The sequence below is a fragment of the Tiliqua scincoides genome, chromosome 2 (assembly GCF_035046505.1).
Source record: "Tiliqua scincoides isolate rTilSci1 chromosome 2, rTilSci1.hap2, whole genome shotgun sequence".
NCBI lineage: Eukaryota > Metazoa > Chordata > Lepidosauria > Squamata > Scincidae > Tiliqua > Tiliqua scincoides.
Genome location: NC_089822.1, coordinates 72,772,062 through 72,843,707, shown reverse-complemented (window position 1 = coordinate 72,843,707; position 71,646 = coordinate 72,772,062). Strand labels below are relative to the sequence as shown.

The following is a 71,646-nucleotide window of genomic DNA, read 5'->3' as shown; positions in this document are numbered from 1 at the left end:
GCAGCTGCTTGACAGATTGAATTACTGTACTTCCAAAAGTAGCTGTTATATAGGAGGGATATTATGCTTTTCTATTTCTTAAATAGAATCTTTTCTATTTAAGATTCCTACAGCCCAGTTGTATGCAACACTGGTGCAATGGGGCCACCTGGACCACACTGTAACCAGTGCTGCAGCTGAGCAGCTGGGAGGTCTCCTCAGGATAAGGGAACATTTGTTTCCTTACCCCATGTAGAACCCCAGCCTGCTCAATGGTGCTGCACAGATCTGCACCTACTAAATCATTGGAGCAGAACTGATTAGCCCCATATAAGGCTTTCAGGCCAGGAATGGGGGGTTAGAATGTGGTGGCTCTGGCATTCCTGGAGGAGGGGGGAAAAATGCTAAATTTCTTCAGTTGCCTGGCCCCAGTGTAGAACAGCCCCTCCCCCTTGCCTTCAGAGCCAGTCACGTCAGCAAAATCGCCAGTGTGCAGCAGAGGCTTCCTCTGCCATCCCTGTCCCCTCCCGGGCCTGAACCGTACCCTCTCTGCCATCCACTACCCTGAAACACCCTGTCCCCGTCTCTGTTCCACCCTCCCTGCACTCCTCCACTGCCCAAAATAGCACTTACCTGTCCTGGTGGCTGTTGGGTAGGATGCAGCATCCACAAAATGGTGCAGGATTTCCTGCTGGCATCACTTACATGCATGGTGTTAAAAAGCACTTTATGACGCTTTTACAACACCCAGTGCTGGTACTACCGCCACAGTGCAGTGCTCTCCTACTATTGGATTGGGCTCCTAACTAGAGCGAGTTTAGACAAGCACAATCATTTCCACATTATGTACCCTGGATAATAACGTGTGACCCAGGTTATTCAGGCTTAGAGCCACAGCTGTGCATTCTACTGATTCCTGTGATTGCAGCAGCTGAAAAATGTGTTTCTTTCATTGGAGAAATCACTACTGGAAGGCTGTGGCTTATCTGTGGATCTCCTTGGTGGCATGTTTTGTTTTCTATACAAATCTTTCTTCAAAATTGGTTTTAAATCCACTAAAATGAACACTGGGGGGAAGCAAGCAAAATTCCATACTGATCTGTAGCCAGAGAGGTGGAGTAAGGGAGGGGGTTGTCTGTGTAAAGTAGACCCTGGGTGGGCCATCTGGCAGTCATACCATTAACTGTTCAAAACCGCACTGCAATACGGGTGCCAGATTAAATAACCAATTTCTAGCAGTTTTATGAAGCACCAGAAAAAGCAATATTGTCCTAACCTCTGTATTTCACCATCTGATGAGATTTTCCTGTTCATCCTCTCACCCCAAGCATATAGTAGCACAGTCGGTAGCACTGATCCAGCAAGCTCCTCCAGTAGGAAGATAATCTTTTAAACCGCGAGTGTTTTGAACTGGTCTGTTGAAATGAATGTCTACCTAAAATTAGGTTAAAATGGATTCTGTGCTACAGGGTTTATCTATCTTGTTTCATTTGTCAGTAAAGCCTTAGAGAACATAAGAGCCCATCTCGTCCAGCATCCTATTTGCTACAGTGGCCCACTGCTTGCCTCTGAGAAGCCCACAAGCTGGACAGAAAGGCTTACTTCTTTCCTGCCATTGTTTCCTTGCAGCTGATATTTAGAGGTATACTGCTGCTGAACCTGGAAGTAGCACATACTGGATTACATCAGGGTTAGGAACCATTGATAGAGCTTCGTCCCTGAATTTGTCTGATCACTTTTTTGAACCATCTAGGCTAAGGTCAATTACATTTCATGACAAGAAATAGAACTACAGGTTGAGCCTCATTAATCTCATTATTTTTAATAATTCCCATTATTTTTCTGCAAAAAAAAGGCACTATAGCAAATCAATTAAAAAAAACTAAGTTTCTTTGCTCCCATGATTTAAAAACAGCCTTGTTGACCTTTTGGATGTTAAGATAGAGTCATTAAGAGGACAATCCAAGGATCAGCCTCTCAAGGTGCTTAGAAATGCTTCGCTCTGACCCCTACCTTCACCAATGCGAAGTATCTTTCTTTCACTTGCTCAGGGGGAAGGGAGGGGTTGCCTGGAGAGAGAAGGATTGATGGATTGTCAGCCAGCTGCCCTATCTCTCTCTCATTAAAAGGACTGTTTAATTTTTTAAACTGATTTTAAAGGGATGCATTTTTCCCCTTCTCCAGGGATCAGCACATTCCTTCTCATGTGCAGTGGCCATTCCTGTTGAGTCAAATTGGTGTATAAAAAATCCGTGTATAACAAGGCTGGACCTGTATGTGAAGAAGTACCTCCTTCTGTGTGTTTCAGCTATTCTGCCAGCTAATTTCAGGGGATGATTTTGAAAGTGTGGGAGAGAGAAAGTGGTGCCTGAACTGCAAAACTGTTGAGATCTAAACTCTGGAGTTTATAGCAAAATTTTAGAATACTGGTTTGAAGATGTAATGTTAGTAGAGGTGTCTGAAAACAGTGTTATTTATTTACTCAGAAGTTCGCCCATTGTGTTCAGTAAAGATGCAATCCTAACCCACTTTCCAGCACCGACATAAGGGCAATGCAGCTCCTCAATAAGGAAACAAACATTCTCTTACTTTGAGGAGGCCTCCATGTATACCTCCCAACTGCAAGATGGAGCACACATCCCATTGGCACAGCTATGCAAATGCTGGAAAGTGGGTTAGGATTTGGGTCTAAGAGTCTTAGGGCCCAATCCAGCACTGTGCATGCTGGCTTACTGTCACAAACGTGCTGTTTGCGAGCTTTACTGCAGGCTCAGCGCTGGAGCTAGCCCCGTGCGAGCCCATGCTGGGCCCACATTCCATTGCTTGCCCAAACCAGTGGGGTGTGGAAAGTGAGTGGGGATGTGGGGAGGCATTCCGGGGTGGGGGAGAGGGTGGGGAGGAGGCATGGTGGGGGAGCAAGTGGGGCGGGAAGATGTGGGACTGGCGCAGCTCAGCTGCACTGGATCCTAAAACCATTTCGGGCCACACAGCCCAACACAGGACTCCTTGATTCTGTGATGGCTCAAGAGCCGCCATCACTAAATGTGATAAATAAATAAGACAGAACTGAGGTGCATTGATTCAAGAATTTAACGGCCTAATCCTAAGCGGCCTTTATGTCACCAGAATGAGCATTTTGGTGGCATAAACCCCTTTGTCAGTATTGTGAATGCCCCAGTGTGCACGGACCGGCCACAAGTGGCCAGGTTTGTGCCATAGCAGTCAGTGGATTCCCACTGCTGCAGGTAAGCTTGCACAGGGTCCAGAAGGAAGGTAGGGGTGGTGGAATGTGGCAGGGATGAAAAAGGAGATAGGGTAGGGGGCAGATTGGACCCAGAAAGGGAGCATGTTCAGCAGCAACAGTGCCTGCTAAATCTTAACCCCTTCTCAGCCCCAATCCCCCTTCACAGGTCAACATGAGCTGTAGAGCTGGCACAGGTTCAAGTTGACCCATGGCAGCTATTGGGACTTAGCCGGGGCAAGGGAATAAATCTTGCTTCTTGCCCCAAGGAGGCCTCAGCTTGCCAAAATACCCCTGTGGGATACAGTGAAAGCCACGTTGCTACTGCTGCATCGATATGTGGGAAGTTACATAGGATTGGGCTGTAATTCTTTATGATTTTTTTGTCCAAAATGCGAAAGAACCTTTGTCGCCTTTTTTTGAATTAACTCTGGCATAGTAATGCTTGTTTCTTAGCAGTGCATTTTGTTTCTGATTACTTTTCTAAGGTGGAAAGTAAGTTAGTACAGAGTTTTGTTTTTAAGCAGGATGAGCTTTCGTTTCAGGGTGTAAGCAGGAGAGCCAGGACTGTGTAATGGTTCTAGTGTTGAACTTAGACCTGGAAGGACCAGGTTCAAATCCATGCTTAGCCTTGAAGCTTCCTGGGTGACCGTGGGTCTGTCACTGTCTCTCAGCCTCATCTACCTCAGGGTTGTTGTGAGGGCAAAAGGAGGGAAAGAGCCATGCACACCACTCTGAGATCCTTGGAGGAAGGTGAAAATAAATAGATGTGAACTATAGCATAATTTGACACAATAAAGTGTGTGTGTGTGTACATTTTTTTAGACTCCATGTGTGTATGTATGCCATCCATCTACATGACACTTTGCACAAAGTGAAAGAGGGGTCCCTCTTCCAAGGAGCTTACAATCTAGCTATTGACCCAAGAGTGGCAACGGAGAGAGGGGAAGGGGGTTGGTGCAAGGAGTAAACAGGAATATGGCATTACAGTCTTGTTTATTTCACTGCCTGGGAATCTTCATCCCTTCATAAAGATGTGTGAGCATTTTTTTTAAAGCTTTGCCAGGAACCTTAACCATAAAGATGTCTTTAGATGCCCTTGATAACAGACTTCTACAAGTTTGCTGAATCCACCTGCTTGATCATCCCCCTCATGTTGTTTATGAATTAAACAAGCTAACATGTTTTGGTCTTTCCACTTCTTCACCTTACAGATTCTAGTACAAAGTAACAATCTTTCTGATAAGATCAACGTTCTGTCAGGAAAAATAGAGGAAATCTCCCTGCCTGAGAATGTGGATGTAATTGTTTCTGAACCAATGGGCTATATGTTGTTCAATGAGAGGATGCTGGAAAGTTACCTCCACTCCAAGAAATGGCTGAAGTCAAATGGTGAGTCTAATTGTGGGGCTGCAGAAAAAAGGTCCACCAAATTGAATCAGAAAAGCAGTACTTCATACAGTCTTTTGGTTACAGCCACCACTATTGTCAAGAGTTTCCACTATCTTCCTTCTGCCATGTTACATATTACTGGTTGTTTCTCACTTCATGCCTTTTATCCACAATAATTAAATTGCAATAACTGCAGATTATGTTGCATTGTGCACCATATGGGCTCCACGTTCCGGCTTCCGGCTTTGTTCAAATGCCAACGTATATTGGATTCTCTGTCAGATAGACATCTAATCAAGGGACAGAAATGTTATGATTGAGTCTTCCAATATCGGGGGGAGGGGGAGGGGTTGACTTAGAAGCAAGTCTGACATTGCCAAGACAATGCACCTCTAAAACAATGCGAGTTTCTGGTTGTGTTTGGTATAGGGGAAGGATGTGATGGAAGAATTTAAACTCATTTAAAATGCGTTTAACAGCATGATGTGTTCTCTGCAGAACACCTATTTAGTGTGTTTGGAGAGAATGCATGGACATTTGATATGTTTTTAAGATGAAATAATATTGTATACACTGAAAGAGAATTAGGTGCGATGGAATAAAGCCCTGGCAAAGCTGTGCAGCTTTCTGCCTTGTGTTTCTCTTTGTCCAGCAAAGATTGTTTTAAATCTGTCAATTTTTAGTCCTTCCAGTTGGGGGTATTCTGTTGCTTAAAACATTAGTGTTTCCTACTTAAAGTGGCAATTATTAATTTATGCACTTCACATTCCAATCCTACTTTACTGGCAAGGCAGGTTATACAGTTTTGAGCCTAATCTGTCCAATGGAGATATTTTTCTTGGGTAATAAGGACTGATTTCTGTTTATAAAGCATTTTAAATCTGTTTGCTAGCCTGAACCAACTTACTCTGAATGTTGAATTCAGTGACTACGCTGTGGTCACTGTAAAGAGAGGATTTCTGTCTGTTGCCGACACATTTTTTACAGGAGCATTGACTTGTGACACTGCTTCTCCCCATCTCAAAATGTCCTTAGCTAGGAGAACTGTTCCTTTTTTTTTTTTTTTTGCAAACATTGGATTATACATTGAGTAGGTGTAGAACATTCATAAGAAACTGTACATATCCTTCATATGCTAGTTCACATTGACATTCCTAAGAGTCCTGGCTATAATCAATTCATTTATTAAAATATGTTCATCTGTACTCCACTGAATGAACACAACACCCCAGTTACTTTCCTAGTTGTTTTGTTAGTAGCCCAACTTTAAATATAAGTGTGGATGACTGGATCCTATGTCTTATTCTGTTGGTAGCCGTGGCCCATAATGTGTTCAACCTTTTGTGTTTTACTTTTGCTTTCCAGTACTCTAATATTTCCTGATAAATGCATGGTGACATTACCAATTCTTTAATATTATCAGCCTTCTGTGCATATTTGAAATAATTGATGAATTGTTAGTGATAATGTGTCAAAACAATTATGTGTTAAGTCTGTAGATGAGAGCTGTGGAGGATGAACTGGAATAGAATCTTACCTTTTTATTTAAGAAAGAAATTATTTAAATGCGTAATCCGAATGTGTTAAAAACACTAAGACTTTATCAGCTCATGGCAGCATTTCTGAATTATCCAGTATTTTATTGTTGCTGATGGATATTTTGAACTAAGAATAGGAATTAAAACATAAATTATTGTCCACTGTGGAATTGTGAAGGGTAAACCGTTTGAGATGGAGAGTAGATAATGCTTACTGGATGTTTCCAACAAATGTTTAAGTAGGCCTACCTAGAAGATTTGAACTTTGCTATTGTATATTATCTTTTGTTCACTAGGAATGATGTTTCCAACATTTAGTGACATTCATTTGGCTCCTTTTTCCGATGAACAGCTCTACATGGAACACTACTCCAGAGCCAATTTTTGGTAATGATTATTTCAATTTTTTGTTTTTTAAAAAAAGAAAATGTCTTTTGCTTGGCAGCTTAACAGAGGTATCCAAATAAACTGCTTTCTGGAATCATAATGCAGTGGTGAATTGCAAAAAAGAGCAGAAAACTTTTTCATTTTCTATGTTGCTTATCTGCATCACCTTAGACTGATTCATATGAATACAGTTATCATGCAATAGCAAAGTATTTTGAAGTGTACATTATGTGGTGGCTCTCCATTTGATGCCTTCTTCATTATAATCAGGTGATACCTACCTATCTAGAAGAGTGGCTGCATAGGATGAGATTATCACCTGCAAGTAGATCAACTAGTAGGTCAACATAATACTGTTGTTAAACATCTTCAAAGCAGAGAACTGGGTGTGATCAAGGCAATAATTTTATAGTGGGTTCAAATGGCAGTAGAAATGGAGATATGGATGTAATATTTGGTACTCAGGCAATAGGCCTCTGTGCTTTTGCTATTAATAACCTATGTATCAGTGATTCAGTAGGACTTCATGTTATTACATCCTATTCTAATTTACATTCTTCTTTTAAGAACATAAGAACAGCCCACTGGATCAGGCCATAGGCCCATCTAGTCCAGCTTCCTGTATCTCACAGCGGCCCACCAAATGTCCCAGGGAGCACACCAGATAACAAGAGACCTGCATCCTCGTGCCCTCCTTTGCATCTGGCATTCTGACATAGCCCGTTTCTAAAATCAGGAGGTTGCACATACACGTCATGGCTTGTAACCCGTAATGGATTTTTCCTCCAGAAACTTGTCCAATCCCTTTTTAAAGGCATCCAAGCCAGACACCATCACCACATCCTGTGGCAAGGAGTTCCACAGACCAACCACACGCTGAGTAAAGAAATATTTTCTTTTGTCTGTTCTAACTCTCCCTACCCTCAATTTTAGTTGAATTGCATGCTTCAGGGATGAGTCCTAAGATAGGTGTGCCCCGGTATCCATGGGGGATGTATTCCTGCTCCCTCCCCCACCTGTGAATACTGGAAACTATGGATACAAGAAACACACACCCCCATGCCCATTTACCTGGTTTAAAGACTTACCAGGTGAAGAAAATCTTTGTTAAACTGAAGGAGGTCAACAGGAAGCACTGTTTTCACTTTCTGTTGCTGTCAAAGTTTTTTTGCAAGTGTGCTGGCTGCCAAGAGGTAGCTTGCAAAGCACTGTAAGCCTCAGCCTTACTGTAAGCACTGTAAGCTCTCAGTTTAAGGAAGATTTTCTTCATCTGGTAAATCTTTAAGGGCGAAATCCTTTCCTGCGCTGGAACAGGCAAACCAAGAGCATTGTGCTGTATCTAGTACAGGATAGGTGCCCAAAGCTGCTCAACCAGAGGTAAGGGGAAACTTTTCCCCTTACCTCTGGGTAAGCAACCCTGGCCCTTATGGGTCTCTTTGGACTTGCGCCACCTCCTGAGGTGTCACAAGTCTGAGGAGAGTGGAGCGACTTGAAGCCGCTCCAAACTCCCCGGGAGCCTTCCACTCCCACCCACCTGTCCCAGAACGCCTCCTCCCCACCTCTTCCCCACCTCCTGTCCACCCACCCCAGAGTCTTGCATCGGCCACCTCGGAGCCTCTGTTGGCCCAAGTGCATCTCAGGATTGCACTGCGCTCTAGGTAAATGGACGCGGTGGTCCTACATCCGTGGGTACCTGAAACCATGGATACAGGATCCGTGGATACGGGGCCCCCCTGTACCGAAAATAGATGCAAGGTCTCTTGTTATCTGGTGTGCTCCTTGGGGCATTTGGTGGGCCGCTGTGAGATACAGGAAGCTGGACTAGATGGGCCTATGGCCTGATCCAGTGGGGCTGTTCTTACGTTCTTATGTAGATACTGGGACCAGGTTCACATATTCTAAGGTTGAATCTTGGCTCATATTAAATGGATATAGTCCATCTTGCCCTAGAATCCAGTGTGTCTTGATCCTATTCACAGGATGACATTATCTTTTGCAAATATCAAACCACCATCCTTTTGATTTGTGTTATGGAATAACCAAGAGTTTAGCCAGTAAACTTAAAGAATTATAAACATAGCATTACCTACACATGGAACTGTACAGTATGTGAAAGAGAGAGCTTTCATGCTCTAGGTCTTGTCCTTCCCTTTATTTTATTTTTGGTAACATCTTGCTAAAAAATGTATGATTTGGTGTCATTGTTACACTGTATTTGCCACACCTCCAGCCAGCCTTATTATGTGAGGTGGGGAGGCAGTGCATAGCTGTAAAGATGTCATACCATGTGTTGTCTTCAGGTAGTCATTACCTATTAATCTTCAGTTAGGAAACGAAGGGATAGGGGAGACAGAGCAGTGGTAGCTCCATGTGACTTGTAATCTCATGTTCTGCATCTTGACTAGCTGAGTTCAACAGACAGCTGTACACATTGATTTGCTGGAGTTTCTAGTTTGCAATTTAACATTTCTTTCACTTTCCTTCGCAATGGAAAAATGCTACAGAATTTTAATATGGGGAAACTAAAAGTTTCTGTAGAATCCACTTGAAAGTTAATAAAACCTCAGTTAAAAAGTGGAACAAGATTTTATTTTAGAGGTTTCCAGTTTTTCTTTAACAGATCTAGACTTTAGAATCTGGTTGATAATCTTCTCATGGGTATGGTTTATTGGATTAATCAAGATCATTATTTATGAAATGCTAATTGTCATTATTTTAAAGTCCAAGGAGGTCAAGCATTTATCATTACTGCTTTGAATATTTCCATGACTTAAATAGAATTGCATCTGGTATATCATATGGTATGTTTATACATTACGACATCTGCTTTTGGGTGCATTCATATGACAGTCTCCTATATTCTCTCTCTGCATTCCTTATGCACTAAGCCAGAAATGTGAGGGAATGAATATAAGCCAGGTGTCTAGAAAACAAGCAATTTTTCTTTTGCAGGCAAACTGCATGATTCCTGTTGTGCGGATTGCACAGGCATTCCATGTTGTGTAGACAAATGGTAGATGCCCCTGATAAAGTCATGGGCAACTATGGCCTGTACTGGACTTGGCTTTTATCTGCAATGTGTAGACTGGCAGAAATAGACACATATAATCTGGAATGACATTATAGCAATATGGTTGTGTTGAATGAGTATCTTCTTCAAAATCAATATATATTTGGACTTTCAGAGACAAAAGATGGTGTTTATACTTGAAACTGTTTTTTCTTGTTGTGGTAGATTTGTAAATCTTGTCTTTTATATGAGTGTATTAATTTTTATCCTTTCTGCTTCTAGCCAGTATAGTAACAAATATATTCTGCAGTGGAGTGGTGCCAGATTTTTTTTTTGGGGGGGGGGGGGGCTATTGTTGGGTGTTACAGTTTTTGTGTTCCATTCTGCAACTGAGGGATTTGTTGTGTAGGAATAGTTTGTGCGAAGTGAGCCTAATTAGCAGTCTGAAGCATCAGCCTAGATGTCTCTGGCACCATCAAAGTGTTGAAGCTTTTTATGACCTTTGGATCTTTTTCTGTTGAAAATTTAAGGCTCTTATTTGACTGTCTTTAACTGAGGACTTTATACAGTGTACTGAAAAGAAAGACCATATCAATTTGTATTAATTGGTTCTTGAGAGTTTTTTTTATCACACTTTTACAGGTGGAAAAAATAAATATACTTACTCCAACTCTTCAGAAAAGTAAATGCATTTCCATATTGACAGTGGACTGTATATTTTGTAAATAGAAGAACAAAATAAAATTTTGAATGCTCTTACTTTGCAAGTTTTCAAAGAGCCCAATAATGATATGCAGTAATACATGTACCTGTTTCTATAATTATTGACTAGGGAGTTCTAACTTCAGTTGATTAAAATAGGCCTTCCATAATTGAATCATGGGCTCAGCTGCTGAGTTGATATGAGATTTGCAAACATCCTGCTTAGAAATGTGAAAAATGTCAGCACAGAAAGCCTGGGGATGTTGGTGGGAAGGTGTGCTGCAAACAGGGACAGATCCAAGGGAGGAGCCATGGGTGCATGCCCCCCCCAAATGTCTGCAAGCTCAGCAGGGAAGGGCAACCACTGGATTGGGGAGCAAAATCAGGGACCAGGAGAACATCCACTAGGTGGGGCCCTGGCAAGATTGGCTGGAATGGGAGCCCAGGTCTACCCAGCTGGTAGACCTGGGCTCCAAATCCAGGTTGGAGCCCGGGTCTACCGGCTGGATAAATCTGAACTCCCATCTGGACTTGGAGCCCAGATCTACTGGTGGGTAGACCTGGGCTCCCATTTCTGCCAATGGCTTAAAGTTCAGGTGGGAGCCCAAGTCTTCCCAGCTGGTAGATCTGGGCTCCAAGTTCATGCGGAGCCCAGTGAACCTTGGCCATGGAGGCAATAAGTTAAAGTGGGAGCCCAGGTCTACCTGCCTGCTTGACCTGGGCTCTGCAGTTAGTAGTGATCATGCGCCCCCCAAACACAAACACTGGATCAACCCCTGGCTGCAAGAACAGAGTGGGCTGCACTATTAAAGTGAGAGTCAGCCAGAAGTGTCACTAGGGTTTATGTCACCTGGTGCAAGAGCTCATTTTGTCACCCCCATGATGGACCTCCTCCTGTACCAGGCCATACAGAATAAATTACAGTGTCATATGCACAGCCTAAATACAGTGGCATCCCTAGGGTTGGGTTAATCCCCATTAACTTTATTTATTTAAATCTATGACAGTACAGAGTAACCAACAAAAAGCCAGTGGCCAACTTGATGACACTCACACAACTAAATAAAAGTTCTAGTATTAGCTCTCATACATGGAAATGAGATACTAACTAACTAACTAACACTAACATTGGTTCCCTGTTTTGTCCCTCACTGGCTCTTGGAACAATCAGTCTCATTGGTCAGTTTTGAGTAAGGTAATCGACTTTTTGTTACATAAAGCAGTTGTTTACTTTTTCTGGTTAATTGGCCATAACTTTTTATATAATGCAGATACTTCAACACGGTTTCTTTAATTACATTCTGCATGAAATTACCTTTCCAATGATGGTGATATTATTAATAAATACAAATTTTCCACAAAGTTTCCACAGTTTGGACCAGTAGTAGTGTCACCCCTCCCCAAGGTTATCTCCCAGTGCAGTCTGCACCCACCTCACCAGTCTAGTGATGCCATTGGAGTCAGCTCTGCATGTGAATATTGTATGTGAGAAGGTGTGGTATAAGATTGGAGTGTGTGAATAAGAGTGTTGTATACGAGTGAAAAGTATATGACTGAAGGAATACAGAAAAACTATCTAGTAATGTTAAGCCAACATCATTTTTTATTTTATTTTTTTACACATATAGGGACTGAAATAGTAAAACATCTGCGAGGTAATTTATTCTAAGCTGGGAATCTGTATAAGACTGCACATCTTTCTGAATTCTCCTTGGAGCGTTTTCACCTACATAGACAAATGTCTGTAATGAATTGTGAGGTCAATCTTTGCATGTGCCACTTGTTTCATCATTGGAGCTACTGATATATTTTAATTAAAAAGAAATGAATAGGGATCTGCAGTAATTTTTGGTGGGTAAAAGGATGGAGAAGAGTCTTTTCATCCCTCCCTTTGCCTGTATCTTCAAATTGTCATCTTCATTCTCCCTTGACCTAATGTGAGTACAGATTTATACTTTGCCCCGCCCCTTTGGAGTTTATCTCCTTTCTTTTAGATTTCTTTAAGAATTTCTTTAAGGCTTAAAAAGGACCACTTTCAGTCCACTTCCTGCTGTAAGCCCCTCTGAAAGGTTAAGGTAAAGTTTGTTTATATTTTTATATTTAAATTTGAAATATGAATATTGAACAGCTTTTTAAAAAATAAAGTGGAATAGCTTAAAGATCTTTGTTTCATTTCATTTGTTTCTTATAGTCACAGGAGTTTCAGTAGCCTTCCCATAAAAATTTTCCCATTCTGTTTCATAGAAGGGGCTGCATTGTGTATGCAAAGCAGCCCTCTCCATAATTGATGAACCCCACATGTTTAGGAGCTCTGCTTCTGCATCAGAATTCACCTAGGGTTCTGGATTTGAATACCTAGGGCTTGTATCTATGTGGCAGTTGTGCTAGAAATGCATGTAATCTAGTTGTTGAAACGTTGTCATCTGAAATTGCTGAACGTACACAACTTCTCAGTTCTGTCTCTAGATCAGTGATTTTCAACCTTTTTCAGCTCATGGCACACAGACAAGGTACTAAAATTGTCAAGATACACCATCAGCTTTTTGACAATTGACAAGGCACACCATGCTGTTGGGGGGGGGCTCACATCCCCATTGGCCCTATTAACAAATGACCCTCCCCCAAACTCTCGTGGCATACCTGCAGACCATTCACGGCACATTAGTATGCCACAGCACAGTGCTTGAAAAAGGCTGCTCTAGATCTTTAGACATTGACTAAGTTCAAGAGAATCTCATGAATTGGACTTTTTTGGAGTGGGGTGGGGAGCTCTGAGAAAGAGCAGTTTGATATCTACAATGCTAGGACATGGTTTCATCAGTTGTGTGTTTTGCTCCTGTGTACTAGACTAGGAAGTATTTTTTACCCTTCTAGTATGATAGACATTAAAAGGGGCACTACTGTCCTGGGTGCTGTCCCCAGGAATTAAATCAGTATTATCTTACAATTGTTTGCAGAATTTGCTGATCCAGTAGATAGTTATCCACAATTAACATGCTATATGCAGAGGTTACACTGAATAGTAGGGCAGTATTTTTGCAAATCAAAAACCTGCTTTGATCAGGCTTCGTGGTCTGTTTGAAGAATTTGCATGGATCAATGGATGTTATGTGTAGCCTTCTTCACACTTTTTTTTAAAACAGCATTATTCCTTTTAGGTACCAGCAGTGTTTTTATGGAGTCAATCTGTCCAGTCTCCGCAGTGCAGCTGTGGATGAGTACTTCAGACAACCTATTGTAGTAAGTATATTTTTTTTTCTCTGTTTGTAGGTTCTCCATGCCTCATCTCAAAAACAGTCTTTAGAGATGGAAGATTCTGGCAGCAAGGTCAGGATGCTGGTACATCTGAACTCTATTGTTCTTTCAAGATGTACATTTTCATTGTTCAAGTGCCTCTCAGATCATCACTATTTGAGGCCTCTTATTTCTACTGGTTCCCCACAATCCTGCAATACCATTTTTGCAGCTATCAAAATAGATTTAATGCACAATTTTTTGCTTCTGTTTCTGTCTCAAACTATATTCTAAGCAGAGTTCCATGATCCACCTTCCACTTTATTATTATTTTTAAACTCAAAGAAGTCTGGGGCAGACTGCATAAAAAAGGGATGTGGATAGGGAATGCTTTACCCTTTTCCTTTGGATGACTTTCTACCTAAAAATGACCCATTCCATACTGCTTTTTCACCCATGAGAGAGAAGATATGGTGAAGATACAGGGTCCCTACATCTTTTTCCATATTCATGAAAAAAGTGGGAGGGAAATTTGTGATTTTGATTGGAAAAATGACAGGAGGTGCAAGATTAAGCAGTTGCTCCTCACACACCCTTCTTCTGCTCCGGGCTGCATTGGATTAAAAAGAGAGGGGGAGAGAGGAATATCAAAATACTGCATAGTGTGCAATTTGAGTGTCAGTTTTTCAAACATGTCATCAGTGGTGCTTTGTATATATTTAACTAGTCTTTCTGGATACATCCACCAAAGATTTAAAAAAATAGCGAGAGTCTGATTAATAAGTACAAAGTTTATTCCTGAAATGAATTCAGAAGTTTCTCCTGCACATGATGAGACAGCTTGTGCATATCCTGACAAAAATATCTGCCTTGCAGGCTTGAAACACTGGATTATCATTCATAGAATCATAAAGTTGGAAAAGATCAATAAAGTCATCTAGTTCAACCCCCCCCCCCCACTTGTAGAAGGAAATCTACAAGTCTACAATCTGCTAGGAGCATCCCTAGTAGGTGTCTGTCGAGCCCCTGCCTGCAGAACTCTAGTTGGGGAACCCTGTCAGATGCTTTACTGAAGTTCAATTAGATCCACAGCATTCCCACTATCCAGTAAACTAGTAACCTGATCAAAATAGGAAATGAGATTTGTCTGGCAAGGTTTATTTTTGACAAATCCATGTTAACTTCAAATTAAACAATGAAATTGTTATCCAGATGTGTGCAGACTGTATGTTTTATCATTTGTTTTAATATCCTCCCCTTGGCCTGGTGGTCTATAGTAGACACCCACAACAATGTTGTTGTTGTCATTGTCCCCACTTTTACCCAGATGCTCTCCACAGGACTATCTTGAAAATTTTGTTGGATTTCTGAGCAGGTGTATACATTTGTGACATATAATGCCACCCCCTCCCCTTTTGCCCCATTCGTTCTTCCTGAACAACTGATAGACTTCCATTTGTGGATTCCAATCATGAGAGTGATCCCACCAGGTTTCAGTTATTCCTGTGAAGTCAAATTTACCTTCACTTGCTAGAAGTTCAAGCTCATCTTGTTTATTTCCCATATGCCATGCATTCATATATATGTAACATGAGCCATGGAGGTTATGATCCAATGTTCCCCCTTCTTTAGTTGGGCTGGGCTTCTCCCATGCTTCCTAGTTACAGTGGTGTCCCAAGGGTTCACATTTGGAGCACTTAATTAAACTTTTGGCTTATTTCTCCAACCCCCTCAGCCTTCAGTTTAAAACCTTCCTGATTAGGTTCATCATTCTTCTACCAAAAAACAATCTTCCCGATCCTCTTGAGGTGCATCCTATCTCTTTGCAGTAGCTCTTCATCCAAGAAGTGCAGTCTGTGGTCCCAGAAACCAAATCCCTCCCAGTGATGACATTGATGCAGCCAGTTGTTCACCTGGCATATTCTTCTCTCTCTCTCTCTCTGACACATTCATGTGTGTGTCTGTTATTTTTCAGGACACATTTGACATTAGAATTTTGATGGCCCGGACAGTGAAGTACACGGTCAACTTTACAGAAGCAGAAGAAGAAGATTTGCACAGGTCTGTATCTGGAAAAAGTCTGTATTTTCTGTTTCTAAATCCCAGTTCTGTTTTAAACCATTGCTTGTTGCTATTTGCTTATTGTTCAGAAGAAAGCTAGGAGATTTGACCATAGTTACACACCATAGAAACAGGACCCATTCAGAATGCTTAGAATCTAATTGTGAGACTCTGGTATTGTCTTATAGCATCCTTAGAGGTGTCTGTGTTTGGGAAGCCTATTCCTATGACCTCTGCTGGCCGTCCTGTGCCACTCCTTCATCTTCTGGCTCTCTCCTTGTGGTGAGGCTAACCACCCTTGATAAGCCACAGCGTGAGCTAGTCAGAATGCACAGGTTTGTGGCTCATCTGGCACTTGGCCTGCTGTGGCGTGACTCCTCTGGCGCCACCAGCAGAGCCAGCTACAGTGGTGGATCCCAGGATCCCAGCCAACATGCCGGCAGGCTGGCTGAGGCGGCAGAGTGTGGGGGATCTCCCCTTTGGCTGGCATGTCCAAAGGTTCTCTGATGGCTCCCACCTGCAGATTCCATTATCGATGGGTTTCGGTATCCATGGGTTTCCATATCTGTGGAAATGTGTCTGGGAACAGATCCCCTATGGATACTGAGGACCAACCTATATAACATTATGCCTTTAATTGTGAGTGTTAAATATTACCTTGGCAACTTTCTGTTTTATTTTTGCAGAGTGGAAATCCCCTTTGTTTTCCAAATGATGCAGTCTGGGCTAATCCATGGCTTGGCATTTTGGTTCGATGTTGCATTTGTTGGCTCACTGTACGTATTCATTCCTTCATTACCTTGAAATATCAACCTAGGAATCTTTTTCCTTAAGCCAAATTTATGTGCTCTGTCAAGTCTTTGTCTGTCAAACACATGGTAGATTAAGCCCAGTTTGCCCACTTGTTTTTGAGGAGGCAAAATCCACACATAGTGACTTCCCCAGCCATTTTATCATGAGGAAGGATTTGTGTGAAACGGGCATAATAAGAAACATTCACATTTTTATCAGTGAAAAATGTAAGCACTAATGTGTTTGAGTTTTTCATGTGGAGTTTTTTTTGACACAAATGTCTCATAATATGAAAACTCTGTAGTAAGTCATTATGTACTCCTCAGAAACATATCAAAATCTAAATGCTGATCTAGATATTACACTTGCCACAAGAGCATCCGTGTGGCAAATTTCCCATACCTGGCTACATTATTTAGTATTATTTATTTATTTTAAAGCTGTATAGCTCCATTCTCTTAGCAAGTATCTCAAAGCAGATTGCACGCACACACAAACCCTGAGCAAATGAAATAACCACACAACAACAGGTGTGCCCCCTTATCCACAGGGGTTCTATTCTGGAACCCCCCAGTGAATACCTGAAACTGCAGATACAGGTGAATGCCCATCCCCGTGGTCTGGGGGCTGCCCCCCTACAGAGGAGGATGCACACGGGAGCACCTGGACCTGATCCATGGATAAATGACTCCGTGGTTACGGGATCTGCAGATATGGGGGCCCCTGTATTCTAATAAAATGCAGAACATATACAATAACAAAACAGGACTAATGCAGGAGTTATTTACTCATTCAGCCAGACCTGAACGCTTCACTGAAAAACTGGTTCTGGAGGTGGACATTTCACAAGATTGGCACCACCAAAAAACAGCCCTGCATAGATAAGCTGGTGAGGGTGGGAGGAATGGGGGAGGCAAGGGCAGTTGCCAACAGCACTCATGTGTGCCAGTATCCTGAGCTCCCTCTTCCACCCCTTTCCTTTCCCTCACTCTTCCTGGTTCTGTGCCATCAAAATAGCTGCTGCAGATCCAAGGAGACCTATTGGTGTGGCGGAGGATTAACCCTAAGGTAAGGGAACAAGGAGACTTCTGGGCATCCCTCCCCCTGGATGTAGCACTGTACTCCATTGGTGTGTCTGCTTTGGCAGCATTTGATGCTGCCATGGGGGAAAATGGCTTGGCCTTTCAAGTACAGCTATAAAACAGATCCCTGGTTTTTATTTTCATGTTCTCCTCTAGATGTCTGCATATTTATTGAATTTCTTGTCTTAAGGGTAACAGTTTGGCTGTCGACTGCTCCAACGGAGCCTCTGACTCATTGGTATCAAATACGCTGCCTTCTTCAAACTCCTCTCTTTGCCAAAGAAGGGGAAACTCTTTCAGGGAAAGTCCTCTTTGTAGCAAATAAGCGGTAAGTAGCAGAATGTTGGCAGCAGTTTTCCTGCTGAAAGTTGCTCACTTTGTTGGGTTATTCAGAGTTTCTGCAACAGTATGTGGGAGAAGAAAATGTTAAGGTTAATTACATGAGGTATCTACCAAGTTGTGGAAAACGACAGAAAAGGCAACATAAAATATGCTTTGCATCTCTGCTTCTAAATCCTCAGGGTGGAAAATCCACCCTATTGTATGTTCATTTATCAAAATGTGAGTTAGAAAAATTGCCAGTGTAACATTTGTGCCAAGTGAATTTGCTTCATAAATCTAAGGTTTGTCTGCTATTAGCTTCTCTTTGTGCACTTAGACCTAAACTTAGCACAGTAATAATGATTTTCATTGCAGGAAATATAATGGGCAAGGGCAGCATTTCCTTCTTTTGAGGCTGCTTCAGTGTAATGATTTCAGAGTGGTAATAAACATTAATTACAGTGGTTAACATATCTGTCCTTTACTCCAAAATTACTTACATCGTTTCATTTCAATTGCTCCCTCTCTCTTTTGTGCATGTGAGATTTCACTAGCTAGTACTAAACCTTTGATGCTTTCTAACTTTTGCAGTTGCTGCTTGCAGCTGAATTAGAGAATGCAAGACAATTCTATCCCCTGATCTAAGACTACTCTGCTGTCATATAACTCATCCTTTTCCAAGATGGGTGGCGTAGGGCTCACCATGGACTAGATCTCTAGGCAGTGTTTGATATCCTCAATCACAACAGTGTACTGGGGACACTGTTGTGCAGTGGATCTGCTCCTTCTTGGAAGATAAATTCAAAAGGTGATGCTGGGGAACTCCTGCTCTTTCCCTCTGGATTGAAGTGTTCTACAGCAGTTGTCTTCTTTCTTTTCCTTGACATAAAAAACATAAAAAATATTTTAAAAACATGAAAATAAAAAAGTATAAGACTGGGGACCCACCGCAGATCCTGCCCCTTCCTGTGACCCACCCCCCTGCCCCTGTTGCCCCATTTCCCCCTACCTCTTGTATCTTCATAACAACCCTGTGTAGCAACCTGTGCAAGGTCAGCCTTCGGAGTTTCAGGACTGCGAGAAGAGGCTTGTGTAGGATTATATCAAGAACTCAGTTTTGATAAGGCAGTACGATTATTAGATTGGATCCACTCTTGCACAGGTGGATAATTGTGTAAAATAAGTGAGACTGAATCCTGAGCCATTTGGTTCCTGTAAAATTGGGCTTTGAAAGATTTCTGCAACCCCTCAAAGAGGCTTCACAACCCCCTTGGGGTTGCTACCCATAGATGGAAGAACACTGTTCTACAGGGTTTCATCCATCTCCTGTGCATAACTTCTGAATGAAATTGCTAGGGAAAGTTGCCAAGGGACTAGTGTCAGCAACATGCAGATGACACCTAGTTGTACATGTTGCTACTGTCCCCTGCTGGAGTAGCTGTGGATGCCTTGAGGCAGTGAAGGAGCTAGATGTGGGCAATCAAGCTCAAATTAAATCTAGGCAAGACTGATGTTCTCCTAGTCAGGAGACCTACTGATTTGACAATGGTGTGCCCACCTCTCTGGATGGACTGTCACTCCTTTGAAAGATCAGGTTTGTGGTTTGGAAATACTCCTGGACCCAGTGTTTCTTTAGGATGCCAAGGTGATGGTTGTGGCCTGGGTGCTTTTGCCTGGCTTTGAGTAGTGTAATGCTTTGGGTGGTGCACTAGCTGTGCCCATGGCTTTAACATTGTGATGGTCAAGCATTACGGAAGAAGGAGTGTGTAGGCAAGATGAGTACAGCACCAAAGGCAATCACTAACTGCTTTCACCTTAGCAATCTGCTTTCCTTTCTTATTAGTCAGAGTAAGTTTAATGAGAAACTGGTAGTATTCTGCTGCCACCTTCCAAGGCTAGTAAACCCAGGCAGAAAGTTGTCAACTTGGAAAAGCCCCTCTCTAAAAATAACCAAGGGCCCCTGAAATCTGAGAAGCACCTTTGAAATCCAACAGTAGTGAAACTGGAGTGGTCTGGTAAGCCCTGTTGCTGCAGCTCAGTGAACCAAGCTCTGACAGGTAATCAATTAAAAAATAAATGGAGTTTATTTTAAAGACTGAAGAACCAAAAGAAAAGAAAGGGGGATTGCAAAGGTTAAAGCAAGACATGTATCAAAACAAATAGGCAGGATAGGCAAAAGGAATTTTTTTTCACAAAATGTGGCAAGAAAATTAAAATGCATAACAAATAAAACAAACCTGATACAGAAAATCAGTCTTTTAAACGTTCAGTGTTCTTTCAATGATGAGCCAAGCAACACACTCAGGCATCCCAGTATAGGTGACCTTATAAAACCAAAGATTGGTGAGGTCCTGGGTTCATCCAGTTGGATGAGTTACAACCACCTGAGCACTTCATCCTGCCCCTTGACCTAGTCAGCTGGGCTAGAGTGCCCATTCAGCTGGTACATGAAGGAGCGCTGGCTAAGATCTATTGTCTAAGCCAGACAGGAAGACATACAACCTAAAACTAACCTCTGTCATGTGGCTCATCATTGCTGAATTGAAAATGTGCTGAATTGAAAAGGGATCCTGCTGCAAGGTGTTTCAAGAACCTGATTTGCATCACAGAGGTTAGAAGGGTCCAAATTAGGGGAAAATGTGGTTTAAGAAATCCCTAATTCTTGCTGTTAAGCATGACTAGAACAATATCCTTACCATTTTGGAGCCTCAACTAAAGAAGGTTTCACATAAAATCCAGAGTAAATGAGGGCGTGGGTCAGATTCTACAGAGGTAAGATATCTAGCCAGAAGAAGCAAGTGAGAATTCAGAACTGGAATCAGGAAGAGGTCAAACTCCAGCAAAACAATCCTAAAGTGAGAAGGCCAAGGAATAGGGAAGAACTACTTACCAGCCTTTTCCTACTTCCTTTTATAGGACCAATGGAGGCCTGTGACTCCAAAAGACAAGATACATCTTGGTCATTTTGCCAGGATCACTTCAACATATTCCATTTCTTGAATGGAAAAGCTGCACATAGTTTGTTTAGAACTTATATCTTGCCTTTCTGCCTATATTGTATACCCTGTACAATGTAAAACATAACTATTACATACATTTTGATATTTTCCTGTGAGTCTAAGTAGAAACAAAGCATGCTTGGTGTCTAAAATGAAACTGTTTTCTCTTTAAATTGGGTTTGGATGCCTGTCACCCAAATCTAGTGACTCCTGACATAATCAGAGATTCTAGTAATACAGTCAAAATGCCTTATTCATATCAACAGCAGATACCCTTTCTAGTGTTAAAGACTTCCTGGTTTAAAAGCTTTTTCATAAAGGAGTTATATTGCTCATATTACAATACCTGCTTTTCAAAGCTGAAAAGTATCGGTTACCTAGTGGATTAAGAGAAGCAGCATTTTCCATCACATGCCACAACCACTATTGTAATCCCACTTGTTTACAAAACTGTCTCTATAGCAATATGGTTCAGTTGCCAAAACTTTCATTAAAGGCAGACATCTTGGCTGCTTTTCTCTACAAATCTCTTCTGAAGAAATAGTCATATAGACCTTGGCCAGAGTTAACTCTTTCAGAACTGGAAATTTTTTGGTTAATATTTGACAAAAACTGTATCAGAAATGAAACTTTGTGGCTCCTGGGGAATTTGTTTTCACGTATATGTATTCAGGATTCTGGCCATGCTTATCATATGCTGATTGGCTTGTTGGCTTACTGCATTATTTCTGTGACTGACAGACATGGAAAAAGTATAATGCAGACATGAGGAGCCATTTAAGCTGCAAACCTATATGCACATATACGTATTTGTGTATATGGGAGTGAGTCTCATTGAACTAAGTGGGACTTACTTTTGGGTAGACATGGGTAGGAGTGTGCTGTTAATTGTTCTCGTACCTGCGACATCAGTGATCTGTAATTTAATGTAGATACCAGGGAAATGAGTCCTTGAGTGAGAAGTTACATTGCCTGCCGAACAGATGATCTAGTGGAGTGGTACTCAAACTGGTGGGTCACGACCCATCAGCTTGTGTAAAACTGCCTCTGGCCCCTTAAGGGGTGGGGGAAGGGGAGAGATAGCTACATGATCTCCAGGAGCAGAACCCCTGATTTAGTGCATTTTTAAAAAACTGGGTAGACCGTGACTTCAAGTTTGTTACTATGCTAGAAATAATTTAAGGAGGATACCGGCCATTAAAACGTCCTGCCTCATGGGAACCTCATGTTGTGGTAACATTTTTGCCAAAGAGCAACAGATTCTACGTATAGCTTAGAGCGTTCCCAGTCTAATTACAGCACAACAGCATGCTGGAATTATTCCCAGTTCTCACCTGGAACTCTGAGCTATTTCACATGTTTGGCAGGGAAACAGTAACATAATGGAACATGAGCATCAGTTATCATAGATTCCATGTATCTGAGCCCTAAAATACTGTACTTACAAGCTCCCAGTTCTGAAATTTAGTGCCATCATCACTGAATAACTTTTCATGAAGGATAGTTCTGATAAACCTGTCATCAATTATCCAGCAGTAAAAACTTAACATTTCAGCCCTAATTGTATGTGATGGTACAGAGTATCAATTTTTTTCTGTAATGTTGCTCTATGGATGCAATTGTTGATTTGTAACCATCTTTCTGGTTTGTGTCACAGACAGAGTTATGACATCCAGATCGTTGCTGTAGTGGATGAGACAGGCTTTAAGTCAGGCAATGTCCTTGATTTAAAGAATCCATTTTTTAGGTAAGGAATGATCTTTGCTAGATTGATAAGAATTACTGAGCTGTAAAATTTGGCTAATGACATCTCTTTTTTCAGTATTGCTTGATAATGTATCTGATCCTGTCTTTTCATAGAAATTATGGAAACTTCACTTTTAGCTTTCAGCATGAGCTTGAGTTAAAGGAAAGGAGCAGGTGTATAGTGGGCTGGGGTGGGTAACCATGGAATTCTTCTCTGGCTCAGATTTTAATTCAAGTCAGAGAAGAATGTGGGGCCTTGTAATGCTCACCCCCTTTTTTTTAAGTGAACATTACAATCTCCCATGATCTCCCAAAACGTGTTTCTGGACCTCAGCCCAGTCAGTTTCAGTGGCATCTCTGGAAAGGTGGAGACTTTGTGCCACATGGCAGAATGCATGTTGTATGTATGTTTGACCAAGTTTGGCTGTTTCCCAAACAAGGCTTTGAAGCCTCCCAAAACAGATTGACTGAACTTTTAAAGACACCATTTATATATGTTACAGAATTTTCTCACAGACGTTTTTTGTGCCCTTTCAAGTGCCCTCTGATTGCCCAGAATTGGAGACACTTTTCAAAATGTCCAGAAATGTTTTTGAAATTTGCTCTTCCTCCCATTCAACTCTACCATAGCTTAACCCTTATACCACATGAAATAGATTTCATCCATGGAACAGGATTTTTTTAAAGTGATGCTCATACTTAATCATAAATGATCGTGCTTTAGCCATGATCAAATATTCCAGAGGTGCTCAAACTTCTCAGGAGTAAAACTCTCGAGGTAATTCTTTGCGGGGGAGGAGGCGAAGGCAGTGATGCAATCCCCAGGATCGCATCACTAATGTGGGTGAAGGGGGTTTTCTTTTACTTACAGGGGAATGCTGCAATGTCCAGGAGTTGCAGGGAGCCCTGTGCAGCCTTCTGCAGGACTCCCTGAGTCTTAGAATGTTGAAAAAAGTGATCGCAAACCACTTCCCGGTTTCAATTGCAAAACCAGAAGTGATTTGCAATAGCTTTTTTCAATATTCTAAGACTCGGGGAGCCCTGCAGATGGCTGCAAGTCTCCCCACAACTCCTAGATCCTGGGGATCACATCACTGCCTCTTCTCTTCCCTTAAGGCCCCTTAAGGGACCAAAGGCAGTGTTACATGAGCTGGTTGGTTGCACCAGTACTCAAACCCACCAGTTTGAGTACCACTAAAATATTCCTTTCATCAACTTATTTTTCCTTCACTTTTTAATGTAATTTTTATCTTCTTTTAATGTGATTTATGCACATTTGTTTTTTCAAAATTATTTGAAATGTTTTTTGAAATCTAGAGATAGATCTCTATTTTGCAATTTCCCAAAGGTATTTTTCTACTTATCCCCAACTAAATCTTTTTTTCTTTTTAAGATTTTGCATATCAACTGCAAATTCAGCAATTTCTCATAAAACAAGCCCATATACCTATTTGGTATAATAGAAGTTGTTATGTCCCCTGTCCCTTCACACACGTTGCAAATGATACTCTCTTATAGGGTAGGGAAAAAACACACTATACACTGGCTCCCAAGTTATGGGAGAGAACATCCCTTATTCTGTTATAGAGAGTTATTCTGGCAAGAACATCCAAGTTATGGATGGCTGCACCAGTGCTTTTGTACAGGCACTGTGTTGTGGTGCTTTTGTAACTGACTGTTTTGATCTACATATGTTCCAACTTCTGGACAGATCTCCAAAACAGAACCAGTTATACTGGGGGACTTGGTGTCTATACCATAAACCAGGGGTGTCAAACATAAGTCCCGGGGGCTGGATGCAGAAGTTTTTTATCCCGCCCTCAGGCTCTCAGCTGCTAAGCAGTACTGAGGTGCTACTGCTGAAAGGGCAGCCCACATGGAAATTGGGCTCTCCCATATCTTGAAATAAGATCAAGATTTGCTTATTTTCTGTCACTTGCAGCTAATGAGTTCCTAAGTGAGAAAATGTGCTTATTTTTGGTTATGACCTGTTTAATGACATCACTATCTGCCTAATGACATCACTTCCAGCCCTCAGCGGGCATCATGAACGCTATTTGGCCCTTGGTATGAAATGTGTTTGACACTCCTGCTATAAACAATATACAAATTGGAGTAAACATATTTCACAGGGAAAAAAAACAACGCATTAGAAGAACTACAATATGAAAGACTGCACTGAAGTGACATGAGTGCAGACATAATCTGAAAAAAAATCATGTTTTCTTTTCCAGATAAAATTATAACGTATTTTCAAAGTTTGTTGCTCTTTCTTTTGCTATTTGCAATGCACAAGATAAACCAAGTGGTTATGTGCAGGTATGAACCTAGAGATAAAAGAATGAGTTGAAACTGAGCAGTAGCAGAGGTGTTGCTGATTGAACTGAGACTGGTATATTGAAGAAGATACTAAGGGCAAAGCACTGAACACAGAGGGTCACAAAGTATTGCTCTAGCATTCTTTGTACTAATATCCTAGCCAGGATATGTGACAAGGCAGACTGAGAGCCCAATCCTGTGCTCGGCGGCACAGCTCCATGCCACCGAGCATAGTCGCAAATAGTTGCAGTGGGAGGTGCTGGATTCGGCGGCAGCTCTCCTCGGTGCCGCCAAGCCTGGGCGCCCCGGGCAGCTCAGGATTGGGCTGTAAGATGATAGCAAGAACATTTATCAACCAAATCATTTTACAATCAAGTAGCTAGAGTTGAAACTGCAAGTGCAACTAGGAGAATTGTAACCATTTGTACTTGCTTAAAAGAGGATGCAACTTCTGCTTCCAGCTGTAACTAGTGACAGTAAGAAAGTATAACGCTATTCTTTTTAAATTATGTTTTAAATTGCCTCAAAAACTGAAACTGAGGCATGCAGAATGGAGACACTTGCTTACTCACTCTGCTTAGATGCCAGCTTAACGTCTACTGATGTATGTAAGGGGGCCAGATGTGCAAAGCTGAGACCTTTAGATTGCCACAATGTCTGTGCTGGATGGTGGAATGCATCTGACCACATTTTGCTGCTAGTGCAGGGGTGTCCAAACATTTTGGCAGGGGGGCCACATCATCTCTCTGACACTGTGTCAGGGGCTGGAAAAAAAAGAATTAATTTACATTTAAAATTTGAATAAATTTACATAAATGAATTTATTAGAGATGGAACTTATATGAATGAATGAAGGTCTTCCAATAGCGCAGACCTCTAAAAGGCCTTGCACAAAGCAAGGCCAGCCTTTTCTTCACTGTCACTGCTGCATCACAGACGTGAAACATCAAGTAGTGGAGGGAGCCCTTGTCCCACAGCTCAGGTGAGAGATTGAACAGTCGTCCTCACACTGAGAGCAGTTGGGCAGCAGGGCTCCAGCAAGTCTCTGGAGGGCCAGAGGCTCACTGGAGACTGGGGCACTCTGCGGGCCGGACTAGGAGCCCCTGAGGGCCGCAAGTGGCCCCCGGGCCGGGGTTTGGGCAGCCCTTTGCTAGTGCATCAGCAGATTGCTAATGGTGTGGATCAGGGGTCTCCAAACTTTTTGGCCAAAAGGCCGCATCAAATATCTGGCATGGTGTGGAAGGCCAGAAAAAAAATTAATTATAAAATTTAAATAAATAAATTAGAGATGGAAGATGAGTGAATAAATGAATGAATGTGCTCATTCATTCCACCTTTCTGGCCCTCAGAACCCCCTCCAGACACAATCAGAGCACAGTGCTGGTCATGTTCAGTTGAGTGGGCCAGAGGCTTTCAGGGGACAAGAGGTTGGCTATGGGCCGGAAAGAGGCTTGCTGTGGGCCGCATCTGGCCCCTGGGCCGGGGTTTGGAGGCCCCTGGTGTAGATTGTCAATTGGAATTCATGGCACTGATAGAACTGTAGGTCTTTTAACTCTATAGTGAGGTGAGAATTTTATCTACATCCATATCAATTTATTGTCACATACATAAATATAAACCATGTGAAGTATTTGTTGGCAAATAACATGGCTTAAATAGGAATTTGCTATGATTTCTTTATGTCTGACAGTTCTACAACTTAAAAGGATACACAATTTTTCCATCACAAGAAATTGCTCCAATAAAAGGTATTACCTTTTCTTAAAACAAACAAAAAAAAACACCCCAGGAGAAGTTGTAGAGAAATGTTCTGCACAATTACAGATATCACATATGTTATAATTTATAATGTTTTAATATTTTTATTTACAGATATGCTTAGGATGACACACCATCACCTGCAGGAAGAAAAACCAGGATTGCAACCAAAACTAGCACCCGATGAGGTTGAATGTGTGAATATTGAATATGCTGCGTCTTCTGTGAAATCTATGTGTACATATCTAAAAGAAAATATTTTATGCAAATTGTATAATAAAGAGATATTTGTGCAGTTCTTCCCATGTTTTTTTCAAACTGGCACCTCAGTCTTAAACATGTCTGCTTGAAAGTATCTGTACTTCTCACTGTGTAAGTACATTTACTTCAGAATCAATGGAATCATGTCAATGTGTACAGGATTGAAGTGTCAATCTCATATTTATAAATTTGAATGACTATGTTCTTTGTTTCAGCTGTTCAAAATATTATTGATACATGATGTGCAGGGGGATTGTTTTAGGTTTGCTTTTCCAAAGTTGACAGTCCTTGGATTGTATTTTATTTTTTCTTCAAGGAATATTCTTAACAAAACCTACCTCATGTTTCTATACACATATAGGATATATTGGCATAATGTGAACAGTACTATAAGCTTACATTTAACTCTGTTTTAATATTTGCAAGATATATTTAAATACATAGAGTTATTCTCAGTTGGCCAGAATTCGTTACCTTCTCCAAGCAAGCTGCACTGGCTCGCCCCTGACAGTGTCTCTGACCTGTGTTGTTTAATGATTGGGAAAAGAGCAGTCCTAAACTGTCCTAGTTCATCAGCATGTCTGCCTTCATAGACTCATTTATGAAGGACAATGGCAGAATAATTTCTCGACATCTGTATTTCTGTATATTTCATACATTCTGTAGATAGTACAATTGCAATTGTGCATTTAATCTTTCCAATAAAATTTAAACTATAATCGGGCTGTGATCTCTGTTTCTTCCTAAGGACTACTGTGGAAATTACAGTGTGAGAGGCTCAGGATGGTCATGATCCCCTCCCCACCCCAAGTGTGATTTCCAGTGACTTTTATTTGTGTCTGCTTTGTCATTTTAATTGCTCACCTCAGTGGTTCCCAAACGTTTTCAACTGGCAGCTCTCTTGACCTGCTGGGCCATTGGCAGTGGGTCCCCATTAGAGCTTCAATCCCATATATTGTATGGGGCAGCGGGTTTTTTGTGAGGATTCCCTGGCTCCTCTGGCTGGTTCCGCGACTCCCTGGGAAGCTGTGGCTCACAGTTCGGAAAACACTGGCTTACGTGAAAAGGGTAACCAAAGATCTCTGCTGGCAAACAAGAATATGGGTTTCAGTATTTAGCCTTGAAGCTCTGGTTGCTGCCGTGAAATAATTCTCTCTAGAATTCTGCCAGTGATTATTTACAGCAGCACTCTGCAGCACAAAAAGAGAAGTACACAAAGGATGAACAATGAATGAACTAAGAGAAATGAGGCTACGCAGCCTTCCTACTCTTTTAAGTGATGCTGCTATTTGATCCAGCCAGCTTCCAGCAGCTGGCCTGAAGTGAAAAAGTATGGTTTGCAACCTGCTGGGAAGTACGATTCATTTGCATTCCTTGAGTTACCAGCCAGCAGCCAGATTACGGATAAATCAAAATCACCAACTGCTCTTTAGTGGCAGATGGGGAGTAACAGGAGCTCACTGCTGCTGGAACCAATGTTAATTAATCATCTGTCAAACCAAAGCCAGGCTTATGTCTTCTTAATCGCTATTAGATGCTCTGTCATTCAAAGAGTAGCCGGTATATAGCTTAACACCAACCCACTTCTGTTTATGTGCCTTAACATTAAAAAGGATGACAACTGATATGGTCCTTCGCTGAGCAATTGTTGAAATAAGTGCAGCAATGTACTGTTTGTGTCTATGTTCTGATCATCTGTCAGTATTAGGTTTAACATTACAGATTATCTGTATCAGAAAGAGGGAAGGCTGGATTCAGTTCTAGTGATTGGTGCCATCATAGTTGACAGCCCCCCCCCCGGGGGGGCTGGGGATAAGAATAGGCCCTCAGTTTGGCTGTACTTGTTGTAAGAGGCGACTAAACAGCCACCGGGTAGATGGGACTCGTTAGCCTGGGAAGGTAGCTCATCTGAGAGAAGGAAAACTGATCCCAAACCTCCACTGCCTTGTGGCTACATCCAGTTATGGAAATAGCTTCAGGAGTCAACCTTGAGGCAAAATCTGGAGCCAGAGTCCTGGAGGCAGTTCATGGCTGAACACAGTCACGTTCTGGCAACTCCTGTGACGCCGTGGAACCAACCGTATTGGCCTCTGCCTTTCCATTGGACCATTTCAGCGACGTGAAGAGGGGGGGATTTGCTGCATGGGTAACAGTCTATCCTCCATATCTACTTTACCCAGGCTTCGTACACTGGAGAGGACACTCTGTTCCAGAACAACTTTTCAGAGTGCGATACCATAGTCTTCTGAGACTGAAGGATGCCAACAAGAGTTGACAGTAGTCTGTAATGCTGACTAGAACTGCATCATAGCCTTGAGGTCTGGGTGTGGGGATTCAGGCAAGCGGATTTGGGCATATATGGCTCATTCAGAGTGCATACCAAGACTGAAGGTTCTCTTCAGTCTGAAGACTGAGACAGGAAAGGTTCCCAATTCCTACCATCCAGCCAAATCCAAGCACTTTGAGGACACCCAGCTTTCTACTTGCTTTTTATCCCATTGATTTCATGGCCCTGTTTAGCTCTGTACAATTTACATCTGCAATGGATTGTAAATGAAGCACAAAAAGAAAAATCTCATTCTATCACCTCACCAAGGGATACAAATGATTTACATTTACAACGACAAGAAATATCCATGATGCATATCCATCAAAAAGGAATTCATGAAACTGGTACAGTTGTCAGTGCTAACTTGTCAAATTTTACAGCAAATGATCTTAAGGGTTTATGCTTCCTGAAGTACTTAAAGCAAGAAAAAGCCCTGCATACACAATATGAGGGTTGGTTGGATGTAGTTGCACCTCCCTTGTCTGATGTAGATGTGAGACATAGCATAGCTGGGGCTGGCTTTATCATTCTCAGAGGTTTTTTTCACCACATGTATTGGGGAATTGCATGTAATCACAGCAAAGTGAGTAATCCATTAATCCTCTTTTCTCATTCTATTGTTGAGAATACTGCAGAAGGAGATGTTTAGAAGTTTAAAAATGGACTCCCATCGCTTATTTAAAAATTATTTACAAAGAAATGAAAGATCTTGGTGGTTGTCTTTGGCCATAATAATGTAAACTGCAGGACAGAAAAGGCACTTTTAGAAAGCAATAAATGAGAGAGAGAAAGAGAGGTTGCCCAGGCAGAAGCTATAGCTCATTTTCTAAGCATGAACAAATGCACAGGCACCCACACCCCTTCCTTTTTAAACCCCTTTACTATACAAGGAACACGTTGGTTTGGAAAAATGTTGTTGGTAATAGAAGTAATGGCAAGATCCAAAGAGCTACTTTGGGCAGTCCCAAGAAAACGGGGATACCCAGCAGGACTTTTGACACCCTCTATGGCTTCCCATGCTATATCGTAAAACTATTTTTGAATTGTCCTCAGAAGTGGTTTGCCATTTGGTATGGGAGTGTGTAAGAAACAAAAACCCAAAGTTCCCCTGAGTGCTTGGAACTGGCTGTGCTGTTCTTTGGATCCTATTCAATTTCTGAACAGGTTCTGTCATCTGCCATTGGCAGAAATGTGATCTCACATGCACAAACATGTTGGCTGGTATCTAGAGCTGCACTGAAAATTCTCAAAGGTGAACTTTTGACTGAGGGAGGGATTGGCTGCAAAATGGGGGTGGAGCACCCATGAGTGGAGGAGGGGCTGAAACCCCCTGACCCAGCATGGTGGCAGCTACCATTCCACTCTTTCCCCAAAACCTTTTAGAACAAAGCTACATAATGAGGACAGATTTTTTTTTTTAATGGTGACATTTCCCCTGGTTCAGCAACTTGGGAGGGGTTTTAACTCTCAAACACCTTGAATGCTTCTTCAAAAAACTGCCAAATGTCTGCCCATTTTCATGGTGATTTCAATGTGGCTTCAATGTGGAGTAGATGACCTTGCAGTTTCCTTACAACTCTATAATTCTATGGTCTGTATGGGGCCCTGAAATGGTGGAGGGGTATTTTGGACAAGCCCTACTATCTTCCAAAGTATGTATGTCCTTTCTTTCCAAGTCCCCCCAGCTATAGTTGTCCTTTTCTTCCATTCACCTAATTTTCCACCATTCCAAAGCCATTTTTTCTGGCAGCCCAATCCTAATTGCAGCACTGCTGAAAGGGCTACTGTTGCATCCAGCAGCCCCACAGAGGCTACTGGAGATCTCCTCAGGGGAAGGGATGTTCGCCCCCTTCCCCCCCCCCCCCGAGTAAGGGCACAGACCTGGCAATGGGGCTTTTTAAGTCTGTGCTGGTTATTTTGCCAGTGCAAACCTGAAAACCACCATGTCAGGCTTTTCAAACAAACAGGGAAGATAGGATCTAGTGGAAGAGGCCTCTGCTGGTCCCACCCCCTCCCGCCTTTCCTCTTTTTTCCCTCTTTTTGCCCTTTGTGAGCCTGGAAAACGTGGTAGCTGCTTTACCGATGCGTTTGTTCAGCTCAGTATCGAGAGAAACAGTGTTGGAGATCGTTGAGCCAAGGTACACAAAGTCATGGACAACCTCCAGTTCATGCACAGAGATTATAATGCAGGACGGCAAAGAAAATCCCAAACAAGGTTGGCGCAAGCTCGGAGGACCTGCAGGTTGCGCTCACTGGGACAGGCCTTGTATGCTGCTTGAGCTCCCCTCTTTTCCTCAATGACTGGTGTCAACTCCTCAGAGTGGGTTTCAAACCGAAAGTCACACACACCTTTGCCTCCTTTGCCCTGTGCTGGTCTCTCGCTCTGTTTCCAGGCAGCCCAAAACACTGCAAAAAGGCTCTGCCTCACCGAGGCAGGGAATAGCCCTGGAGCCATGAAAGAGGTTCCCCTTTTGAAGGAACAGTAACACTCCTGGAGCCCCTGAGCCAGCAAAGAGGTTGAAGAGGGAGGCGGAAAACCCTTTGTAACCAGAACACGTGCAGCAAGGTGGAGCACTCGTGTTCTCTCTCTCTCTCTCTCTCACTCACTCACACACACAGGGGCACGTCTGGTTGCAACAGAGGGGATTGCTTTAAAAAACCCAGGGAGTGTTTGCCGAATTCCCCCCCCCCCCATGATGCAGGCAATCACTGACACAAGCAAGCCTTCCCACCAAGCAAAGCATGGGATTTAGCATACAATCCTCTCCACACTTTCCTGGGAGTAAGTCCCATTGACTGGAATGGGGATTACTTCTGAGTAGAAACGCATAGGGTTGAATAGTTGAATAGGTTGAATGCTGATAAATAGGCTCCACCTGTATTGTCACTTCTCGTTATCCTTTTTTCTCTACTTCTCTATGTTTGTTATGTCATGAACTAATTAAGTTTCTTTCCAAGTCCAATAATTTTTCACTGCCTCATTCCCAGTTATTTGTAATCCAAAGTAGATTTCAATGAAACAATGCACAACTATATCCAGCTGCAATGTTTTTATTGTGTTTTATCATTTGCACTGCAACTTTTCACGCATTAACGTTATTGGTACTATAGATACTATAGGCTGCTTTTCAACAAAAAATACTGTAATTCACAATGTACTTTACATAGCAAAATAAATCAAGAAATGGTTCCGTCCTTGGAGTGCTCATAGTCTAAAAAGAGATGCAGAAGAGACACCAGCCACTGGAAAAGATGCCATTATGGGTTGAAGAGGAACAGTTGCTCTCCCCTTGCTAAATATAAGAGGATAGGACACCATTTTAAAAGGTGCCTAAAAGGTCAGCAGGGCAATGCAATTCAATAGAAAATGCACTCCTTCGTTATCTGAGCTGGCTGACACAGGATTTTCCTGTAGCACCTTTACATGGTGCAGAAAGCTAAATAGATTGGCCTTGTTTACTGTTTAACATGGGTTATGTTTGTTGGGGTTCCTGTTTGCAACAGATCAGCCTGATAGTTATCCATTTCATCATGAGAGAAACTTAGCACAACTAAGGGAGGATGGCAAACACAGGTACTGTATGTACTGGGTTGCTTTATCCTTGGAAAGTAATGTGATGGAACCTTGCCCATATTAAAGGAAGGGAAATTACAGCTTTGATGTTGGCAACCATACTATAGTATTTGAGATGCTACTGCCATCCGGTGGCAGGTGGATCCCTCACTGAAAATAAAACCAACTAAAAAGTTGATGCCTGGGCAATGAAACTTTGGAGAAAGACCATATACATCTTTTCCATTATCCACTTCTTTTAGCCCTACTTCCTTTCATGGGCAGCCCAGCTTATTCAAACCAACCTCATTAAAGGCCGACCAGCGGGTATTTTTGTATATGGAGAAGCCAAGGTGGTAAACTGATTCAGGCTGCAACCCAATGGAAAGTAAGTTCCATTGAATTAAATGAGGCTTCTGAGTAAACGCATGGAGGCATTTACAACAGTGGAAAGAGTTCTGTTGTAAAATGGCTGCCAGTCCAGTGCAGTTATTTGAGCCATTTTTTTAGCGCTGCAGTATTCCCAGGGGCCCTGCAATTGTGATTGTTCTGCCTATTTTGAAAGTAAGTGATCCTATCCCTTTTCCTGAAAGCTCTTTATTGCCTGCATTAGATTCCGAACATAGAATGCAGGGGTAATTTGCGGTCCCATTTTATTCCTCTCACCTACTGTATTGTTGTTCATGAGTCTTGCCTTGTTAGGTGACTGAAGCCCCATCATTCAAAGCTGTTGTTTGGTTGAGAAGTGTGTTAATACAATTTCAATTCTGCAAGGGTGTTGTTTCCAAAATACTGTTCTCATATATCAGCAATATAGGTTGTTGTATTTTGTGGGAGTTAGAAAACATCCGTTCCAGCTTGTTTCGTCCTTTCTTGGGTGAGTTTTGACTGAGTAGGGGTTGCTAAAAGCATGCTGTTAGAACAGTTCCAAGTTGAAAGTATTGGTCTCCACAGTCTCTAATGCATCCTGCTCTTTTTGGCACCCGTTTTATGTATTAATGGGGTGTCAAACATAAGGCCCATGGGCTGGATGTGGCCCGTGGAAGCAGTTTACCTGGCCCATTATAATAGGATTAATTGGAGATAATTAATTGGATTAATTGTGTGATAACTGGGCTCTCTCATACCTTGAAAATATGAAAAAGATTCACACATTTTCTCTTCTGTCAGTTGCAGCTAATGCATTTCTATCTGACAACAAAGTGCTTATTTCAGGTCATCATCGGCTTAATGATGTCACTTCCTGCTTAATGATGTCACATAACTCAGATTGCCAGATGCAGGGGAAGTCATCAGGATGCAGGTGTGTCTTGTTGCCTTGTGTGCTCTCTGAAGCACCTGGTGGGCCACTGTGAGATGTAGAAGGCTGGCCTAGATGGGCCTTAATTGGCCTGATCCAGCAGGGTTCTTATGTCCTTATGTTCACTTCCAGCCCTCAGCAGGTACTGTAAATGCTATTCAGGCCACTACGTGAAACAAGTTTGACGTCCCTGGTATAGACACTGTAACTGCAATCAGACACTAGATGGGGTGAATAATGAAATCTAATGAAATAAAATTATAATTTAATGGGGTGAAGGCAGGAAATTGGATTTTGGTGCTTTTTTACTTGCTACAAGGCATTTAAAGGTGGACCTTCGTATCAGTGGTGAGTCATATCAGTGGATGCCAAGGTCCCACCTGCACTGTGGCTGAATATACTGACACTGTGAGCCCAATGCTGTGCATGTCTGAACAGAAGGAAGTCCCACTGGAGTCAATGAGGCTTACTCCCAGGAAAGTGTGGAGAGGATTGCAGCCTCTATCACCTACCTAGTACATTTTGGAAGCAATTATAATTTCTAATTATAATTAATTAAAATGCACCCTTGGAATAAAAACACAGAACACCACAATTGCTCTTCCAATCAAGAAGTGCTGGGGGCAAAAGAGGACAGGCTGCTGCAAAGGGAGCCCATTGAGCAAGCAGGAACACGTGCCAAAACCCCTCCACGGATCCCTGCATAGCCAAGTGTTGCAATCCCTGCAGCAAAGAGGAGCCTGCAGGTCTCTCAGCTCGCGCTTCAACCAATAAAGAAGCCTGGGTGTGGCTTTCCACTTGGTCCCTCCGCCAATGAGAGGCGCTGTAGGCTCCCCACGCGGACAAAGCCCCGCCTACAGGAGGGCAGGAGACGGCGGAAGCGCCTGAGCCCCTAGAGATAAGAGTCAACGGCGCATGTACAGCCTCACACTTCCGGTTTCCACTGGAACACTACTACGTGGTAGCGAAAGGACCCCCCCAAACGCCCTAGAGATAAGAGTAAACAGAACATATACTATAAACTTCCGGTTTCCATCGGAACACTACCACGTGGTGGCGGAAGGGGCCCAATGTTTTGACGGGGGAGTAGGAGCCGCTCTACCCCCATGTCTTTGGTACCCTTGTTCTGTTCCCGCCCCCAAGATGGGAACCGGAAGTGTCCTTCTCCATTCATTCGATGCCTCCTGTTGCCCACTTACCACCTCTTCTTGTGCTTTACGCTTTGTTTCACGGCACAGCTTCCGGTCGGGCAACGGGAACGACGAGCCCGCCGGAAGCAGCCGTAAAGCGGCGGCGAGTGGACGGAAATCCCCGACAGGCGTTGGATTTGGGGGAGGGGCCGCGCACGTGTCTGTTGAACGGTGAGTTTTCCTCGCGGGGGGGGGAGGGAGTCTGCCTGTGGGCGTCGACGGAGTCTCGAAGGCTTCGGCTCGTCCCGGGCCAGTCATGGGGGGGCTGGCCAGGCGCGACCCCCTGATGGGATGCGTCTCCCTGCCCGTCCTCTTCCCGGGCCTCGTTGCCCCCGCCTGTGCCCGTCCCCGGGCTGAGGGTGCCTGAGGCGGGGGTCGCCGGGAGGAAGGTCTCTCCTGGTCTCCCCGAGGCGGCTGGGGGGCCACTGGGAGGCGCAGGAGGCTGGGCTGGGGGGGGCCCTGGGCTGATCCAGCGAGGCTCTGTTCCTCTGCCTCTTTGCCCAGCGTCTCATTGGTCTGGGGGGCCCCTTGCCCCAGGGCGCTGCTGGTCTGGGGGGCCCCTTGCCCCAGGGGGAGACCTGACCAACACACAGGGTGACCACATGTCATAACTGCAAAAGAGGACAAGGCACCCCAAAGTGTAGCACGTCCAAGAAAAAATATAGGACATGACAAAATAAAAGCTACGTTGCCAGATTGATAACACTCCTGTATTGATTTCATGTGGTTAGTTTAAAGCAGGGTTGTCAAACATAAGGCCGACACAGCTTCTTATTTCTAATATCCAGGGATATCTTTCTTTTAAACCCATTTCTGTCCAGTACACATTTGATCCCTGTTGCTTATACGCAACACTGGGCAGAAATGGCATAACGTAAGAGCAGTTTGTTTGTACCTGGGACAGATGCATATGAGGATTCCTGGTGTTTTCTTGGTCTCCGTATTCCAACTGCTGTTAATATTAATGCTGTTAATCTTTTAAAGCAGTGGTTCTCAAACATTTTAGCACCAGGACGCACTTTTTAGAATGACAATCGGTTGGGACCCACCAGAAGTTATGTCTTTAACTTGGAAGTGATGCCATGGCCGGTAGTGACATCATCAAGCAGGAAAATTAGCACCTCTTTATACAGTAAGGGTGCAATCCTAACCAGCAGTTATGGCAGCTGTAAAGCACGTTTGTGCCTCCATGACCGGGAGCTGCATCTGCGCATTCAGAAGCACAGACATGCGGAGGGAGGCAGAAGTCTCCGCCGTGGCTCCCGCATCGCTGCTTGTGTTGGCGCAAGTGCGCCAACATAAGCAGCAAAGGTGGGCGTGTGGGGAGGGGGCGGGTGGTGTTATTGGGTGGGGGGAGGGCAGGCCTGGGGGCAGGTGTACAGGGAGCCGGGGGCAGGGCTGGTACCCAGCAGTTATCCCAACCCCTGCGACTTCAAGCCGCTCCATTCTCCTCGGACTTGTGCCACCTCCAGAAGTAGCGCAGGTCCGAGGAGACCCATAGGAGTGTGCAGCCCTTACCCAGGGGTAAGGGGAAGAGCTCCCCCTCGCCCCTGACTGAGCCAATGCTTGCTGCAAACCCATGTTGGATGCAGCGCAAGCTCCTGGCTTGCCCGCTCTAGCACAAGTTTGGATCGCACCCAAAATCAATTACTTAACTGAGGGCCCAGTCCGATCCAACTTTCCACCACTGGTGTAGCTGTGATGCAGCTTCGATGTAAGGGAAAAAATGTTTCCTCAAGGTAAGGGGCCTCTGTGACTGTCTCCTCACCAAAGGATGCAGCACATGCCCCATCAGCACAGCTGCACTAGCACTGGAAAATTGGATAGGATTGGGCCCTAAGTAACTTAAATGTTTACAATATGTATATTTTTAAAAAAGTTATTTAAAACTGTTGCAAGCCTCGCAATACAGTCCCTGCCACCATCTTCTTAAATTGTTCAAGGGATCTTCAGTTCTTTTATTTTCTTGAGAGTAAGCTGTGCCTAAGCATGAGGGTTCTCTCAGCCAACTGTTAGAAAAACACACCTGAGCTTCCCTGTGATTGAACTTAAAAAGCCTAGGCTTCATGATGTCATCATTACCTGGCTGGAGGAGTGAAGCTCACCTTTTACCAGGACAGATAGGTTTGCTGCCCAATGGGCAAGGAAGGCTTATTGTGAGGTACAATAGCTACCCCAGATAGGAAGAAGGGCCTCTATCCACATGGCTTATTAAAAATGGAGTTTCCACACAAAGAGTACTACAGTTGGATTATCCAGCAGCTCTGAGACTGCTGAACCTGCACACAAGCATCTGGGGAGTTTGTCCCAAAAATATGCAAAAAAAGGGCATTCATCACAATTTTGTGTTAAATTTGTTGGATATGCAAATATTCCAAAGCAATGAGTGCATCAAATAATAGTTTGAAAATGTTCTCAGTGTGCTGTTGTTGTTGTTTCCTTTTATGCTTTTAAGTTCGTATTCATGATGCTTTTCTGTTGTTCCTTTTTAAAAATAGAGATGCATTTGTATTGTGTTATCATGAAATTCTTTTCTGTATAACTTTCTGTGTTGATTGCATTAGACCTGTATTTGTGGTTTAGTTTTCAAGTTGTTTTTTGATGCTGGTTTGATGTTTCCTGATTCCTTGATGATCTTGTTTTTAAGTGAAGTTAACAAGTTGTGGTGCATCTCTTTTCTTTTGGTAGTTAAGAGAACAAATCCTTACAAGAAAAGAATGGGGTTGCAAGTACTTAAAAAAAATTTAAACAGACCACTACAAAATGAAATATTACATTGCAGGGAGAGGATCTCAAGCAATAACGGTCCCTTCTGTGATTTGCAGAACTAACCTTATGGAAACCAAAGGAAAAAGGAAGTTCACAGGCAAAGGTGGGAAAGCCAGCCCCAGTAAAAAGAAGTATGGAAGGAATAAAGGTACGATTATTGTAATGTATACTTCTTAAAATAGATATTAAATATATATATTGTAGATAAACAGTGACTGAGTAATGTATAGAACATGAATTGTAGGGGAGCCAGAATGTGGCCCCCTTATGTTTCATATTATTACTGTACCTATTGTATCTGGAAGACTGTTGGGGAGGCAGGGGTGTGTGTGAATTTCATTGAGGCCATCTGTTTTTCCTCCTCAATTTGAGCACTGTCTGGAACCCTGTAATAACTTTAGATAAGAGTATATTGATTCTGTATAGTAACTTTTAAATTTTTTAAAACATTGATATAGATGCTGGTCCTCCAAAGAAATTCAGTAGAAAAGATGGTGAAGCAGGCAAGCCTAAGTTTAAATCCAAGAAATTTGAGAAAGGAAACAAAAAGCTTGGTAAAACTGTTGTAAAACAATTCAAGAGCAAACAATTATCAGAAAAATTGTCCAGGAAGCGTAAACTACAAGATGATAAAGAAGGAGGTAAGAATTTTTTTCCTCTTTCAAATGTGTTGGTCAAAGAAAATAATTATCTATAGAATAGTGAATACTAGTGCATTTTTATACATCTTTTATTATCAGATTACTTTATACTCCCTGACACAGTGTCAGAGAGATTGTGGCCCTCCTACCAAAAAGTGTGGACACCCCTGATCTTGCGCATTGGTTCCCAAACTGGTGTGTCCCGTCCCACCAACCAGGGAAATACTCAGCCCTCGCCCTGTGAGGGGCAAGATGGGGGGATGGAAGTGACGCAATCACCAGGATTGCACCAGTGTTGGGGAAAGAAGGGGAGGTTTGTACTCACCAAAGCGAGTACTGGCCTCCAGGGGTGCGAGAAGCCCTGTGGAAGCCTTCACAGGGCTCCTCAAGCCTCCGATTAACTAAAAAGTCTTCTACAGGGCTCTCCCCCGAGGCCATCGCTCACTTTGGTAAGTACAAACCCCCTCTTCTTTCCCCAGCAGTGGTGCAATCCTGGGGATCACATCACTGCCATCTCCCTGCACTGATCTAGCTTCATGTGTTCCAATTACTACTTCAAACTAAGCCATTACAGGCCAAAGCTTGTCTTTTGCTCATGATTCTGACATTGTTAGAACTTTAAGCCAAGGCAAAATTTACAGCAAGTCATTAATGGATAAGACTCCTTCAGCTGAGCAGTCTCCACCAAGAAATTGGCAGTGCATGTTAATTCAGATGCTGTATAATGTCAAGTGTGATACAAAACTATAGCTTTTTATCATTAGGGTTGCAACCTAAGAAGCCTAAGTGGGAGGACATCAAGAAGAAAAAGAAGGAACTGAAACAGACCCGACAGCTGAATGACAAAACCAATTACAATGCAGTGCTTAAAGCAAAGCAGATTTGGGAAATGCTGAGACGGTAATTCAGTATAATAAATATTGTACTTAGATTTTCCCTCATAAAGAGGAAACTTTCATTTGTATTACACTTCCCTCAGTATTGTGTGCTCAGTATTTGTGTTGTACCATAATTGAGAATGTAGATCAATATTTGGATTTTTAGGAGTATTGATAAACAAAGCAGTATTTCAGTGTTCTTAAGAATATGTATTGCAGGGAAACATTTAGTCAGTGAGATAACCTGCAAATGGAACCTCTTACTGTATTAGTCATCTATCAGAGCTTTGAAATGTTTGACTTGGGAATTTGTTGATCCAGCTTCAAATCCTTGCCTGGCCTTGAAGTTCAGGAGGTGATCTTGAACATGTCACTATCCCCTAGCTTAACCTGCTTCACAGCATAAAATAAAATAACACACATTCACCACCCGAGCTCATTAGTAGAAAAGTAGGGTACAAATATGACACTGATTTAAGCCTGGTTTTGCACTTAATCACTCTGTGGGTTTAGCTGAAATCACACAAGTGCCCTTCCCTTGACATTAGAGTTGAAAGTAAGGAGCCACAGTATTGTATCTTGAATTCATTTGGCCACTAGGCTTCTCACATGCTAGTTGTGTGTGCAGTGATGCCCAGTGATTTTTGATTGCAAAATGTTTAATTTTTAGAACAGATGATATAGTATAATGAAATTGTGCAGGGTTGTGTATTTGGGTTTTTTTTAAAGGAATGATTAATTATAACACTACTTCGAAAAGTAATCAACTTTAGTCTGCAAGATTAAAAATTAACAAAATTAACAAGAAAAAATTAAATACCTGCTTACATAAGAATCCACTTGTTTTGGTAGGAAAAAATGTGACCCAGAAAAGCGCAAGAAGCTATTGAGTGAACTTCAGGAGTTGCTCCATGGAAAAATAAAAAATGTAAGAAATATAGCAAACTTTTTTTTAAAAAAAGCAAAACAGTTCGCAAGTTGTTGACATGAGTTTTCATTCCTGCTGAAATATTGTATGTTGAGTTGTCCTGTCCTTGTCCATAAAATTATTGCTGAGATCCAGAGAGTCCTGTGCGTGATCAGAAAGCACCTTTATGCAAGACCTTCCTCCTGATTTTTGTCAATTCCTCCTTCTGACTGAAGGCCTCTACGCTATGTCTCATGGTATACTGGAAAGTTCTGTAATCCCTGGGCACACTTTTCAGGGGGCACAAGGGGCTGTGGCTAGAGATGTAAAATTCCTGGAAATTTTGATGCCATGACCATTTGTTTTGGGGGGAAAATGGAAATTTTGAGAAAAATTCAAATATATGCGTAGTTATTTTCATATCAAGCCTAAGCTTATTTTGCTGCTTTAGAGCATAAAATTTATTATGTATAACTCAGCACATTCAAATGTATGATTTGGCACACATATGAAACTTCAACATGTAAAAGCCTTAGTTTTGTGCTTGCATAATTGCAAATTTACTCACAGGAGGGCTGTTAACTGTTGCACCCTATGTTACACATGACTAGTTATAGTTCAAATATTCAAATCCACCCAAATATTCAAATCATTCATCTGGTACCCTCAACAGATTCTTCTGTCCCACTTCCTTCTGATCATGTTCTCCTCCAGTGAGGCAAGACAATAAGGTATTTGTTTCCCAATTTGTAGTAGAGTGTCTGTCACAGTCGTTTGAAAAGAGAAGTGAAAAGATTGACTTGGGTCTGATCAAGATGGCAGCAGACACAGGAGCACTGAACAGTTCACCAAAGTAGAAGAGAGGTCACTGGAAGAAGGCAGGCAACAATTAAAAGCCCTGTATATGCTATCATGAAGATGGCAGCACCTCTAGGTGCAGAAATATGCCTTGGATTTGAATGTTGTATTTTGTCCATGTATGTGCAGTAAAGATCATTCTCTTGTTTTATAGACCCTTTTGCATACAGGTCTTTATACCTCACAGTTTCTGGCAGTTTGGGTGAATAAAGCCTTAAAATCATTTCACTCAATTCCAAAAGAGAAAAATATTTCATTAGAATTGTTTCTTGTGTTCCCTCAATTCCAAAAAATGTCATTGGGTAAAAAACTGGGAAAACTTTTTCCTGGATTCTTCCAGGCCTTCACATCTCTAGCTGCAGTCAAGGTGAGAAAGCTGCATTCTCTGGATCCAATGTGGTATGATAAGTTAAAGCCCTGATTTTTGATGTAAGTAGATCCCACAGCATTGTTTGGGAGAGAACTGAATATTTGTTGCTTCATATGCAATCAGATTATACAGAATGTTTCTGTTACCAATACTGATTGTAGATAACAGCTGAAATACCAAGTACTGAAGATTGGTGGGAAAATATTGAAGCAGTTCTCTTTCAATTAGTTTTAATTTTTGCCTAAGGCTGTATCATTCCAAATGCAGTTGTATTGTTTGTTTCATTGTCAGTGAATTTTGCCGTTATAGTCTCGGCTGTAGCCTACATGGTGCAGCTTCATTATCACTAACTATAAATATAAATACAAAATACATAGGATAAAATGGTAGCTAAATGAGTTGTAGTAATTGATTCATTTATCTCCACAGATGGCATTTGCTCATGATTCAACTCGCGTCATCCAGTGTTACATTCAGTTTGGCAATGAAAAGCAAAGACAAGAAGTATTTGAAGAACTAAAAGGTATGATTTTTCACTTACGCAGCCTTTGCATTCCAAGTGTTTCATTGTAATAGCTTCTCAGTGTGATTTTTTTTTTCCCCATCCCTCAGAGAGTTTCATTGAACTAAGCAAATCAAAGTACTCCAGAAATATAGTGAAGAAGCTCCTCATGTATGGGTAGGTATTTTGCATATCCATATGCTGTGTTCAAGTGTGTTTGAAACAGTACAGTCCTATACATGTTATTTCAGAATTGTTGCACTGTATTGAATGGAATTTACTTCAGGTAAGTGTGTAAAGGGTTCTCCAAACCCCGGCCTGGGGGCCAAGTGAGGCCCACCACAAGCCTCTATCTGGCCCATGGCAAGCCTCTGGTCCCCTGTAAGCCTCTGGTCTGCTCAACGGAATATGACCAGAGCTGTGCTCCAGGGTGTTCTGAAGGCCAGGGCGACCATGCGCCTCCCCTCAATTCCTTCTAAAGACCTAGAAATATTTTTCCTGAAAAACCAGAAGTGATGTTCTGGGCCATCTGAAGGCCTTAGGCTTTCTAATGTATTTATTTAAATTTTATATTTAAAATTTATTTATTTTTCTGGCCCTCAACACCATGCCAGATATTTGATGTGGCCCTCTGGTCTAAATGTTTAGAGACCCCTGCTCTATCTCATAGCAGTGACAATCTATGGATTAATTTATTACAAACACAGGGCTGGCTTGTGCCTCCCTGCTACCTGAATCCCACCCACCCATCCCCAGTTCTGCTGCCCTATATGCGCACCTTCTTGTCCACCAGAGAATAAGGTAGGGGGAAAGAGGTACCCTGCCCCACTTCCCCTCACTTACTTGGAGCTTGGTATGCAGACTCCATCCTGTTTTGAATGAACAGGAGAAGCTGGGTGAATGGGGAGAGGTGAATCGGAGGCACAACAGCTTTTTTGTTTTTTTTCTTTTTTCCTCCAGCGGTGCTGCTGCCACTTCCGTCTTTCTCCCATCTTTTTCAGGGAGGGTGGCAGACAAGCTGGGGGCTTATCAATTCACACCCCTTCCAGCTTTGCTGCTTTCTGCAACAGTTGCATGTTGCTGAATGAAACTTGGACATACCAGCCTTGTGCAAATTAAATTCAATATATTTGACTAGCTTGTTTGCATAGATTGTATTGTACTTTCTCTCTCTTGGATGTGCTGGTTCTTACATTCTCTAAAGTCCAACGTAGTGTGGAGGACTGGCTCCACCTATTTTTGAAGGTTATGGAATGGGCCAGAGGACTCAGGAGGCAGTAACCGAAAGCCATGACTGACTACTCAAGCCCTATGCTGATGTTTACCAGAAAGAATGTTGGTTGGGAAGTAGTGAGAGTGTGCTAGAAAGCCTCACATCAATGCACTTTTAAACTATTCTTCACCCGCCCCCCACCTCATCACCTTTAGTGGCAAATGTTGCACTTGGGGGAAAGAGCGTCCCTGTGTTAAAGAATGCTGCCCAGCATTCATGAATACAGCATCAGGGAACGCTCAGGGAAACTCAGGAAAACTCTGCTTATGGTGAATGTAGGGAACATGGTTAAGGAGTGTCGATACAGGAATAGAGCCTGCTTGTGAATTCCTACTGCCCCCTAGACCCAAGAAATAGTTCTGACAGCATCTGCTTAGGGTTTAAGCAGAGGCAAAATTTGTGGACAAGCTGTTGTTCTGTGACAAGCTTATAACTCAGATGCTGATTTGGGTGCAGGAGTCTTTCATGAATTGAGGTATGGACTTTGGCTTGTTTGAAAGTCTGATCTGTTTTCTCATGTCATTTGTTACTGTCCTGGCTTATTCCTGGACTAGGACAAAGCCACAAATTGCAGAAATCATCAAAAGCTTTAAAGGTGAGGTGAGAAAGATGCTGCGCCATGCTGAGGCATCTGCAGTAGTGGAGTTTGCATACAATGAGAAAGCCATTTTGGAGCAGAGAAACATGTTGACTGAGGAACTTTATGGGAACGCATTTCAAGTCTACAAGGTAACGCATTGGGGTATCTTCATTCTTCAGAAATATTTGTGTAACTTTTAACACACTATTAAATATTTTAATAATACTATTTATTACAAAGGTCTGGAAAGGAAATGTACAAATGTGTGAAAGGAAAATGCAACAAGTTAAAGTTTCTGAATAAGCAGCCTTTGTGCTTCACAATGTGTTTGTTTTGTGATGAACACTACAGGTTCTTTGCTCATGCACTCTAGGTTCCTTCAAGATATTAACTGGAACAGAGTATCCTTGAGGCCTGAGGGCATCTGCCCAGGGTGACTTAAGCTTACAGCTGTGAGGGATAGTAATTTTCTGTTTTTCAGCAAGTCTTCAAGTAGCATGAGTCTAATTAATATCTTGGTGCTTCATTAAAACTATTTTCCAGTGCAACAGATATCTACATTTATAAACTGAGCACTTCAGGTACTTACTGGAATTTGCTCCAGTCTGGAAGCTGACTTGTATTATAGTCAGTAAATGTGTACTGAAGCTAATGGACCTTGGTTATTCTAGTGGTCTCCAAACCACGGACCACTGCTAAAAGAAAAATCTGTTTGTGGAGCTCACCATTAATGGAGCTCACCATTCTGCAGGGGAGCCTGATATCTTTGTTGCTGACCTCCTCCAAGGTTTGCACTACCTAGCTGCTTCCGCATTCTGTTGTCCCAGTACTCTGCACCCAGTTTTCTGGGCAGACATGGCTGGGTGGCATGAACTTTGGGGGAGATCGGCAACAAAGTTATTGGACTCCCCCATGGAACAGTAAACTCTTTTCACGCGGGCGAGTGATTTTCATGGGTGCAAGATCAGGCCCACAGGCTGGGGTTTGGTGCCCGCTGTTCTAGCAGAACTGGTCTTATGTTAAGTCATTGGCTTTGGCAACATTTCAGAGTCTGTGGGAAGTATTTTTTTTTTAAAAAAAATCTGGTTCATTAATTACTACAAAGAAACAATTAGCTAGTATTATTCAGGTCTAGTTGATTTTGAAAAATGAAATGAATAGGGTGTCATAATTCAGAAATTCAAATTGCAGTGCAGTATACTTTATGGTTGTTTTGAAGCGGTTGTCAAACATTTCGCATTTGCTCATAGTGTGAAAGAGTCCCCTTTATTGCTTTTAGACTCAAGAAAACAAAATCAATGTATTTTTTTTTAAATCTGATCAGTTGACATTCTTGGGAAATCTATTTGTTAGAAAACTTGGAACAGAGCTCTATTCATATCTCCAAATACTAATGCTTAAAAAAAACTTAATGAAGTTCTTTCAAAAGGCTTGAAATGATGAATATTAATGTGCTTAGATTCTGCTTTCATTATGTGTTGTAGCATATATCATGCTTTGTGGCTTTCCTTAATGAGAGACCAATTCAAAAGGGTTTCTCTTTGCATCCTAATTAGAAACTGTGCCTTCCTCTTAAATTGTAGTTATCAAAATAAATGTAGGATGTATGCATAATTGTTCTAACCTTTTAAAAATTGTGTAAGAATAGAGAATTCTGTAAGAAGCTCCCCGGTTCCCCTTGTAAGTTATGCCATGGTAATAAAAATACTTGCATAAAATCCAGGTTTGAAATCATTAAGACTTATTTCTGTACTACCTAAACCATGATTTTCGTTGCTCTTGTGCAAGTCTTTCCCTGCATTTTCCAGGATAGCTTCATTTGTTTGTTTGTTTGAGAGAGAGAGTGTCTGTGTGTGTCTGTGCATGTGCATGGGGAGATTTCCAGCATTACTGTGACTTGGGAAGACCTGGTTCATGTGTGCGCATCTGAGCTTCAGTACATGTTTTGAGATACTAAATTTGGCCTAATGAGTTCATGGAACCAGGTGTGTGAGCATCTGCCTATGATTGACTATTTTATAAAGTGGTTAACAGCCCAATCTTATCCAACACCCACCTGTGCCAATTCCACAGGGGCAGAATGGGCCATGCAGACTTCTTGAGGTTGGCAAACTTCTTGTGGTAAGGGGACATTCATTCCCTTTTCCTGGGAAAAGTCCCAGCAGCCACAACGGGGCACTTGAATGGCAGCTAGCACTGGTGTGACACTCTGCTTAGGATTGTGCCATAAGTTTCTTCTCTGTCCTTTGGCTCCTATAACGTTCATGTAATTAAAACTCATTGTGGTGGCTTTTCTTTCTTTTAGTCATCGGATCACCTGACTCTGGACCAGGTGTTGGAGGCTCAGCCTGAAAAACGTGAGGTCATTATGGATGAAATGAAACAGATTCTTACTCCAATGGCTCAAAAGTAAGCATAGCAGCTCGTGCCGTGATTATCTTTGCAAATTTATGGCTTGTTTGGCTTAGGGCGCAATCCTAACCAGCTTTCCAACAGCAAGATAAAGGCAATGCAGCTCCGAGGTAAGGGAACAAACATTCTTTTAGCTTGAGGAGGCTTCCATAATTGTCCCCCAACCACAGGATGTGGTACCTGCGCCATTGGCACAGCTATGCCGGAAAGCTGGTTAGGATTTGGGCCTTAAAGTGTGTTCTCCCTCCTTTTCACAGCTATTAGTATGGGAATAAAGTTGAAATGGTGATATTTAAGTTGGTGAAAGCAGAAAGATCCATAGCAATGGGACATTAAAGCAAATAGGCATCATTTTTCTCATTTGATAAGATTATGTGGACCTTCAAAAAGACTTACAAACAGCTCAAAATGCTTCCCCTATGTGTTGCTCTCCTGCTATTGCCAGAATTTTTGTATTTGTTACAAAATATGTACCTTCCGTTCAGTGCAGTCCTGCACAATCAATTGTATTTTTAGGATAGCATTTTCACAAAAGTTGAACTTCAGGCAAAGAAATTTTGTGCACATGTGAGTGTTACTCCTGTGTTTATCCTGTTATAAATCTGAGGTTCTACTGACAACTTAAATTCTCTGAACAAGCGCCATCTTACATAAAGTTGTAAATGACATCTACAGACCTATGGCTGGTAAAATTTCGTATGCTGTTGACAGAGACTTAAATTTCATCCTTTTTAAATTTTTCAGGCTAGTTTTGGGCCAAAAGGGCAAAGCAACTCACAAAGCTACCAAATAATATTTCAGGTGTTTGCCCATTAACGACCTTCCGGTCAGTGACAGATCACATATGTGACGGCCACTGCTAGTCAGGAGGTCACACACCCCCAGCCTCAAAAGCTGAGAGGAGCGCTGCTCCCTTCGCCTCCGGGAGCTTTTCTGATCTTCCCAGAGGCAGTGTGCATCCGTATGTTAGAGACATGATTTCAGGTTTTACGGAGAAAATCAGAAGTCGCATCTCTCATGCAATTCCAGCATTCTGAACCTTGCAGAGGCAGCGCGTGGATGTGCGCTACCTCTGGCAGGCTCAGAAAAGCCTCTGGAGGCGAGGGGAGCAGAGCCAGTCCACATCCCTGTTGTTAAGCGGCGTATGACTGGTGGCATATTCTGAATCGTAAAATGTGAATATAAGCTTCTGTTTACTTTTTTCTCATCCTACAGAGAAACTGTAATAAAGCATTCATTGGTACATAAGGTTTATTTGGACTTTTTTACTCATGCTACCCCTAAACAAAAATCTGTAAGTATTAATGCACATTGATTTCATTTATAATGAGTCTTATTGAACTGTGTTCACCTTAAAGAATTAAACAGTGAATTGTAAACTGGGCATTCAGTGCCATCTTATGGTTAAGAGCACTTCAGTAGGAACATGTCCAGCATATCTTCTCAGCTAGTGACATCTGTGTATAGGTGGGCTTCTGGGAGGGTTCATTTAGTGCAGGAGGCTCCAAACTTTTCAGTATGAGGGCCACATCATACTGGGCAGGAGGTCTGGTCTAGAGGGTAGAGCCACTCAAGCTGGAAGATTTAACATCTGAAGATCACCAGTTCAAGATCATCGGAAGCCTCCACAAGCAACAAGATCTTGAGAGTTGTCAAGTCAAGCCAAGCCCTTTTGGGTGGGAGCCAAAAGAAGCAGGCTCTAACATTTTCCATGAGAGGGAAAGGAGCAGTCTGTTAGCATGGGACCTGCTAACAGCGTGCAGCCAGAACATTTCACCTGATCATGAGAGATCCACCTGAACTGTAGATTGTTCTTGCAAGATAGAATTTGTAATTGTGAAAACCTCTTTGGGGGTTTAGAGTAAGCCTGCCTGTGTAAACCACCTTGAATAAAGCCAAAGGAGTAATCCAGTGGCCAGAAAGGCGGTATATAAATACCAGTTATTATTACTTTCACAAGCCAAAAAAAAAATAAATCAGTTTTATGAATGAAATTTAAATGAATGAATAAGTTTTACTTGGATCTTTTTTGTAATTGGGTGATATGATTCAGATGAAAAATGTGACAATTACAAAAAAAAAAGCCTTGCTTAAACTCAGAAATCATATCTAATGAGTAAAAATGTCAAACATTAGCAAATGCTCTGACAAAAAAAGTTGCTGAAGGCCAGATAAAATCTTGTGGTGGGTTGGATTTGGCCCCTGGGCCATAGTTTGGAAAGCCTTGATTTAGTGGATCAGGAATTGCCACTTTAAATTTGATGTGCACATGAGTATAGATGCAGTCTATCTGCATTGCTTTGTTTTCAGTGGGATGCATGGTCATATACCCTTCCCTTTACTTTTTTTTTTAAACACAATTTGTTATGCATTTTATTTTTCTTTATGTAGGAATTTATTACATTTCAATCCTGCCCTTCCTTCAAAGGTGTGCAGGGTGATGTACACATTTCTTCCCACCCACCCACCATTTTATCCATGCAACAGCTCCGTGAGGTGGCTTATACTGAGATAGAGTGACTGACCCAAAACTACCCAGTGAACTTCAAGGCTAAGCAGGATTTTGAATCTGTGTCTGCCCAGTAGTTGTCCAACACGCTAATAGCGACCCATAATACCTCTTTAGATAATATCTAGAGTTGAGCTCATGTTGCCTGCATTTATTTTTTGCCTCTTTCCCTCAGATACCTGTGCACTGCTACATGTACTGTATAATCATTGTGACGGAACAGAACACATTGGTCTTTTTCTGTTGTTTGACTGCAGTCAGAGCAATAAACTCTTGCCTGGATGTTTCAAAATTGTCATCCTAGGAACTGGAGATATTTTTTTCATTCTTGGGTGTAGAAAATGTTTTACAGACCTGGTCAGAATAATGCTGTTCATAAATATGTGCTCTCTTCAACAAAACCAGTTTCTTACAATTCTGGTTCTTTATGTCTAGGAAATGATTGAAGCCATCAGAGAAGCTGTGATCTACTTGGCGCACACTCATGATGGAGCCAGAGTAGCTATGCATTGCTTATGGCATGGAACCCCCAAGGTGTTGTATTTAAAGCAGCTTTTCTGGGTCAGGGCACAGTACTGTAGTTTAATGGGAATTTGATCATAAAAGACTTTTTAGAGAGACCACGCAATATTGCACTACAGAGCTATTTCCCTAATACAGTTACCAGCAGCTCAAATGTATCAGCCTTTGGGAAATATAGCTGTGCTACACTCGAGTATGGAAGTGGTCATTCCACCACATTATAAATGGAATCTTGTTTTGAAAGATGAAAGTCTTGTTGGCGTTGCAGGCTCATCAATGTTCTTTAATTTCCCTTGTTAGGACAGAAAGGTCATTGTGAAAACCATGAAGACATATGTTGAAAAAGTTGCCACTGTAAGTACAGATCCAGCCTATTTATACACTGATTTTTTAGACATGGATTTGATCCAACACAAATGGCCCCTGCAAAGGAGAGAGAATGTGCTGATCCCTGGAGAAGGGAAAAAATGCATCCCTTTAAAATCAGTTTTAAAAACTGAACAGTCCTTTAACAACAGCCTCCTTAATGGGGGGGGGGCAGCAGGCTAACAATCCATCAATCCTTCTCTCTCCTGCAGACCCCTCCCTTCCCCCAGCACATGAAAGAAAGGTGATCATTTTGCATTAGTGAAGGGAGGGGCTGAGGGAAGTGCTGATGGATTGTCTTCTTCTTCTGGGTCCCGTTAGGGAGAAGGGCGGGATAAAAATAAATTTTTTTATTATTATTATTATTATTATTATTATTATTATTATTAATGACTCTTATCTTAGAGTCAAAAGGTCAGCAAGGCTGTTTTTCAATCACTGAAGCAAAGAAACTTTGTTTTTTAAATTGATTTGCTATAGTGCGTTGTTTTTTTAATCCACATGAATAATTAGTCTCAACCTGTATCATAAGAACATAAGAACAGTCCCACTGGTTCAGGCCATAGGCCCATCTAGTCCAACTTCCTATATCTCACAGCGGCCCACCAAATGCCCCAGGGAGCACACCAGATAACAAGAGACCTGCATCCTGGTGCCCTCCCTTGCATCTGGCATTCTGACATAACCCATTTCTAAAATCAGGAGGTTGCACATACACATCATGGCTTGTACCCCGTAATGGATTTTTCCTCCAGAAACTTGTCCAATCCCCTTTTAAAGGCATCCAGGGCAGAGCCGTCACCACATCCTGTGGGAAGGAGTTCCACAGACTGACCACACACTGAGTAAATAAATATTTTCTTTTATCTGTCCTAACCCTCCCAACACTCAATTTTAGTGGATGTCCCCTGGTTCTGCTGTTTGTATGTATCACCACAACTGTAGTATTGGTTCCCATTTGCAAGATGCAGGATTTGTGTGGGGCTAGGATTTTAGAACTGGAGTGAGAAAGTAGCATTTCTTAGGGATACAAGCTTATGTAAGAAATGTTCATCACTATATGCTGGTGTTCTTCATATAGCTGCTACAGATATATGCCTTACAATTGGGAGAAAGGGCTTTGCTCAAAATGTCAGTCAAAAAGACAGTACAAGTTAGAGGGAGGAGGAATTAAAAAGTATAAATAAAAGAAGTGGGGGAATGCCCGAGATGATCTTTTAGAAATCCTCTTGAACATAAGCAAGTATCAAAACCAATATCATTAGAAGATAGTTCAAAAGATGAGGGGCGCTGAAAGAGATGTATGACCTTTTGCCTATGGCGTTTGGCTTGCCTATAATGGCTTTGTGTTTTATGGAACTTGATTCCTAGCTCAGTGAAAGAATAAATTATACCAGTGAAATGGCATTATACTTTATACTGCAGGTATTGATTTGAAAGGAGTTTATTTTGCTAATTTAGGATTGAAAAAGCCAATTTAGGGATTACATTATAGCTACTTTATAAGTTAATGCGAATTCTTCACAACAGAGCACTCCTAAACTGTTTTACTTGGGAGTAAGTCCCATTGTATTTAGTTGGACTAACTTTCAGGTAAATGTGTATATTGTTTGTAGACTTAGAGGAGAATTGTCTGTTTCTTAGGTCTAGAAAGATTGATCTCACCGTGTGTGTGTGTGTGTGTGTGTGTATTAAACAAGAAGATGCAGGTGGGGGCTTGGTATCCTCAGGGACCCAATCTTGCCCCCCCCCCCCCGCAGATACCAAAAACTGTGGATAATGAAATCCACTGTTTTAGTCACTTTAAGCCCTCTGAAGCTGTGCTCCAGTCACCTCCAGAGGGCTCGGATTGGGCCAAATCTGGCTCAACACGGGTCTGGGGGATTCGTGTTGAGCAAGATCCGCAGATATGAGGCCCCAACGGTAATTGAAATATCCTAGCAAGATCATCAAATCACTAACCAGTCCTTGAGGTTGTTGAAATGGACAGTCATTATTGATGAATGTTGGACAAGCCTGCTTGTGTCATTGGATTTATGTGTGTCTTGTACTATTCTTAGTTTCTGATTCATGTTTCAGGGTGAATTCTCACATTTGGTTTTGTTGGCAATATTTGACTGCATTGATGATACGAAGCTTGTGAAGCAGCTAATTATATCTGTAAGTAGTATTACTCACTAACACCTCCCCCCTTAATTCCCAACTTAAAGGAGAGATATGAATTATTGTAAAAACACAGTGTTTTCAGGCTAGGTTTCATACCTTTTAGTTTTTAGCATTTCAGAGTGAAAAGAAATTTATTTTCTAATTGTCCTTGGGGTGTTTTCATATCTTGCACAAGGAGAAGGAACCTGCACAAAAACTTCCTTCCCCTTTCACTTCATAAAAAGTCACTCCTGAGAACCTGGAGATTGCTGGGAATGGGACAGGTTTAGGTTTGAGAGGAAATTGCCAAAAATTGGGTGGAGACATCTTCTGCAAGATCTCTTCTGTTCATAGAAGACATCTTTACGTGATTTTCAGGACATTGTAGAATGGAAAAAGGCAACCACAATGATGAAAGGTTGCAATCTAGTACCTACAAGGAAATGCTGAAGCATTTGCTTTTTTAAAAAGTTTAGCAAGAGACAGAATGGGTGAGGGGCAGATGATAAAAGATAGAATTCTGCATGGTGTGGAAAAAGTGGTTAAGGAAACTGATTGGTGGAGGATTCCGGTCAGACAAACTCCATAAAGTACCTTACACAGTACATAGTTCATGGTATTTGCTGCTGTAAGTCATGGTGATAACTGCTAATTTTAGATGTCTTTAAAAGGAGATTAGACCAGATGCCTGTAAAGATTACGCTTGTGATTTTTTTAAAAATGTAATCAATCAGGTAACTGTTTTACTACAACTGTTCGTACAGTTATCATTCTGCTTTCAGATACAGGGATAAATTTGAGAGCATTGGAACTTGTACATATTTTTAAAACTTCTAGTATTCCATATGTGCTTGGTTTGAGTGGATGCATGCAGTGCTGTTCAACTCTTCTTGCTACAGTTTGCCCCACCCCTACTTAAATTGTGTAATGTACTCTGGTTCAGTTCTGCCAGCCTGCCCTCAGTCCTATACCCTTTAGTGCTTTATTGTGCAGTGTGGGAAATGTGTAAAAGGTATCTCCTGGGGGCACTGTTACTTGATATTATTTTTCTGGCTTTTTAAAGAAGCATTTTTTCCAGTTTAACTAGACTGCAGAGAGAGTCTCAGGAAAAGATTGTACAGTCCTTGATCACCAACCCCTCTGTATTTCAGTGCTGTGTGTGCCTGAATGAAAAGTAAATTATTCACCTGCTATTAAAATAATAGCTAAAAACATTTTCCTCTTAATAAGCTGGATATAAGGTGAATATAGTAAAATGTTCAGGGGCCTTTGACTCTGCTAAATGATGATACATAACAGCAGTGACCTTGAGTGATACTCTGTTCTCTGCAGCATGGTTACAGAGCGCTTTCAGTGGGATTGCATGTGAAAGTGTGTACTTGTCTAAGCAGGCAGGGCAGTCTTCTGGTCCTCCTTCACCCACCTTGTCCTGGGAAAGTTTGAAGTTTTCAACAATCAGGATGACGGGATGCCTTTTGTTTGTGCATTTATTTAATGATTGAAATAAGTGTCTGTACCTATTTCATAAAAAGCATTATCTGTCACCTCAAATGTTACTGTGGGTGGGGATGGGGGAAGGAGTGCATTTTAAAGGTTTTGCTTAATTGCTTTTAGCAGTTGTCAAAGATTTTTCTAATTTGGGAGGTGGTTATTTAGGAAGCATTTAAAAATAAAATGGGCTACATTGTAAATTGACTGCACCAGCTGATGAGAGGTTTTGAGCTAGCATGCTGGTTGCTGACTCTGAAGCACTACTTTGCATTTGGAAGGCAAATCCTGTTACTAAGTAAAACAAATCATTATACAGATGAGGGAGAACACAATGCAAGGACATATGCAGAACTCACACTGTTTGATTTAATAGTTGTCTTGTGGCAGCCCTAGCATATCAATTAATTCTTCTTGTGCCTGTGCAAGCCCACAGATTTGGTGTTGGTGTTTTATTAGCTAGGCTACCCTTGTTGATGCTCCCATCAAATGGATTCACTAAAAACAACTATCCTGCAGAAATGATTCTTGTGACTGTGAATTTAAGGATTGTTGCTATAGGTTTCCTAGATGCACATAATCTGGAGAGAATACGATCCTTTACTGAACGCTTTCCACATGCGCTGCCTCCGACACATCCTCAGTATCACCTGACAGGACAAAGTTCCAAACAACACAGTCCTGGAACGAGCTGGAATCCCCAGCGTGTATGCACTGCTGAAACAAACACCTGCGTTGGCTTGGTCATGTCGTGAGAATGGGCGATGTCTGGATCCCAAAGGATCTCCTCTATGGAGAACTTGTGTAGGGAAAGCGCCCTACGGGTAGACCACAGCTGCGCTACAAGGATATCTGCAAGAAGGATCTGAAAGCCTTAGGAATGAACCTCAACAGATGGGAAACCTTGGCCTCTGAGTGTTCTGCTTGGAAGCAGCCTATGCAGCATGGCTTTTCTCAGTTTGAAGAGACACTTTGCCAACAGACTGAGGCAAAGAGGCAAAGAAGGAAGGCCCGTAGCCAGGGAGACACACCAGGGACAGACTATTCTTGCTCCCAGTGTGGAAGGGATTGTCACTTCCGAATCGGCCTTTTCAACAACACTAGACGCTGTGCCAGAACCGCCATTCAGAGTGCGATACCATAGTCTTTCAAGACTAAGGTTGCCAACAACAACTGAGAGCCTTGCTACACGTTACACAATACATGTAAACTGTTTTGTGCTGCGTGGGCAGAGGCTGCTAGTTGCCTTTCTTCAGAGAAAAGCAGCCAACAACTGCCCCTTGGCTGTGTGAAATTTCTGTCGTTTCCAGCTTTCTCTGCCTGGTGGCAGTGATGAGCCTTTGGCTTTCTCAGCCTGTTGATAGGGATTCTCAACAGGCAGAAGAGCTTTCATGGCATAATGTGTAGCCAGGTTTGGGTATGATATCCTAACCTGTTCTTTCTTGGTAGTTCTCTCTGTCATGATTGATCATGTACTACTTTAGTCTTTTGTCTTACTGGCTGCCTCATGCAATCATTTGTCATTAAAATTTGTTCTGAGTGTGTCTTTGCAAGCCAATTTATTCAGGCAGTTTTGCTGCCAAGTGCATGTTACAGTGTCAGTGTAAAATGTTAACCTAAGTCTTGACCTATCTCCAAGGAATTAAAACTATAATTGTTGAACAGTTTTCCCATTAGTAATTTAAGGTTTTTTCTTTCCCCTCATCCCCCTGTTCATTTTTCAGGAAATGAGTGATTCCTTAACCAGCATTATAAGCAACAAATTTGGAAGGAAGGTCCTATTGTATCTGTTAAGTCCAAGAGACCAGAAGTATTTCTCACCAGCGATAATAAAAATCCTTCAACAGGGTGATGGAAATGCTTACAGGTAATTTGGAAATGCAGTTTCACTTGAGTGTCTCAGCAAAGCCCCTTCTCTGTTGAACTTTATATCAGGGCTTCCTTCCTTGGGGGGAACCTAATCATCACAAGTTTGCTGGCACCACATTTGATATGAATCATACTTAAGTCTGTCTGCTGAAGGAAGCTGCTGTTTTAATATACTAGTTGTTTCGAGAGAGCTTGGAAATTTAAAAAGTTCTGGTGTTGAGTTTGGATTTTTACTTGGTAGCAAATATGGCTGAATTATTTTGTACAACAAACCAATTTCCTGTATTGAGATTTTTTTGTGCATCATTTGTTCTACTAGTAAAAAAGATGTAGACATCCGCCGTCGTGAACTTCTGGAAGCTATATCTCCAACTGTACTGAACTACCTGAACCTGCATGCCGAAGATATGGTGATGGACAAAGCTACATGTGTTGTTGTGCCTGGTATCCTCAGGGCTGCTATTGGTGACATCCAGCCTGCTATGAAAACCATTGCTAGTCTGGCTGCAAAAGAAATGGTTCCGGGGGGCAAAGATGGAGAGGTAATTGCCCCAGACAGTGGAAAACAAGTAGAGTTATGAATTATCTTTTGCTATATTTTTTTCCCAGTATGGTCTGCTGTATTTTGGTTGTCTAATCAGGTTAAACTAGGAGCTCATATAATAAAGGGTTTTTTATGTTTTCTGAGAAGATCTTAATAGGGAATGGGGACGGTAGCTCAGTGATAGGACATCTGCTTTATGTGTAGAAGGTCCCAGTTTCAGCCCCCAGATAGGACTGGGAAAGACAATAGAAAGCTACTGCCCAATAGTGTAGACAGTATTGTACTAGATGACCCAAGGGGCTGACTCCACAGAAGGCAGCCTCCTGTGTTGTGAGATGCAGTTTAATTTGGGTTTGAAATAAAGTACACAAAGCATCTATGGAAGAGATAACAGACAGAGACATGCATGCATGCATTTTAATTTCATAGGGATCTAAGGATCAAGAAGTCATTTTTAAGCAGTTCCCAAAACTTGTAGACATAGGTGCAAAGTAGCAGAAAATGATTGTAAACTTTTTAGCTCACAGGAAGTAGAGGTCTGTTGGAGTTGATAGGTGTGGGAGTAGCTGAATGGGGACATGCTTGTACATAAAGGACATCACAAGCACAATTTCTTCTCATATTTTAGTGTGCAACTGTCTCTTAACTAAATTCTGATGCCACACTAGTATATATCCTATATTTTCACAACTTCTAGAAACTCTTTAAAATGACAGCATGTTTGTGAAATACTCTGGTAGTACATTATTGATTTAGGAGAAGACAAGCAGATATCTTGGTCTGATTATGTATGGCATACACAGCATACTTAAAAATATGTTGACTTATCTGCTTGTAGTGCTGTCAGAATAGCCTTTTCACATTATATGAAGTTACACTTGTTATCTGGTGACAAATTCTTAGTATTACAGCCTTGAAATCATTCAGTACATGTGAAGGGGCAGAAAAACAGCAATAAAATAGCAAGAAGTGGAAGTTTTTGAGATTAAAGAAAAAAGATAAGAAAGGTAATTCTGTGGAGCAACTAAATTACACACACTCTCACTCACTCTCTGTGTGTATTTATTTATGGAACATGTTTACATGTTTTACCTTTGATTTAGTTCTTGAAAAGTGTTGTGTTTTTGTTTTTCAAAGCTTATTGGTTGTGGTGCAACTAGATGTAAAACATTATAGCCTTAATTATTTTTACTCTCTTTTTAAAGCTTCACATTGCAGAGCATCCAGCAGGTCATCTGGTTCTGAAGTGGCTGATTGAACAAGATGAGAAAATGAGAGAGACTGACAGAGAAGGTACCTTGATAAATTTGACAAATATGACAAATATAGTACATGCATTCATCACATTCAGAGGAATGTCTGAATGGGTAAAGGACAAGACAGAGGTTGGGATGGGGAGGTCAGCCCATATGGTAATTTGAGGACTTCACTGCACTTGCTGTTAATTATGCCTTTTCATTTGAGGCACCTACAGCACACATTTTTCCTTCGCTGAAAATCTTTGAGCTTGAGGTGCAGGTTAGGGAGGGTGGAAGAACGAGTAGATGGGCTCAAGTTGCATTTATGACCAGATAAGCTATGGTTTATTTAGTCATCTGAATCCAACCTCTGTGTGCCCAAGCATTTGTGTGCATCTGAAGCAGTACTGCTAGTGAATTTACATACAAGACATGGCAGTTTTGGTCACCCAGATTCTTCTCATTGCTTGAAAATTAGTTATGCGTATACAAATGTGCGAACAGTTGTTGTATAGTTCTTTTTAAATATATACCTATGTCCTAATTTTCTGCCAGACAGTGGGCATCTAAGGCAATTAATATAGGATAAACATTAATATAGGGTAAACATTGAAAAAGACATTGATTGAGTAGATAGATAGATGCTCTTTTCCCTTTCACACAACACCAGAACCAGGGGGCATCCATTAAAATTGAGTGTCAGGAGAGTTGGAACAGACCAAAGGAAGTATTTCTTTACCCAGCGTATAATTAGTTTGTGGAACTCCTTGCTACAGGGTAAGGTGATGGCATCCAGCCTAGATGCCTTTAAAAGGGATTGGACAGATTTTTGGAGGAAAATTCCATCACAGATTACAAGTCATGATGGGTATGTACAGTCTGACATTAGCTGGTTGTTCATTATGAGGGCCGGGTAGGAATTTTTTTTCTGTCGTCCAAATTGGTGGTGGATGGCAGTTTTTTTCACCTACCCCAGACTGGCGAGGGGGGGGGGGAAGGTATATTCAGTAGGTTTCATGCTTTAAAAATTGGTCACCATGTTTAATAAAGTAGCACAAGTTCAACCCAATCACAATTTGGTGTCTTTGCTGGGGGTGTGTGAGTGTAAATAGAATGTTAGATGCAGGGAGGTAGCAGCAAGATGCAAGTATCTTGTATGTGCTCCCTGAGGCATCTGATGCTGGCATCCTTCAGTCTCGGAAGACTATGGTATTGTGCTCTGAATGGTGGTTCTGGAACAGAGTGTCCTTTCCAGTGTGCAAAGCCTGGGTAGAGTAGATATGGAGGATAGACTGTTACCCATGCAGCAAATCCCCCCCTCTCCACGTCGCTGAAATGGTCCAATGGAAAGGCAGAAGCCAATACGGTTGGTTCCAGCAGTGTTGCAGGAGTTGCCAGAACGTGACTGTGTTCAGCCATGAACTGCCTCAGGGACTCTGGCTCCTGATTTTGCCTCGAGGTTGACTCCTGAAGCCTTTTCCATAACTGGATGTAGCCACAAGGCAGTGGAGGTTTGGGATCAGAGTTTTCCTTCTCTCAGATGAGCTGCCTTCCCAGGCTAATGAGTCCCATCTACCCGGTGGCTGTTTAGTCGCCTCTTACGACGAACTGACGTAGTACAATGAAGTACAGCCAAACTGAGGGCCTATTCTTATCCCCCAGCCCCCAGAGGTCATCTGATGCACCACTGTGAGATACAGGAAGCTGAACTAGAAGGGCCCTGGTCCTGATCCAGCAGGGCTCTTCTTATGTACTTATATGTTCTTAAGGCTTTGATGGCTGATAAAATGCTCTGAGGGCATTATGATGGAAAATGACAACTCCCTGAGGCTCAGGTTGAGCATAGCTTTACAAATCATGAGTAGCTAGAAGTTTTTTATAGGCTTTTAATAGATCTGTGTGTTTTCATATTCTTAACAGGGTGTTTTGCAAGATTGTTGGTAGAGCATGTGGGCACTGATCGCTTGAAGAGTTGGGCAAATATGAATCGTGGTGTGATTCTTCTGTGTCGGTATGTAAATCACTACTGTTTTTTTTAATATCCAAGAATTCAACTTAAACAACAAAATATCTTCTTTGCAATATACTTTCATACATGCTTTGAGTTGTAGGTGATGCTAGAAGTGATGCTATAGGTGATGCTAGAAGTGACTTATAAATCCTATCGCTTGTAATCAGGCCGTAGTAGCCATGTTGTTGAGTTGATATTGTGTTGTCTACAAAGCAGAATTTGTCACTTCCTTTCAACGAACCTTACCAAAAATGTACTGGGAAATTTTAGTATGCAGCATCTAGAACCAAGTTGAAACAAAGAGGTTGATATGTAGTTTCATATCCCTTGCTATCCCCCGCAATTTCACACTATCTTTTTCAAAGCATTTCCTGTTAGTACAAAGCCTTATCCTTTTTTTGGCAATATCGGTTATCTACATTTTAAGGACTACCAAATTCCTGACTTATAATGTGGTAACCGGTCTAAGAAGCACCTTTTAAGTGGTGGTTCTCTTATATTTACCAGTGAGGAGAGGGGAAACAGATATTTCACTCCAGCATAGCATCTCTCCCAGTGGTTGACTTCTGGTGCCTTTTCTATGTATTTTGAGCTTGTGAAGCCTTTGAGACAGGGAATCATTTTAAGATTATTTTCCTGGGTAAACTGCTTTTGTCAACAATTTTTGAAAAGCAGTATTTTATAATATAACAATTCCATTTCAGTGAGAATACACTATGGTGACAGCACCCTCAGTTTGTATAACTGATATTAAATGTTCATAGCTTAATGCTTAATTCTTCTTTTAGAGTTCTCCAGTCATACCTGAAGCGCACACCTGCAGCAATCAGTTTGTGGCTAGCAGTTCTACATGTCAAGCCTTCTTATCCACAGATTTTCTGTCCACGGATCTGACTCAATTCAGATATGACTCCCCTCACCAGCATTGAACTAGACATGGCCCAACCAGTACCCTACCGGAGGCCTTAGAAGTCTTTCCTAGCACTGGGGAGGCCACAGATGGCCTACTCGACCCTCAGAATATCCTGCAGACACTCTGATCATGTTCAGAGGGTTTTATGTGCCAAGACTCATGGATTTGATTATCTGTTTCAGTATCCACAAGGGTTTTGAGAACAGAACCCTTGCAGATGCCGAGGCACGAATGTATCTGTAATGGACTGTAACAACAGTTTCATTTTATTAGTCTGACACCTCAGTTAAAATGAAGTACTTGCTGTCATCTCTTTGTATATAAAAGTTTCTAAAACACAAAAGGCACTGTGCATGAATAAACAAGGGTGCAATCCAACCTCCAGGATAGGCTGGCACAAGAGGTAAGGCTGTGCTGTCTGTCAGGTCGGCGTGGGGGCTGGGGAACGGCAGGAAGGAGATATTCTGGGGTGGTGGGAGGGTGGTGATGCTAAAAGACATAACTGGGAGAGCCCAATTATCATGTGGGTCTTATAACTAACTTCCACGGGTCAGGTCCAGACTGTGGTCTTTATGTATAACACCCCTGCACCAAGTATTAGTATGTTTACATAAAATTGCCATCTGCCAAATTGGGATATAGGGTGGAGAGCAAAACCAATGAAGGTATCAAGGAGCGGCTTTGTCAGCTTTTGCAGAAAAGCAAAAAGAACCGTGAGAATGAATGGCGTTCTGCTGGGGTATCTCAGGACTGAATTATTTGCTATAGCATTTCTAATGGTGTTGAAGTTCTTTTCCTAAAACAGTGGGAATTACATTTCCAGAGATCTTGCAGCTTAAGTAGTGATGAAATATATGGCCTTAATTAAGATGCAATGATAGGATTTTCCGTTTACTGGCTATTCCAATTCTAATGTATTCATCAAAATGACTTTAAAAAAAAAACAAACTTGACCTTTGAAGGTTCAAAGTGAGTTTTCTTGGCATGTAAAGATACCACTATAGATCTAAAACATGTCCTTTACTACAGCGTTTACTTTTTTCTTATTAAGAATATTTGTATACCACTTTGTTGAAAAGGAGTTCACAAAGTAGTTTACATAGTTAAATAAATGAATGGTTCCCTGTTCCCAAAGGGTTCACAGTCTGAAAAAGATGTGAAAGGAACACCGGCAATAGCCGCTGAAAAGATGCCATGCTGGGGTGAAGATGGACAATTATTCTTCCCTGCTAAATATAAGAGGACACCACTTTAAAAGGTGCCTCTTTTTCCAGTTAGCAGGGGTGCCTCTTTGCCCTTCCTCCTGTAGTGTTCTCTAGTATTTATTCTTTTAAAGTGTGCTAAATCATTTCATGCTTAATTGTGTACATTTTGATGCAAACTCAGGCAATCAAAGCTGTCTGTGTGGTTTCTGTACAATGCCTAACACAATTGGTAAGGATAAGATGCGCATTTGTGGCTGCACCACAATCCCTGGGGGATGCATGTACTCCTTGGTGTGAATGAGGTTGTAGCTTGTATCTTGTGATGAAGATAGCAATATCTATCCCTAGCAGACTTTGGGGCATAGTGCATGTGGCTTTTTCCCCACACAAAACATGTTGTGTGCAACTTAATTTAAAAACAAAACACATACACACAGATATTTGCCCTTCAACTGTTGTCTTCTCTTATTCCAAAGTTTTCGTGTTTATTATTACGCATAATGCAACATGTAATATAATCTTAAAGAGCATAAGCTTTCATGGACTGCAGCGGGGTCCCTAAACATCAGCCCTCAAGGCCACATCCCTCAATCAATTATAGAAAATTGTAGAAAGCTTTCATGCATACATTTCACAACAGGAGAAAAATATGTGGAGCTGCAGAGCTTTTTGCCATCTCTCTCTCTCTCTCTGTCAGCTGGGCTCTCAGTGAGAGCAATTTAGCCCAGCAGTTGCATTATCCACCAGGAGGAAGGTTGTGTAGTAACAGGTGGGGGTAAAAGAGGAAAAGGTAGGACAGCATATAATTGGAATGTCACTGAAATCAGCAAGCAGGTCAGAACGTGTTGGTGGGCTAAATGTGGTCCATAAGTCATCATTTAGGGACACTGGACTACAGTCTAGGAAGGAAAGTGAACTGTTGTCCACAAAAGATTTTGCTGCAGTAAATTTGTTAGTCTTTAAGTACCACATGACACCCTGTTGTGTGTGTTGCTGCAGAATAACAGGGCCACCCCTCTAGTGGGCAAGTACCATGTGTCTGCAGAAATAAAATAGATAAATATTTCATAGAGAGCTTGTTGTATCCCAGTGGTACTGTGCAGCAATTTCCAGCTTGTAGTGATGCTGAGTGCTTGGATGAAGTGGAACTGCTTGACTGCCATCCTATTTTAGGTCACATTGAGAAACAGATTTTTAATCACTCCACAAGCCACATTAATTCTTCTCTCATTCTGTTTGGTTTGGCAACATAATCCTTATTATGTATCTAAAAAAAACATGCACACGCAACTCGGAAGATGTTGTTGCTCAGTCAGAAGGTTATGACAAAAATAACACAGCAGTTGTCCCTTGCCAGCACCTCTAACTGTTTGAAATTCCTTGGAAAAAAATCTGCAAACTGGAATGGCAAGTACTTGTTCCATCTCTTGATTTGCAGTCATGCTGCTACCAGCACAACTTTTTTTCCTGGAATACTGAGTGTTCCTGACTGAATTTAAAAATAAGAGTGCATACTTGCATTCATTTCTCGATGATTACTGGTCCTGTACTGCCCATTGAACTGCCTGTTGTACTTGTACTTGCAGTTGGTAGTTAGTTTGATTTTAACCACCCTGCTGCGACTTGAGCTTTCAATGTGTATATAAAAAAATAAAGTGAGGCTGGGGGTTCTAATCTGTCTACTATTCAAGAGCATATTGGAGGAACATTAATACAGAAGGTCTATTTAACATGGTGTACAAGTGAGTAATTTTGTGAATGTGGCATGGAACGGGTATATGTAGCGGTCACTTGGCATCTTTTGTCAAATGGAATGTAGCATTTGTTGTGGGAACAGTATGCTGATCATTGAGGTCAGAACAGTAAATCTTTATAACATTACAATAAATGAAATTTATAAATTTATACATTATACAGTTATATTAAAGACAGTCTATTATTAGGCTGGCACTAATAGCAGTGGAGTAGTAGTAGTAATTTTTGAGAATTAAATCTTGCCTTCCTCTTGCTGGGTGTCTTACAATATGATTAAAACATTGTTGAAAAACAATAGCAGCTGTTAAAACAAACCCATAAACAATTGACACTAAGACCCAAGCTTGAGTAATCCTTAGAGATTCATGTACATTCGGGGGTTGTCATTTCATGTAGTTTGTGGCTTCCTCTTTCTCTTAAAAAGTGAACTTCTTCCCATCAGGTTCTCTACTGTGATAAATAATATGGAAATATATAGGCTGCTTTCATTGGTGGCAATAATTCTCACAGTAGCCTGCAAATAAAATCATAATGAAACCTTATAGAACTGTTCCTAATGAAGATATATTTCTATCTCATTTTAAAACAAAAAGCAGTCATAGTTCTCAAAAAGCTGTGTGGAATAAAAACTTCTTAACAGACTTTCTAAAAACTGCAAAGACCCCATCTCCACAAATTTGACCGTTATTCCTCTCTTTGCAAACCAGAAGGGTAAAGAAAACTGATTCATGGGTTTAAAGCAGTATTTGTCAACCAGTGGTACAGGTACCACCAGTGGTACTTGAGGTGGTGCCTGGTACTTGTGGGACCCCTGGACGCCTGCTGCGTAGCAGCAAGACCCGGAGTGCAACACAACAAACAGCAGTAGGAAGCTCAGCTCAGTTGGCGGAGTCCAAAGCATGCTTTTTCGTGCTCGAAAAGGCCCTCCCTTTCACTCTGAACCTCTTAATGGTGTTTGTCATGTTGCATCTGACCTCTCAACCCAGAAGTAACTGGTGATGATATAATTGCAAGTTATTTCCAGAGGTACTTTGAATAGGTGGACCATATAAAGTGAAGGACAAATGTTGAGAAACACTGGTTTAAAGTAATGGGCAGACCAGTCTTGAGCTTCCCAGCACCTAGGGAGCAGTGGCACCAAATGGCAACTGCTTTATCCTGTGGGGCTTCTCTTGGCAATTTTGCCAGCATTGGGGAGAGAACCTCTGTGTCAGGCTTTCCAGCCTGATGGAGCACCGAATGGAGACGACGCAGGAGTGCCCAAGGACAAGTTGCACCGGCAGGTGGTGGAGTGGGTTTTCAGGGTGCGAAGAGGAGTTCTGGGGCATGGGAAGGCATGGTGGTGGGAGTGAGTGGTCCAGGTGGGGGTGGGCCTGGCGGAGCCTAGCTCCACTGGATCCCAACTGGCACAGGACCAATGCTGGTGGCCCTCTTTCTTGGATGCAACAGACATGCCTTCCTTCTTAGGTGCAGTGGACGTGTTTATGACACCCAGTATCAGCACTCAGGGAATTCAGGATTGAGCCCTTAAACTACAGTCTGAATAAAATCTCATTGGAAATATTGCAGCATTTGGTAAACTGTCATTTATGCTGACCTGTCATGGCCGATCCGTTCGATATACTTTCTTGTTAGCTGGCAATTACCCCAATTACTAACTTGACAAAATCTCAATATCATGTACTTTTTGTTAGCTTCTTGTAGGATTTTTTTTCCCAAGTTTATCTTGAGATGTAGTTTTGATCATTTTTTCTCCTTCATTATAGCCTTCTTCAGAGCTCTGACCAAGAAGTGGCAACTCAAGTGAAAGATGGACTAAAAAGCCTTATTCCAAAACTAAAAAGGACTAAAGATGGCACAGCAGCAACAAAGGCATTGCTAGATAAATTATTGCATTAATTTAATGATTTAGTAACTTGACATATTTTGTATCTATGTAAGAAAATGCTTAAATTTTTAAAAATAGATTTTAAAGGGAAGTATTTTGGAAAATTGTTAGGTTCACTTTAAAAAAATGTGTATATATAAATTGGTGCCAATAAACATTTTCAACTATTTCAGAATACTGGATTATCTCATTTTTTAATTAGATTAGTTTTCTCTAGAGGATGCAATCGCTTCACAAGGCTGTGTAATTGGATATAATTTTAACTTTTTCTGATTGCTAAAATATCCCTTGCTCATTATTATCTTCTGCATTCTGCCATTTCATCCTTTTTTAGAAGCCTGTTATCAACACCCAACCTACTCCTACTTGAACTTCTTTCCCCTCTCCTTTTCCCCCACATAAAGTGATTCTCCTCATCTTCATTTTCACCCAGTATCAACCACTGCTTTGCCTGTCCTACTTACTATGGCCTCTTTCCTATAATTTGTTAGCCTTAGGTGTACCTCTTTAATTTTGGCCAAATGATTCTTCTTCTATCAAAAACAATAGAGTTTTAAGAGTCTTGTAGACTCTTAAACCAATTTATTTTAGAATAAACCTGTGGAGACTCCACAAGAGCTAATGTTGAAATAAATTGGTTAGTCCAGTGGTTCCCAAATTGTGCACCATGGCAAACTCAAAGGAGCACTGGAGAATGTCCCTGACAGCCTCTTTTTCTTGGTGCCACCATCTTGGCCAGGCTGAGATAGCACTTTTTGTGTGAGATCACATCAGGCCACCATGGAAGAAGGCCTCCGTGACCACAATAGGTCTGGGAACCACTGGGTTAGTCTTTTAAGGTGCTGCAAGACGGTTTTTGCTGAACAGACCAACACAGCTATCCCTCTGGAACTCATTACTATTTTCAGTTTTCATATATTTTATCTCTGGCTATCTCAGTTTTGCTACCGCTGCACCATCATGTGTGTGCTTTCCCGCAGTCAGTGAATCAGCAATGTGTGCCGCAGGTGGAAGGCATGAGAGGAGAGATAAAAAGTGATCCTGTTTATTCTTTGAAATGACATGGATGCGTGTCTGCGATGGAACTTGGGAAGAAAAATGGAAGTGTATGAAACTAGTGAATGCAACACATAAAACAATCCATCCAAGTTAAAGAAAAATTACATAGTTTAACTAGCAGAATAAATAAGTGCATCATATCAACTGGTCATCCAACTGACATGTATCTGTGTTTGATGACTGAATATAAACATGCATAAGTGTGCAGAGGAAATTCAAGTCGTGAATTAATGTGGGCTACCCAACATGGCTTTTGCAATTGCACAGTTGAAAGCTTATTCAGTGTGCACAGCCCTCATACTTGCAAGTGCTGTGGACTGTAGTTAAGACTTCAGAAGTTGTTGAAAGTTAAATTTCTCGAGTTTGCCACTTAGCGAGATTATCAGTCTTTGTACATATGGTGATCAAATTCCCTTTCTGACATTCTTGTTGTATTGAAACTGGAGAACCAGGCTGTGCAGGAACTCAATGAAGGTTTTCATTCTAAGAGAAATAAAATCTAGACCAGGGGTGTCACTCATTTCATACCGTGGTCCGAAAAGTATTCATGGTGCTTGCAGAGGGCTGGAAATGATGTCATTAAATAGGAATTGATGTCATGAAGCAGGCAGTGACCAGAAATAAGCACCTTTATTCTCACTTAGGAACTCGTTAGCTGCAAATGGCAGAAGAGAAAATAAGCACACCGATTATATTTTCAAGATATGAGAAAGTTCAGTTCTCAGGCCACCCTTTCAGCAGCGCTGCTTCTGCCATGTTACTTCACAACACAGCAGCTGAGATGCGCTCTGCAAAGTGATTCCTCAGCAGAAGCAGCATGGCTTAAAGGGTTGCCCACACATTAATTGGGCTCTCCCAGTGCTACCCTTTTAGCAGTGCCATTTCTGCTGATGCATCAATTCACAATTCATCAGCTGATAGCAGCTTGTGGTGGGAGAGCCCAATTATCATGAGGGACTGGACAAAGAACTTCTGGGGGTGGTATCTGGCCTGCAGGCCTAATGTTAGACACCCCTGATCTATACCCTTAAATTTCTGCTTGTAGCTCCAAATTTTATCCCCTTTGCATTCTGTTGCATCCCCTGTTGTCTTCTGATACAATAAAATCTTATATATGGTGGTGGAGGTGTGTACATGTGAGTGTTTTTTAAGGGGTTCTGAACTAGGCCATTACCCTCTTATGCAATTGGGTCCAAGCCTGGAAGTGTTCCATGTTTAACAACTCTGTTGCTATCTCCCCTTGTCTCTTTTCATGTTGGAAAAATCACAATGCCTCTTCTTTCTGTGTAGGAGAATATGTGCAGACCCCATGGAAATAACAGATTTCCATAACATATTGCTAGTTCGAAATTTCGAAAAGCTTTAGCTTGGGAGTCATAATCTTAAGTAGGTGCTTCAGGCTAGAAAGTTGCTTAGAGTTTTTCATCCTTAACATGAGACTACATTGCATCTCAGCTGATGCATTCAGACATGCAACCCACCAAAAAAGAAATATCTCAGAGGTGAGCAGCCTGTGCGAAGGTCCACCCATGTCGTGAGGGTTGCTTAGAAAGGCACTGCTTGGCCCAGTAGGCAGTTTTGTCCAAAACCTGGTTAGGATTATAATGCTTTCTATCAGAGCTATTGAGCTCTTGAGTTATAAGAAGTTTTAAACCAGGGGTGTTGTTTCGTACCGAGGGCCGAATGGCATTCATGATGCTTGTGGAGGGCCAGAAGTGATGTCATTAGGCAGGAAGTGATGTCATTAAACAACTCATAACAAAAAATTAGCACTTTTTCTCACTTAGGAATTCATTAACTTCAAATGACAGAAGAGAAAACACACAAATCTTTATCATATTTCAAGATATGGAAGAGCCCAATTTTCATGTGGGCTGCCCTTTAGCAGTAACACCTCAGCACTGCTCAGCAGCTGAGAGCCTTCCGCGGGCCACATTTGGCCCCCAGGCCTTATGTTTGACACCCCTACTTTAAACAATATTGGTAAATAGAAACATTCTGAAAAGTCCCCATTCCTTATTGTAACTGTTTCAGTTAACCTGTTTAAAGTATAGCATGTGCTTCCCCTGTTAACCCCTGCCTCTATTCCCTTCCCTCCCTCTGTTGTCCCCATTGTATCTGCATCTAGTCTGTAAGCCCCTGGGGGCAGTAAACTGTTCTAGCTCTGCAAAGCCTCACATACATTACTGGTACGACAGAAATAATAGGACACATTGGCTTTAGTATCTATAATAAAAAATATCTTCTGCACTGCAATCTTGGTTGATTGCAATGTTGCAAATAACTTCTTGTCTTTCTGTATTTATTTGTAGATTACTCTTACTGCTAAGGGAGAGACCTTTTATTTTAAACTGTGATTAGCATGTATAGATAACAAGCGCAGAACTCTGACTAGGCAAGAATGCTAATTCACCTTGACACGTATGTGTTACACAGCCAGAAGGCTGTGGGCCAAGGAGAAGGATCTGCCTACTGACTGGGCAGTGGGGTGCTGGCTGTGCTTTTCTCCAACTTGCCTCAGCTCTATTACTCTTTATGCCATTTAAAAGCTTAATCCTCCCATAGATCTAGTTGGCAGTGACCAAAAGCATTTGCACTTGTAAACATGTTTGCACTCTGAGCACCGTCTCTGAAGGGCCACTGCAGCTCACCAGTTCCACTAACAGGATTTTGTTTTGTGCCAGTGAAATGGATAACTTTGATTGGCATTGGATAATGGACAGCAAAAGTGGCTCCAGTGTCATAAGTGCTGTCCTATATAGCAACTGGCTTGGAAATGGGACACAGCATTTTTCAGGGAGCAAGTAACGCAGTGGGGACATAATCCAATTGAAATGTTTCTTTGAAGTGTGGGGTGGATTCCACTGCCAGACATAGCAAAATAAGTGTACTTTAAAAACACCCATACCCATTTCTCAGGATCTCCTACAGAGTCAAGTGTGGTCCACAGTTTCAGTTTAGTAAAACCTCATGTGCCTGGACCAGTCTTATGTGTCATGTGACATTATTGCTGTTTTCCGCATGTGCTCAGTTTTTTGGGATGTTTCCATTTGTTTAGCTACTTTTACTGGACATGTCTATAAAATACTACACTTTCTTTTTCAGAGGATGAGAACTCAAGTTATTTTTGGAAAGAAAGTTACTTTGCATCCTTCAGTCTTCATCTATCCAAGGGTACTCTTCATTCTGCTTCTCTTTCTTAGGGCCCAGGGCTAAATGTTGGTATCACAAGCAGGTTGCAAGACTGGCAATGGCTGAAATTCAATAACCCTGATTTCTATTTCCAACCACTGCAGAATTAAGATAGTATTTTTGCTATCCTACTGTATCCATTTATGTGGCCCAGTCAAAATGCAGGTTTCAGTACCATGCTCCAGAAATGTAATACCCCATAGGAATACATTCAAATGTAACTAGGAGAGAAAATGGATATAAAAATGCAGGTGGAGCCTGTTTATCTGCAGATCTGGCCTAACTTGGGTTCCCTGAACCCTCCGAAGGGGAGTGGAGCTGTGCTTCCCTCTGGATGGCTTTCTGAAACCTGCAGAGGTTGTGCACGTCTGCCCGTGGACTCTGTGGTGTTCAGAATGGCTCCTGGAGCCAGAAAACACTACTTCTCCCTTTTTATCCTTTTAAAGGCATTCTAAGACCGGGGGAAGCCCTTTGGATGGCTTAAGGGGCCGAAAACTGTGGATTTGTTTATCCATGACTTTTGGTATCTGCAGAGGGTGTCTGAGAATGGATTCCCTGCTGATACCGAGGCCCCACCTGTAGCTCAATATTATTATGCCCTGTGAAGGAATTAACAATGTCAAATTTATCTGGAAGTGCTTTTTGCCATAAAAACCTGATGAATCTTGTGTTCATCTTTTAAGCCCTCCTCTTGAGTCTTCCCCACATTTGGTGGGTGGTGAACAGGGGGAGGGCCAGAATAGTGTAAGACTGCACTTTCATGCACATTGACCTGAGAGTAAACCCCATCAACTACAATGAGACAGGACTAGCCTCATATTGCTGTGGGCCCTGGAGCAAATACCTGTGTTAAATTTAATGGTGGCCCTCCTGCTCCCTGATGGTGCATTGGGTGGTAGTGAGGGGTCAGCCTGGCGAAGTGGACCCCCTGATGGGTTTTAGCCCTTAGTCAGTGCTTGACCTGGCTGCCCTCTGACACCACTCCTGTGTGCTGCCATCTTGAAAAGCTTTCTGGGCACTAATCAAAACAAGACCAGTCAGTAGGAGAGAATGTCTAGAAGTAGGTGTATAGAGGCCTGTTCTGGAGGGCATAGCACTTCCTCTGAAAGATCAGATTCACAATTTGGGGAGTGCACCTGAAGCCAGCTTTGCTCCTGGAGGCAAAGTCATGACTAGGGATGCTATTGCACAGCTTCAGTTTGTACACCATGTCCTTTTCTAGTGAAAATATGTCTGTTCAGTGTAGCACGTGCCTTGGATGCATCTATGAGATTGATTGGATTAATGCACTCTGTGAAGTGTGCTCCTTGGAAAGTGTGGGGAAACTTCAGCTGGTTGGGAGTGCAACAGCACAAGTCCTAGTTGAGGTCCCTTATTGGGGAGCATCTAACTTCTATTGCACTTGTTAGAAGTGCACTTCCATCACACTGCTTCTGGGCTCAGTTCAAGGTGTTGATTTTAACTTTTCAACCCCTCGGTGACTTGGGGCCAGGTTGCTTGAGAGATGGTCTCCTTATGAATCTGTTTGCCATGTTCAGTTGTCTTTGGAGGCTCTGCTCCACATTTCCCCACTGTCAGAGACCTAGCTGGGGAAACATGGGACAGGGCCTTTTTAGTTGTGGCCCTCACATTGTGGTACTTTGTGCCTTTGGATGGGCATCAGACCCCGTTACCGCAGATATTTCATCACTCGGCCAAGGCTTTTCTTTTTTGCGTTTCAATGTTGTTGTGTGTTGTTTTATAGTTTTATTTTGGATTCTAAGTGTTATGTTAAAAAGTTTTGTATTATGTGAACTGATTTGGAGTCCCCTGGAGGGGGGGGGGAGCCAAAAGGTGAGACGTAAATTGCTATATAAATAGAATAAACACATATCTTTTCAGCCTCAGATGAATAGTTTATTTACCCAGGTGTTCTAGCATGTTGTATAGCTGGTTGTATTGTTTTATTGATCATGGGGTTGTTGCCATGAAGGGCAACTCATCAGTTTCTAAAATAAATAAATAAATTGGAGGTGTGAATCACAAAAAGCAGGTTATAAATATGTGCGGTGGATATGGCCAGTAATAACACAGGGCATATTCCAGCTAACCAGGCAAAGAGGGACTTTTTTCAAGTGGTACTCCTCTTAAATTTACTGGGGGAGAGTAACTGTCCCTCTTCACCGCAGCCCAGTATCTTTTCCCGTGGCTGGTGTTCCTTCTGCATTTTTTTTTTAGATTGTGAGCCCTTTTGGGATAGAGAGCCATTTAGTTATCTGTCTCTCTGCAAACTGCTTTGTGACCTTTTTTTGTTCGAAGTGATGTATAAATATTCTTAATAGTAATGACAACATTTTTTGGCAACAAATACGTAGATGGATTAGCAAATGGCTAAATACTCGTACTGTGCTTCCAATAGATCCTCCCTCTGTTATCTGTTGTAACTGTTTTCTGTCCTTTGGCCTGGAAAGTAATGTGTATTTAACTGTGTGTGCAAAGTGATAAAAGTCAAGTGGATGAAAGTCAAGGTGTCGCTGTACTGTATCTTCTGTGCTCTCCAGATCTGAGAGATGGACAAA

The 71,646-nt window shown here is 41.9% G+C and overlaps 2 protein-coding genes across 5 annotated transcripts in view; both read left to right on the top strand.

Annotated features, from left to right (window-relative positions):
* The window catches only part of LOC136641044 (histone-arginine methyltransferase CARM1-like), a 77,457-nt gene extending 49,916 nt beyond the window's left edge, over nt 1-27,541 (top strand). Inside the window, exons 6-14 of one of the 3 annotated variants that reach the window (XM_066616623.1) lie at nt 4,435-4,612; nt 6,447-6,537; nt 13,408-13,489; nt 15,459-15,544; nt 16,231-16,320; nt 17,354-17,404; nt 17,609-17,746; nt 22,396-22,485; nt 26,676-27,541. In XM_066616623.1, the coding sequence (XP_066472720.1) occupies nt 4,435-4,612; nt 6,447-6,537; nt 13,408-13,489; nt 15,459-15,544; nt 16,231-16,320; nt 17,354-17,404; nt 17,609-17,746; nt 22,396-22,485; nt 26,676-26,685 (816 nt within the window). In that variant the 3' untranslated portion in view covers nt 26,686-27,541. Of the gene's footprint in view, nt 1-4,434; nt 4,613-6,446; nt 6,538-13,407; nt 13,490-15,458; nt 15,545-16,230; nt 16,321-17,353; nt 17,405-17,608; nt 17,747-22,395; nt 22,490-26,675 lie in introns of those variants that run through there. The other 2 variants (XM_066616624.1, XM_066616625.1) reach the window with 2 other exon arrangements.
* Nucleotides 27,542-35,260: 7,719 nt separating this feature from the next.
* PUM3 (pumilio RNA binding family member 3) lies at nt 35,261-65,012 on the top strand. 2 transcript variants are annotated; one of them, XM_066614634.1, is made up of 18 exons: nt 35,261-35,365; nt 38,020-38,111; nt 38,422-38,604; nt 39,369-39,504; nt 40,335-40,410; nt 42,047-42,140; nt 42,230-42,296; nt 43,947-44,121; nt 46,278-46,381; nt 47,600-47,678; nt 49,329-49,427; nt 49,716-49,769; nt 51,861-51,941; nt 55,139-55,281; nt 55,603-55,825; nt 57,033-57,120; nt 58,986-59,076; nt 64,716-65,012. In XM_066614634.1, exons 2-18 carry the CDS (start codon nt 38,030-38,032, stop codon nt 64,846-64,848), a joined length of 1,908 nt encoding a protein of 635 aa, XP_066470731.1. In that variant the 5' UTR covers nt 35,261-35,365; nt 38,020-38,029; the 3' UTR covers nt 64,849-65,012. The 2 variants fall into 2 exon arrangements, with proteins under 2 accessions (XP_066470731.1, XP_066470732.1); XM_066614635.1 differs by having other exon boundaries at nt 35,273-35,365; nt 37,977-38,111.
* Nucleotides 65,013-71,646: the final 6,634 nt, after the last annotated feature.

What these genes read in the sequence shown, in the direction of transcription:
- PUM3 (XM_066614634.1), top strand. Translation starts at nt 38,030, where the DNA reads ATGGAAACCAAAGGAAAAAGGAAGTTCACAGGCAAAGGTGGGAAAGCC. An exon ending in TATGGCATGGAACCCCCAAG is followed by an intron (nt 49,428 to 49,715) that starts GTGTTGTATTTA and finishes TTCCCTTGTTAG; the next exon opens with GACAGAAAGGTCATTGTGAA. An exon ending in TGAAGCAGCTAATTATATCT is followed by an intron (nt 51,942 to 55,138) that starts GTAAGTAGTATT and finishes TTCATTTTTCAG; the next exon opens with GAAATGAGTGATTCCTTAAC.